The following is a 60,117-nucleotide window of genomic DNA, read 5'->3' on the forward strand; positions in this document are numbered from 1 at the left end:
CAACAGAAATCAACAGATTTCACAACGAAAAAAAGAAAATAGGGACGTTTCTTGACATATAAAATGAATTTGAGAAGGGATTGGTGAGGATTAGCTTAGCAACCACGTGATACTGCATGACAACGTGAACGCGATTGGTCGACAGTCTGCTATGTGGGCCATTATACATATCATTATTCATTGGATTCCTATCTCCTTTTTATAATATCTCTGGCAAAGGCACCATGCAATGCACCCTGGACTATAGAGGCAGACAAATAGGAGAAACGTGCTAGACTCTCCATTAAATTACACATTTCTAAAGGCAGGAATATCTCAAAAATATGATCAATGGCTCGTTCGAGAGAAGACCTCAATAGTTATGACACAATGATTAAAATCTGATGTGTATAATAAACATTTTTGCGATCTAAAAGTTGTATTCCAGTACATTTCCAGTTTAGTGAGAGTGACTTTATCACGGTGCCTCGTCACAATGGAATCAACTCAGATACACTGGAGGGGGGAGACCCAGCACCCATCACCCACCACCCACCACCCAGCACCCACCACCCACCACCCATCACCCACCACCCATCACCCACCACCCACCACCCGTCACCCACCACCCACCACCCATCACCCACCACCCAGCACCCATCACCCAGCACCCACCACCCAGCACCCACCACCCAGCACCCGCCACCCAGCACCCAGCACCCACCACCCAGCACCCACCACCCAGCACCCACCACCCAGCACCCGCCACCCAGCACCCACCACCCACCACACATCACCCACCACCCGTCACCCAGCACCCACCACCCAGCACCCATCACCCAGCACCCACCACCCAGTACCCACCACCCACCACCCAGTACCCACCACCCAGCACCCAGCACCCACCACCCAGCACCCACCACCCACCACCCAGCACCCACCACCCAGCACCCACCACCCAGCACCCATCACCCAGCACCCAGCACCCAGCACCCAACACCCACCACCCAGCACCCAGTACCCACCACCCAGTACCCAGCACCCATCACCCAGTACCCAGCACCCACCACCCAGCACCCAGTACCCAGCACCCACCACCCAGCACCCACCACCCAGTACCCATCACCCACCACCCAGCACCCATCACTCAGCACCCACCACTCTACTACCCCAGCACCCAACACCCACCACCCAGTACCCAGCACCCATCACCCAGTACCCAGCACCCACCACCCAGCACCCACCACCCAGTCCCCAGCACCCACCACCCAGCACCCACCACCCAGTACCCATCACCCACCACCCAGCACCCACCACCCAGCACCCATCACTCAGCACCCACCACTCTACTACCCCAGCACCCACCACCCAGCACCCACCACTCTACTACCCCAGCACCCACCACCCAGCACTTCTGCCCACCACTAAGCACCCACTACCCAGCACCCACCACCCACCACCCAGCACCCACAACCCAGCACCCACTGCCCAGCACCAACCACCCAGCACCCACCACCACGACCCAAGCACCCACCACCCAGCACCCACCACCCAGCACCCACCACCCATTACACCCAGCAATCTCAGCACCCTTAATTACACAGCACCCTCAGCCCCCAAAAAATACCCAGCACCCTCTGCTACATTAAAACCCCTACTTCCCCCGGCAATGCTATGTCTCCTCCTCTCCTCTCTCTCCACTACTCTCTCCTCTGCCATCCCCACCCCCTCTCTCTGCTCATCTTTACTCCTCTCTACTCCCCCCTCTCTCTCTCTCTCTCTCTGACATACAGCATCAGGCTTGTTGATCTTGACTCAGGTCACAGACCTCCAGCTTTTGAACAGACCTGAGTCTGTGACATCATCACTCACAAAGCAGAGGACAAAATAGAAAAAAGGTCCCCAGATGGAGAATTATATTTACAGGTGATCACGTCATTGTCCTGCTTTGAGACAGATTTTTATTTTACTAGCCCTGCAAATTATAATATATTAACAATATTAAAACATATGTCACAAGTGGATATCAGTATAACAGCATCATACCTGTGCCCCAGAACAGGATCATCAATAGCCCAGCAGGTATCATATCAGTCTCTAACTGGGTCTCCACTGAGCTATACAGGTCCACTGTCATGAGTGGACTGAAGAGTGGACCATACTGCTCGGCTATATGACTTCTCTGTCATTAGTTCATTACGTCTTGATGTGAGATAAACTTCTTAGCAACTTATCTTGGATCAGTGGTTGAACACAGTACAGCAAACTGATCTGTTAAAAAAACTCCACAGGAAACTGCTGACAGAGCAGCAACGTTTCACATAGTGTTCTATAATATCACCTCTAACTTTCTACTGCTTGAGTTCACCTCTTATAGAATATTGGCTTAATGTTCCAGCACCTAAATATAAACAGTACCAGCACCCAAAATGAGTACTGATGAGGTCTCATGTTAGAGCAGGAGAAGGGGGGATGTGGTGTAGAAGCTAGAGGTCTGTTACCCAAGTCAACTCAACAGGTCTGATGCTATATGTCAGGGTCAGGCTGGGCTGGGACAAGAGAGGAAAAGGTTACTGGTTATGATGACATCACTGTTGATAAGTCAGTTATAAAAATATATTCTTTCTCTCCCATCTCCCCCCTCCTCCCTCTCTACTCTACTCCCCTTCCCCTCCCCCCTCTCTGTCTCCCTCCCATCCTTTAATTTATATTATATAAAGTCAGGGGAGGTAGAAGAAGGGGAAAGGGGGAGAAGAGGGGAGCCATGGGGGGAGAAGAGGAGAGGGGGGAGAAGAGGAGAGGGGGGAGGAGAGGGGGGAGAAAAGGAGAGGAGAGAAGGGAGAAGAGAGAGGGAGAAGAAGAGAGGGGGAGAATAGGAGAGGAGAGGGGGGAGAAAAGGAGAGGACCGGGGGAGAAATGGAGAGGGGGGAGAGAAAAGGAGAGTGTGGAGAAGAGGAGAGGGGGAGAGAAGAGGAGAGAGTGGAGAAGGGGAGAACAGGAGAGGAGGGTGGGGAGAAGAGGAGAGGGGGAGAAGAGGAGAGGGGAGGGAGAGAAGAGGAGAGGGAAGGGGGAGAAGAGGAGAAGATCGGAGGGGGGAGAAAAGGGAGAGGGGAGAGGAGGAGAGAGAGGAGAGGAGGATGGGAGAATGGGAGAGGAGGTACTGTTTGTTTCCCACGGGACTATTCCTTCTGTTATCAAGTGGGTTTTTCCACCATATTTAGTGTACCAGTCATTTCAGTGAAGGGAAGGGAACAAGTGCACACTTTAGGAGAAAGGAGAGATAATTGGTGCAATGCTTCTTTCTAGTCTACAGTCCTGCGTCTGTGACACCAGATTACCACCTAGTGGTCATAAGAGGAACTGTCCTGTCAGTGTGTTTTTACTGCTGGCTCAAAACAACACATGACCTGCATACATGATCTGATTCATGTGTGAGTACTAAAAGCATATGAATATAGTATATTATAGTATATTTATTATATATGTGGGTCTGACAAGTAAACACTCTTAATGTTTGCTGTTTTATCACTAAGCAGAACATTGGGCACTATGTAACCAAACACATGTGAAACCTCATGATGTGATTGATAAGAAGTGTTTAAAAAGGTGAGTTCTGAACCCTGTAGACTACTGCACTACTTCTGAAGAAGACCAGAGTCATTTCAGAATGAAGACTGCTATAGTTCTGATGGTGTTGCTGTTCTGTCTGGGGCCTGGACTCAGGGAGAGAGTGGAGGGGTGACTAGTAGTTCTGTCTGTCTGTCTGTCTGTCTGTCTGTCTGTCTGTCTGTCTGTCTGTCTGTCTGGGGCCTGGACTCAGGGAGAGAGTGGAGGGGTGAGAAGTAGTTCTGTCTGTCTGCTCGTAATGTGTTGATAGTAATATACTCTGTTGTTAGGTACCGAATAGAGGGAGGTAAGTGGTTATCTATCTATAATAATAATATACTCTGTTGTTAGGTACAGAATAGAGGGAGGTAAGTGGTTATCTATCTATAATAATAATATACTCTGTTGTTAGGTACAGAATAGAGGGAGGTAAGTGGTTAGGCCACCCAAGGGAGTTGGGGGAAGTTGCACCTCGATGCTGATCTTGGGTCAGTTTTGCTTTTTCTCAACAAGTGGTTAAGGATAGGTTTGGGGTTCGGTCATGGCTAAAAGGGATCCATCTTTTGTCAGATAAACGTCATATTTCACTTTTCATAGCAGGTTAGGAGAATTAGGTTAAGGTTAGGAAAAGGGTTAGGATTAGCTAAAATGCTAAAAAGATCACCTTTTGATGTTAATTTGACAATAGCTGGATCCCTTCTTGCCATGACCTTGGGGTTGGGGTAGCTGATCCTGGTCTTTACCGAGGTAAAACCCTGAAGCTTAGGCCACAGTCAGACAGTCCATTTCCAGTACCCACATCCCACCCCTAGGGGGCAGTGCCTGGAGTACCAGCATGGTTAATAGTTGTTAACATAGTGAAGTTTCCCCTATGAACTCTGGTAACCCTAACTCTAACCCTGCTAAATAGTCATAAGATTAATTAATATAACATTAATATAACATTAATTAATGTTTACCTGGACTATCTGCACTGACCCTACATACACTCACAATACTATATATACACACTCACTCATAATACTATATATTCACACTATATACACACTATATATACAATACTATATATTCACACTATATACACACTATATATACAATACTATTTATTCACACTATATACACACTATATATACAATACTATATATTCACACTATATACACACTATATATACAATACTATATATTCACACTACATACACACTATATATACAATACTATATATTTACACTATATACACACTATATATTCACACTATATACACACTATATATACAATACTATTTATTCACACTATATACACACTATATATACAATACTATATATTCACACTATATACACACTATATATACACAATACTATTTATTCACACACTATATATACAATAATATATATTCACACTATATACACACACAATACTATATATTCACACTATATATACAATACTATATATTCACACTATATATACAATACTATACATTCACACTATATACACACTATATATACAATACTATATCCACACTCTATATACAATACTATATATTCACACTCTATATACAATACTATATATTCACACTATATACACACTCAATCACACACTACATTGACACACAAATCCCAAACCAACACAAAGACACACACACACACACACACACTTGACCCTCATCATCTGCTGCAGCTCTGCTCTCATTAAAAAGGCTGTTTTTTCTAAACTTTCAGCACATTTTCAGTTTACTTTCATATGATTCTCTTCTCATTTGTTTAACCTTTCTAGGGTCGGTGGGACGAAATAGTCCCACCTACGTAACAGCCAGTGGAATCCCGTGGCGCGTTATTCAAATACCTTAGAAATGCTATTACTTCAATTTCTCAAACATATGACTATTTTACACCATTTTAAAGACAAGACTCTCGTTAATCTAACCACACTGTCCGATTTCAAAAAGGCTTTACAACGAAAGCAAAACATTAGATTATGTCAGCCAGAAATAATCAGACACCCATTTTTCAAGCTAGCATATAATGTCACATAAACCCAAACCACAGCTAAATGCAGCACTACCCTTTGATGATCTTCATCAGATGACAATCTTAGGACATTATGTTATACAATACATGCATGTTTTGTTCAATCAAGTTCATATTTATATCAAAACCAGCTTTTTACATTAGCATGTGACGTTCAGAACTAGCATACCCCCCGCAAACTTCCGGTGAATTTACTAAATTACTCACGATAAACGTTCACAAAAAACATAACAATTATTTTGAGAATTATAGATACAGAACTCCTCTATGCACTCGCTATGTCCGATTTTAAAATAGCTTTTCGGTGAAAGCACATTTTGCAATATTCTAAGTAGATAGCCTGGCATCACAGGGCTAGCTATTTAGACACCCACCAAGTTTAGCCCTCACCAAAGTCAGATTTACTATAAGAAAAATGTTATTAACTTTGCTGTTCTTTGTCAGAATGCACTCCCAGGACTTCTACTTCAATAACAAATGTTGGTTCGGTCCCAAATAATCCATAGTTATATCCAAATAGCGGCGTTTTGTTCGTGCGTTCAAGACACTATCCGAAGGGTAAATAAGGGTGACGCGCCCGACGCGTTTCGTGACAAAAAAATTCTAAATATTCCATTACCGTACTTCGAAGCATGTCAACCGCTGTTTAAAATCAATTTTTATGCAATTTTTCTCGTAAAAAAGCGATAATATTCCGACCGGGAAACCGTGTTTTAGTTCAAAAAGAGAGAAAATAAAAACATGGGGTCGCCTCGTGCACGCGCCTCAGTCTCATTGTACTCTGATAGACCACTTACCAAAGGCGCTAATGTTTTTCAGCCAGGGGCTGCAAAGACACGATTCAGCTTTTTCCCGCCTTCTGAGAGCCTATGGGAGCCGTAGGAAGTGTCACGTTACAGCAAAGATCCTAAGGTTTCAATAAACAGAGTCAAGAAGCCCAAGGAATGGTCAGAGAGGGCACTTCCTGTACAGAATCTTCTCAGGTTTTTGCCTGCCATATGAGTTCTGTTATACTCACAGACACCATTCAAACAGTTTTAGAAACTTTAGGGTGTTTTCTATCCAAAGCCAATAATTATATGCATATTCTAGTTTCTGGGCAGTAGTAATAACCAGTAGTAATAACCAAATCACACAGTAACTTTTCCACCAAACCTAATCAGTGATTCATTTAGAAATACACTTCATATGAAGTAATTTCCTTTCACAATGCAATGCTCACAATACTTTCATATGATTCTCTTCTCATTTGTTTAAGTACATTTGACCATCACTTAATACAACAACCTTACAGTTTTTCCTAATTGTTTCCACACTAAAACTGGCCCATGAGGACCAATGACCCAAACCTGTAACTAATTTATCAGAACCAGACACCACATCTACAATACTACTGGCCCATGAGGCCCAATGACCCAAACCTGTAACTCATTTATCAGAACCAGACACCACATCTACAATGCTACTGGAACATGAGGACCAATGACCCAAACCTGTAACTAATTTATCAGAACCAGACACCACATCTACAATACTACTGGAACATTAGACTCAATGACCCAAACCTGTAACTCATTTATCAGAACCAGACACCACATCTACAATACTACTGGAACATGAGGACCAATGACCCAAACCTGTAACTCATTTATCAGAACCAGACACCACATCTACAATACTACTGGAACATGAGGACCAATGACCCAAACCTGTAACTCATTTATCAGAACCAGACACCACATCTACAATACTACTGGCCCATGAGGACCAATGACCCAAACCTGTAACTCATTTTTCAGAACCAGACAACACATTTACAATACTACTGGTCCATGTTTAGCTTTACACTCAGATTTCAATTCTACAACAAACATTTGGCAAAACACAACACACAATTCTCTACCTTTGGCACAACCTTCACAACTAAAATCTCTCAAGCTGAGCTCAATTACCAATTGATAACTTTCACTCTGCACAAGTGGTAGCACCAGTTCTGTAAACGTTCACTTCACAATCAGACCTTTGGTATGGATAAAAACACACCAGATGAGTCCTCCTGTGTTTGGAGAACAATGGAAGCAAACTGGCAGAGAGAGATAGAGGAGGAGGAGGAAGACCAAGAACAAGGAGAGTAATCTGTGATGAAATTTGAGCGACTGTGGTGGACCATGTGGTCAACCATGGTTTGACCTTGATAGAGGCTGGGCAGACCATGTGGTCAACCATGGTTTGACCTTGATAGAGGCTGGACAGACCATGTGGTCAACCATGGTTTGACCTTGATAGAGGCTAGACAGACCATGTGGTCAACCATGGTTTGACCTTGATAGAGGCTGGACAGACCATGTGGTCAACCATGGTTTGACCTTGATAGAGGCTGGACAGAGAGTTCACCCCAATCTGAGCCACTTCACCATATCATCCATCATCCAGACGTTCCACAATGAGAAGAGGTTTGTACTGCAGACATTGGACCTCTCTACTACTTTTACTACTTGACAGAAGTACAACATAAAGCACAGTAAAGACTGTAGATTCCAATACATACTGGAAGGGGAAACAAAGTACATGTTTCATGTATTACTGTATGGAGGAAACTGGGAGCTATACTACTCTGTAACATGTTTATCTTGTATACTGTATTACTGTAGTGTTTACTGTACTGGATGGAGGAAACTGGGAGCTATACTACTCTGTAACATGTTTATCTTGTATACTGTATTACTGTAGTATTTACTGTACTGTATGGAGGAAACTGGGAGCTATACTACTCTGTAACATGTTTATCTTGTATACTGTATTACTGTAGTGTTTACTGTACTGTATGGAGGAAACTGGGAGCTATACTACTCTGTAACATGTTTATCTTGTATACTGTATTACTGTAGTGTTTACTGTACTGGATGCTATGTTGTTGTTGTAGAACTGAAAGACAACCACCACGTGGTACAACATGTCTATTTACAGGAGAACAGGATGCTGCCATTGTGTAAATGGTAGTTGAACATAATGCCATAAGACTGCAGGAAAGCCATCAACAGATGATTGAAAACCCTGTCATCTTCCATAACATCAGAGTGAGTTTATCAACCATAACCCACATCCTTAATAAACATCATCTCTGGATGAAGCACATCTACAGTCCCATTTGAAAGGAATTCCCAAAGAGTGAAGGATAAACGCTACAAATATCTGCAGTAAGTAATATACTAGTATTACTCTGTAGAAACATCAGATACTCATTGATGTTACCAGTGAACTTTACTATACAGCAATTATAGTATTTTCTGTCATTTCAGCAAATCATGGAGTTGGATTCAAGTCCCATCCTCCAGGAACTCATATTCATAGATGAGGCTGGATTCAATTTAGCGAAGAAGAGGAGGAGAGGAAGGAACATCCTTGGCCAATGCATCATCATTGAGGTACCTGTCCAGCACGGGGGAAATGTCACCATAACATTATGTGCAGCTATGAGCCACAATAGGGTCCTCCACCAACATGCCACCCTTGGACCAGACCACACTGCCCATCTCCTTCATTTCCTCAACACCTTACATGACAGTCTTTACCAGCCAGAGCAGAGAGGGTCAGGTGATCCTGAGAAGCTAATGTATGTTCTAATTTGGGACAGCGTGAGTTTTCATCGGGCTGCTCAAGTCAACTGGTTACCCCGGTAGAAGATTAGGATGTAGTTAAATCCATTTAACCAGTTTTATTTAGAAATTCTTTAGTAGATGTCATTTCTCAATTATGAGGTTTGCATCTAATACTAGTATAAAATGAATGAGTAAAGATGAAACAATTTGTGAAACATGTAATGTGATGTTAAACCTTTAATGTGAGAGAATTGTATTCCCTTTAAAGTTTAACTAAGTCATTGGCCCGCCTCCGTGAGCGGAGACATGATCTGTCGTCATGGATCCGCCCTTTCCTGTTGTTATGAATAAAAACCCCTCCTGAGGAAATCCTCTTTAGACCATAAAAACCTCAGTGTACTCTAAGGTTGTAATGGTTGTTGAATTCCTAACTGTACCCCGTGGAGCATTGGCTACACGACGGGAAATGGTTCAACTCTGAGACTATCGATCCGACAGAATAAGAGCAAATCTTAGATACTAATTAGTAGTCCGCAGCTAGAAATTATATCAACCTGGGATGAGAAGACCGACAACCGCCGAAACATCTATTCTATGAGAACATTTCTGATTGGTACTCTGAAGTATCCATTGATGCATTTCTGTGATTATTTAGTTAGTTAGTAAATAAATGATTAAGCCAATTGGCGTATGGATGATTCATAGTAAAGGCTGGGTTCGTGCAGATAAACAACTGTTTACAACGTTTGGAATAAGACTAACGTGAGGTAAACAATCCTTAATTAATTAGAATACTAATTGATCAGATTTTAAAATATTTGAAGAGTTATATTAGGAAAATTATAACATTGTAATCTGATGATTTTCCTTGGTGCCCCGACTACCTGGTTAATTACATTTACATGAAAAGTTTAATCACATAATAATAATAACAGAGAATTGATTGGATTAAATAAGTCTTCACTTTTAATGATGGCAAAGACACGACACCTGTCTGGTCCAGCGACGGAAGGTTTGTGCCCATAGGCAACGTTGTTGTCAGTGATGTCTGTTGAGGACCTGTCATACAACAGGCCTACAAGCCCTCAGTCCAGCCTCCCTCAGCCTATTGCGGACAGTCCGAGCACTGATGGAAGGATTGTGCTTTCCTGTTGTAACTCGGACAGTTGTTGTTGCCATCCTGTACCTGTCCCCCAGGTGTGATGTTTGGATGTACCGATCCTGTGTAGGTGTTGTTACACGAGTTCTACCACTGCGAGGACGATCAGCTGTCCGTCCTGTCTCCCTGTAACGCTGTCTTAGGCATCTCACAATACGGACATCGCAATTTATTGCCCCGGGCACATCTGCAGTCCTCATGCCTCCTTGCAGCATGCCTAAGGCACGTTCACGATGATGAGCAGGGACCCTGGGCATCTTTCATTTGGTGTTTTTTAGAGTCGGAAGAATGGCCTCTTTAGTGTCCTAAGTTTTCATAACTGTGACCTTAATTGCCTAACATCTGTAAGCTGTTAGTGTCTTATTAAACAGGTGCATGTTCATTAATTGTTTATGGTTCATTGAACAAGCATGGGAAACAGAGTTTAAACCCTTTACAATTGTCACGTCCTGACCAGTAAAGGGGTTATTTGTTATTATAGTTTGGTCAGGACGTGTTTTATATGGTTCGGGGTGTGTGTGTTTGTAGAGGGGTGTGTGGTTTATGTATTCCAGGGGTTTTGTCATTGTTCTATGTTGTGTATTTCTATGATGTATCTATGTTGTGTATTTCTTTGTTGGCCTGGTATGGCTCTCAATCAGGAACAGCTGTACATCGTTGTTGCTGATTGAGCGTCATACTTAGGTAGCCATGTTTACACCTGTCCCTTTGTGGGAGGTTGTTCTTTGTACTGCTGTGTGAGCCTACAAGACTGTTCGTTCGTTTATTGTTTTGTTTATTAGTCGTGTTCACAATAAAAGTTAACCTGTTAGGGCTAGGGGGCAGTATTGACACAGCCGGATAAAAAACGTACCCGATTTAATCTGGTTACTACTCCTGCCCAGTAACTAGAATATGCATATAATTATTGGCTTTGGATAGAAAACACCCTAAAGTTTCTAAAACTGTTTAAATGGTGTCTGTGAGTATAACAGAACTCAAATGGCAGGCCAAAACCTGAGAAGATTCCATGCAGGAAGTGGCCTGTCTGAGAAGTTGTGTTTCATCTTGGCTCTTTTTATTGAAGACTGAGCATCTTTGCTCTAACGTGACACTTCCTACGGCTCGCATAGGCTCTCAGAGCCCGGGAAAAAGCTGAACGATATCGAGGCAGCCTCTGGCTGAAACACATTATCGCTTTTGGCAAGTGGCCGATCAGAGTACTATGGGCTTAGGCGCGTGCCCGAGTCGACCGAATAATTTATTTTCTTTCGTCTGTTTACCTAAACGCAGATTCCCAGTCGGAATATTATCACTTTTTCATGAGAAAAATGGCATAAAAATGGAATTTAAACAGCGGTTGACATGCTTCGAAGTACGGTAATGGAATATTTAGATTTCTTTTTATTTCTGGAACGCACGAACAAAACGCCGCTATTCGGATATAACGATGGATTATTTTGGACCAAACCAACATTTGTTATTGAAGTAGCAGTCCTGGGAGTGCATTCTGACGAAGACAACAAAAGGTAATCAAACTTTTGTAATAGTAAATCTGATTTTGGTGAAGGCTAAACTTGCCGGGTGTCTAAATAGCTAGCCCGTGATGGCTGGGCTATGTACTTAGAATATTGCAAAATGTGCTTTCACCAAAAAGCTATTTTAAAATCGGACATATCGAGTGCATAGAGGAGTTCTGTATCTATAATTCTTAAAATAATTGTTATGCTTTTTGTGAACGTTTATCGTGAGTAATTTGTTAGTAAATTCCCCGGAAGTTTGCGGGGGGGTATGCTAGTTCTGAACGTCACATGCTAATGTAAAAAGCTGTTTTTTGATATAAATATGAACTTGATTGAACAAAACATGCATGTATTGTATAACATAATGTCCTAGGGTTGTCATCTGATGAAGATCATCAAAGGTTAGTGCTGCATTTAGCTGTCTTCTGGGTTTTGTGACATTATATGCTAGCTTGAAAAATGGGTGTCTGATTATTTCTGGCTTGGTACTCTGCTGACATAATCTCATGTTTTGCTTTCGTTGTAAAGCCTTTTTGAAATCGGACAGTGTGGTTAGATTAACGAGAGTCTTGTCTTTAAATAGCTGTAAAATAGTCATATGTTTGAGATATTGAAGTAATAGGATTTTTAAGGTATTTGAAAATCGCGCCACTGGATTACACTGGCTGTTAAGTAGGTGGGACGATTACGTCCCGCCTAGCCCATAGAGGTTAAAAAAACTCCACAGGAAACTGCTGACAGAGCAGCAACGTTTCACATAGTGTCCTATAATATCACCTCTAACTGTCTACTGCTTGAGTTCACCTCTTATAGAATATTGGCTTAATGTTCCAGCACCTAAATATAAACAGTACCAGCACCCAAAATGAGTACTGATGAGGTCTCATGTTAGAGCAGGAGAAGGGGGGATGTGGTGTAGAAGCTAGAGGTCTGTTACCCAAGTCAACTCAACAGGCCTGATGCTATATGTCAGGGTCAGGCTGGACTGGGACAAGAGAGGAAAAGGTTACTGGTTATGATGACATCACTGGTGAGAAGTCAATGATACAAATATGAAGAGGAGACAAGAGGTGAGGGGGGAGAGGAGAGGAAAGAGGAGAGTAGGGGAGAGGGGGAGAAGAGGAGAGGGGGGAGAGAAGAGGAGGATGGGAGAAGGGGAGAGGAGGTACTGTTTGTCTCCCACCATTCCACTCAGAGGACTCTACCTTCTGTTATCAAGAGGGCGTTTCCACTATATTTAGTATACCAGTCATTTCAGTGAAGGGAACAAGTGCACACTTTAGGAGAAAGGAGAGATAATTGGTGCAATGCTTCTTTCTAGTCTACAGTCCTGCGTCTGTGACACCAGATTACCACCTAGTGGTCATAAGAGGAACTGTCCAGTCAGTGTGTTTTTACTGCTGGCTCAAAACAACACGACCTGCATACACGATATGATTCATGTGTGAGTACTAAAAGCATATGAATATAGTATATTATAGTATATTTGTTATATATGTGGGTCTGATAAGTAAACACTCTTAATGTTTGCTGTTTTATCACTAAGAAGAACATTGGGAACTATGTAACCAAACACATGTGAAACCTCATGATGTGAGTGATAAGAAGTGTTTAAAAAGGTGAGTTCTGAACCCTGTAGACTACTGCACTACTTCTGAAGAAGACCAGAGTCATTTCAGAATGAAGACTGCTATAGTTCTGATGGTGTTGCTGTTCTGTCTGGGGCCTGGACTCAGGGAGAGAGTGGAGGGGTGACTAGTAGGTCTGTCTGTCTGTCTGTCTGTCTGTCTGCAGTATATTCACCGAATCAACAAAAGTATGTGGTCACCTGCTCGTCAAACATCTCATTCCAAAATCATGGGCATTTGCATGGAGTTGGTCCCCCCCTTTTCTGCTATAACAGCCTCCACTCTTCTGGGAAGGCTTTCCACTAGATGTTGGAACATTGCTGAAGGGACTTGCTTCCATTCAGCCACAAGAGCATTAGTGAGGTCGGGCACTGATGTTGGGCGATTAGGCCTGGCTCGCAGTCGGCGTTCCACTTCATCCCTAAGGCGTTCGACGTCGTTGAGGTCAGGGCTTGTGAAGTTCCTCCACACCAATCATGACTAACCATTCATGTATTTAACTCGCTTTGTGTACAGGGGCATTGTCATGCTGAAACAGGAAAGGACCTTCCGCAAACTGTTGCCACAAAGTTGGAAGCACAGAATCCTCTAGAATGTAATTGTATGGTGTAGCGTTAAGATTTCCCTTCACTGGAACTAAGGGGCCCAAACCATGAAAAACAACCCCAGACCATTATTCCACCAAACTTTACAGTTGGCACTATGCTTTTGTATAAATAGTGTATCCCCCAGCTGTCTGGTCCAGGAGAATATCACCTGCGATGCTGTCCAGTCCAGGAGAATATCACCTGTGATGCTGTCTGGTCCAGGAGAATATCACCTGCGATGCTGTCTGGTCCAGGAGAATATCACCTGCGATGCTGTCTGGTCCAGGAGAATATCACCTGCGATGCTGTCTGGTCCAGGAGAATATCACCTGTGATGCTGTCTGGTCCAGGAGAATATCACCTGTGATGCTGTCTGGTCCAGGAGAATATCACCTGTGATGCTGTCTGGTCCAGGAGAATATCACCTGTGATGCTGTCTGGTCCAGGACTACAAGTAATCTAGTAAGAACCATAACAAAATCAAAAACAGCAAATTAAAAACATTGACAGGTCAGGGAATCAGTCTCAAGATCATTAATCAGTGATTTGAAAATACCAATCGGGACAAGTTCTTCCAGTTTAAAAGTATTTTGTAAGGCGTTCCAAGACGATGGAGCAGAGTACATAAAAGCCCTTTTACCAAATTCAGTTCGGACATTTGGAACAGTCAGCAGGATAAAGTCCCGCGAACGAAGAGAGTACCCACCACATTTCTGAACAATAAAAATGCCCAAATAAAAAGGTAGTAAACCCAAAATGGCTTTGTAAATAAAAATATACCAGTGACTCAGCCTACGAGTGACTAGAGAAGGCCAGCCAACCCTGGTATATAAAGTGCAGTGGTGCGTAAGGGTTTTGCAATTTAAAATAAATCTCAAAGTGCCATGGTAAAGGGTGTCAATTGATCTCAAACACTGAGCGGAAGCATTCATATATAAAATAGTCTAGTAAAGGCATAAATGTAGCTGATACTAGCCTCCTTCTGGCTTCAAAAGAAAAACAAGCCTTATTCCTAAAATAAAATCCTAATTTCAGCTTCAATTCTTTTGTAATTTGTTGAATATGCATTTTAAAAGAGAGGCCATCATCAATCAAAATTCCAAGATATTTATATGAGGTTACGACCTCCATCTCCTTGCCCTGACAGGTAGTAATAGGTGAAAAGTTCAGAGGTCTATTTCTTGCTTTAGAAAACACCAGTAGTTTAGTTTTGTCAGTATTGAGGATAAGCTTCAATTGAGACAAGGTATGTTGAACAGTATTAAAAGCAGTTTGCAAGTTCTGGAAAGCTTTTGTAAGAGATGAATCACAACAGTAAATAACAGTATCATCAGCATAAAAATGAAGTTGTGCATTTTGGACATTTTTGTCTAAATTATTTATATAAATAGTGAATAAGAGAGGACCAAGTACAGAGCCTTGGGGCACACCATTTAAGACAGACAATTTAACAGACCTAAGCCCATCAAATTGAGTGCACTGAGTTCTATCAGACAGATAGTTAACAAACCATGCAACTGCATGCTCTGAAAGACCTACACTCGACAATCTCTGCCTTAGTATAGCATGATCAACTGTATCAAAAGCCTTAGAGAGATCAATAGAAAATGAGACACAATGCTGTTTTTTGTCAAGAGCTTCAGTGATATCATTTAAAACCTTCATGGCTGCTGTAATCGTGCTATGCTTCTTCCTGAAACCCGATTGATACATTGATAAAATAGAGTTAGTATATAAAAACTCTTTTAGCTGGTCACTCACAAGGGTTTCAAGTATTTTCACCAGGGGTGACAGCTTTGAGATTGGCCTATAATTATTTAAAAGAGTTGGATCTCCCCCTTTTAAAAGTGGCAGGACAAATGCTGATTTCCAGATCTTTGGAATTTCATTACATTCCAGGGTTAGATTAAACAGATATGCAAGTGGTTCAGCTATGAAATCAGCTGCCAGATTTAAAAAGCAGGGATCCAAAAGATCAGGACCTGCAGGCTTTCTCTGATCTAAGGATTTCAGGGCCTTATGTACCACCTGCACTGAGAATGGCAAAAAGCTAGAAGTTTGACCAGCTCTCACTGGTTCATCAACACAAGGTTGTACAGAGACAGAGGACACTGAATCAAACAGTCTACCAGATGATACAAAGTGCTCATTGAAACAATTCAGCATTTCAGTTTTGTCATATATAGCAACAGAGTCCTTCAATACACATGACGGTAATTCATTAACATTACTGTTACCAGACATACACTAATAGCCTTCCAAAACTTTCTAGGGTCATTCAGGTTATCAGTGGTAACAGACATAAAATATTCAGACTTGGCCTTCCTGAGAAGAGAAGAACACTTGTTTCGTAACTGCCTAAAAACAAGCCAATCAGCATCAGAACACGATTTCCTTGCTTTAGCCCAGGCTAGATTACGGTCGTGAACAATGCAAGAAAGCTCAGACGAAAACCATGGATTATCCCTCCCTTTAACCCTGAACCTGCGGAATGGAGCATGTCTGTTTACTATTTGGAGAAAACCATCCTGAAAGAATTTCCAGGCAGTTTCCACATCAGGGATAAGCTCAATCTTGCTCCAGTCAAAATAAAACAAATCATGAAAGAAAGCCTGCTCAATGAAACACTTCAGATTTCTCTTACGAATAAAACGCGGGTTAGACTTAGAAATCTTAGTATTTCTAATAGCAACAACAGCACAATGGTCACTTAAATCATTACAAAAAACACCAACCGCAGAATATTTATGTGGAACATTTGTCAATATCAAATCAATCAGGGTAGATTTATCTGGGCATTTTAGATTTGGGCGAGTGGGTGAGTTAATCAACTGGGTAAGATTCATAGAATTACAAAACATTTTTAAATCATCAGACACCGGCATTAACCAACACCAGTTGAGATCACCAATCAAAATCATTTCACTGTAAAGAAGTTTAGACATGAGGTGCGTCAAAGAAGAAAATGCATCACCGAGAGCAGAGGGGGGTCTATAACAGCCAATCACAGTTAGAGAGAGCAGAGGGGGGGTCTATAACAGCCAATCACAGTTAGAGAGAGCAGAGGGGGTCTATAACAGCCAATCACAGTTAGAGAGAGCAGAGGGGGGTCTATAACAGCCAATCACAGTTAGAGAGAGCAGAGGGGGGTCTATAACAGCCAATCACAGTTAGAGAAAGACCCTTAGAAACCTCAATATTCAAAGCAAGAAATTCCAACTGTTTACAAATAGTTTCAGACTTTGCCACACTTACAGGGAATTTTGTTTTTACATATATAGCCACACCCCCACCTTTCTTAACCCGATCAGTGCGATAAACATTGTAACCAGTTATACAAATATCCGTATCAAGAACAGACTTGCTGAGCCAGGTTTCAGAAAACACAATTATATCAGCATCAGTTGATTTAGCCCAAATCCTAACCCCATCCATTTTTGACAACAGGCTGTGTACATTTAAATGAAAAATACCAAGACCAGATCTTGATTTCAAATCAGAGGGGGTTTGGAGACATTGCATATCAGGGCCAGGGTTAGGCTGCACGTTACCTGATATCAACAATAGAAGAATAACTAGGCACCTCTGTTTAATAACTTTGCACGGCTTCTCTTTTTTAAGAGACCTACTGCAAGCGAAGTCTACAAGTGAGTTTCCAGACAATACAAAACAGTCATTTAAAACCATTAGACTTTGGTAGTGACACAAATTCGTAATCTTCACATCATGCCACAAATACATCGGCACTTGGACGAGTGGAACGAGTAAAAAGGAGCGAGTTCCTGCAAACAAAATGTCCAATGGACGGGAGAGCACATTGTCAGATGTACTCACCCAGCGACAATGTTCGTTTTCTCCAGATCTCGTTAAAGTCAGTGCATAAAGCAATACCATGAAAACTGTCATTTTCTCTGACAAATGTAAATAATAGAGCCCAATGAAGGTAAGGGGAGAGAGGGACAGCGTATATGTAAATCTGAATGTGAGTATTTGCACGTGTGAGTAGATTGGGTGTTGAGGTCGATTGAGAGAGCGGGTTGGGGATTGATGAGCTGCCACTGACAGCCAGACGAAGAGCAAAAAGGAGCGGCTTGGACGAGACACTCCGTGGATGAAGAAGGAACTCAGGCCAGCCAGAGATAGGGTTACTTTGGTAAACTTCAGTGCCGAGTTGAAGTGCCAAGTTGAGGAAGACCCGTGATCTTTACAGCAGCAAAAATAAAATAGTTTGCACTACACAACAAAGAAGTTACTCAGCCATAAATAAATAGGTTATTAGTAGGTTAAAATGTACTAGACACAGACAAACGACTTGACATGCTACCATCTTGGGAACAGCTTATATACATCTATATACATCTGTAGACATGATCCATCCCACCAGAGGGTGGAGGGGCACCTGTATCAGTGGTTTTGACCAGATAGACACCTGCAGACACACAGTATAGTGCCTCCCATGTACTCTCCTAAGATTGGACTTTTCTATACCACGTATCACGTGACTGTGTACAAAACTGCCAATGGTAGAAAACTTTGCCAGCGGTAGACAACTTTGCCAGCGGTAGACAGTGCATTCGTTAAGTATTCAGACCCATTCACTTTTCCACATTTAGTTACATTTCAGCCTCATTCTAAAATGGAATAATATTTTTTCCCCTCATCAATCAACACACAATACCCCATAATAACAAATCAAAAACAGATTTTTATACACTTTTGCACATGTATTTACTTAAGTATTCAGACTCTTTGCTATGAGACTCGAAATTGAGCTCAGATGCATCCTGATTCCAGTGATCATCCTTGAGATGTTTCTACAACTTCATTGGAGTCCACCTGTGGTAAATTCAATTGATTAGACATGATTTGGAAAGGCACACACCTGTCTATATAAGGCCCCACAGTTTACAGTGCACGTCAGAGCAAAAACCAAGCCACGAGGTCAAAGGAATTGTCCGTAGAGCTCTGAGACAGGATTGTGTCGAGGCACAGATCTGGGGAAAGGTACCAAAAAATGTCTGCAGCATTTACGGTCCCCAAGAACACAATGGCCTCCATCATTGTTAAATGGAAGAAGTTTGTAACCACCAATACTCTTTCTAGAGCAGGGATTTGTAGTCTTGCATGTCGTCTACTTTGATGCTAATTAGCAGTTTCGAATCCGAGAGTAAAGAGAGACAAATATATTGATAAAAGTATTTGTATTTATTATGGATCCCATTAGTTCCTGCCAAGGCAGCAGCTACTCTTCCTGGGGTTTATTATGGATCCCATTAGTTCCTGCCAAGGCAGCAGCTACTCTTCCTGGGGTTTATTATAGATCCCCATTAGTTCCTGCCAAGGCAGCAGCTACTCTTCCTGGGGTTTATTATGGATCACCATTAGTTCCTGCCAAGGCAGCAGCTACTCTTCCTGGGGTTTATTATGGATCCCCATTAGTTCCTGCCAAGGCAGCAGCTACTCTTCCTGGGGTTTATTATGGATCACCATTAGTTCCTGCCAAGGCATCAGCTACTCTTCCTGGGGTTTATTATGGATCCCCTTTAGTTCCTGCCAAGGCATCAGCTACTCTTCCTGGGGTTTATTATAGATCCCCATTAGTTCCTGCCAAGGCAGCAGCTACTCTTCCTGGGGTTTATTATGGATCACCATTAGTTCCTGCCAAGGCAGCAGCTACTCTTCCTGGGGTCCAGCAAAAATAAAGGCAGTTATACCATTTTAAAAACATTACAATAAATTCACAACACACTGTGTCCTCAGTCACCTTGTCCTAGAGATATTTACATGGTTATCAAAACGTCACACCAGGGTAAGCCTAAACAAAACACAGCCCTATGGGAAAAATGAATGGTGGAAAAACGATGTGAACCATCTCCCTGTTTGACCTCTAGTTTTTATGGATATTATGACTCTACAGAGCCCCACAGTGGACATGTCAAAATATGTTCCATTGATAAAGCACACTTTATTTAACCTCAATGTCATCTTGTTTTTACATGGCATTGTAGATGTTAGCGGTATATAGTATGTATTTTGGATGTTTTCAGTGTGTTTTTAACCTTTTCAGACAATGGGTTAATCACAATTAAAAAATAGTGCACTAACATTACACAAAGTGAACTGAAGTCTGACAGCCCAAACAAAAACACAAATTATCAGTCAAAAACACAAGTCAGAAGACAGCCTCTTGATTCTCTCATGTGTTTTCAGGTTCTCTGACTGGGAAAATGTCTTTCCACAATGAGAGCAGTGGTATGTCTCCTCCTGTGTATTGGTATGTATTCGTTCATGCTCTTTCAGGTACCTTAACCGGGTAAATCTCTCTCCACACTGGGAGCAGCGGTACATCTTCTTACCTGTGTGTGTCCTCTCATGCTTGTTCAGGTTTCCTACCTGGCCAAAACTCTTTCCACAATGGGAACATTGGAAAAGCTTTTCCCCTGTGTGTCCCCTCTCATGGTTTTGCAGGCTCCCTAACTGGGTAAACGTCATTCCGCATTGGGAACAGTGGTAAGGCTTCTCTCCAGTGTGTATTCTCTTATGTATTCTCAGGCTCCCTAACTGAGTAAAACTCTTTCCACACTGGGAGCAGTGATGTCGGCCTGCTGGTTTGGACGTCTCGGGATCTGGTTTCCCTGAAGGACTCTTCCTGCTGTCAGAAGGAGAGTCTGGTCTCTCTCCTGTCAAAGACAAACAGATTATTTAATTAAACAGAAACCTGAATGAAACCTCCACATGATAAAACTTCCTATGACGTATTCCTGTAATTTCCGGACTATTAAGCGCACCTGAATATAAGCCTCACCCACTGAATTAAAAAATATATATTATTTTGAACATAAATAAGCCGCACATGTCTATAAGCCGCAGGTGCCTACCGGTACATTGAAACAAATTAACTTTACACAGGCTTTAACGAAACACGGCTTGTAACAAAAAATAAGCAGTAAGCTTTAGTTGTCTTTTTGCACTGAGTGAATTCCTCACGCTGCTGTTTCCAACGTCTTATCATCGACTCATTAAGACCAAGCTCCCGTGCAGCAGCTCTATTTCCTTTTCCAACAGCCAGATCAATCGCCTTCAACTTGAAAGCTGCATCTCCGTGTCTTTGCCATGATGAGGGTGACAAAATGACTACCGTAATCAGAATGATGGGAAGTTTGAGAGCGCTCGATTTAATCTAAACAGTAAACAAAAAAGTTGTTTGACCTTAACCCGTCCGGCAATTTCATTGGTCTAATGAAAGCTTCATACCGCCAAAAAACTGAGCACGTCACAGAATGTGTTTTTTTTTTTAAATAAAAATTGAAAGCGGGAAAAATCCATATATTAGCCGCGTCATTGTTTAAGACGCGAGGTTCACAGCGTGGGAAAAAAGTTGCGGCTTATAGTCCAGAATTTACGGTCATCTAGACTAGATCCCTCAATCACCTAAAGTCAGTTTTCACAAGTATTATTAAGGTGACTAGAAAATGCAGGTCTCTGTGTGGTTCTTAGTCAGAGACTCTGTCAGTCAGTATGGTCAGGAGGAGTTGAGGAGTCTGGTTGCCTTTTACAAGGAGCACTTGACTAAGGCATAATTACACCAGAGGAAGTCATGTCAGAGTACTCCCAGTACAGAGATTTGCCCAGGGCCCATCAGCTGGCCCAATGAGACATTTTCCTCAATGTCCTGCAGTCAGGTGTTTACTAGGATAATGTTACCAATGTCATAAACGTGAGCTGTATATTTTGGTAAAATTACACAACACATAATTGAAAGAAACAAATTTGCTCAAGGCACATTATACATAATTGAATGAACCATGAATAAATAACTTGTTAATGTTATGAAAGAATTAAGCATAAACAAATATATTTTTCTTTAGAGGAGAGCCAGATTCAGGTGACGGAGGTCTCCTTGGTGTTTCCTGTCTCCACTGACTGAGATCTCCTTGGTGCTTCCTGTCTCCACTGACAGAGGTCTCCTTGGTGCTTCCTGTCTCCACTGACTGAGATCTCCTTGGTGCTTCCTGTCTCCACTGACTGAGATCTCCTTGGTGCTTCCTGTCTCCACTGACTGAGATCTCCTTGGTGCTTCCTGTCTCCACTGACTGAGATCTCCTTGGTGCTTCCTGTCTCCACTGACTGAGATCTCCTTGGTGCTTCCTGTCTCCACTGACAGAGGTCTCCTTGGTGCTTCCTGTCTCCACTGACGGAGGTCTCCTTGGTGCTTCCTGTCTCCACTGACAGAGGTCTACTTGATCACACACATCCACAGTTGAAGTCAGAAGTTTACATACACTTAGGTGGGAGTCATTAAAACTTGTTTTTCAACCACTCCACAAATTTCTTGTTAACAATGTATAGTTTTGGCAAGTCAGTTAGTACATCTACTTTGTGCATGATACAAGTAATTTTCCCAACAATTGTTTACAGACATATTATTTCACTTATAATTCACTGTATCACAATTCCAGTGAGTCAGAAGTTTACATACACTAAGTTGACTGTGCCTTTAAACAGCTTGGAAAATTCCAGAAAATGATGTCATGGCTTTAGAAGCTTCTGATAGGTTAATTGACATCATTTGAGTCAATTGGAGGTGTACCTGTGGATGTATTTCAAGGCCTACCTTCAAACTCAGTGCCTCTTTGCTTGACATCACGGGAAAATCAAAAGAAATCAGCCAAAACCTCAGATTTATTTTTTAGACTTCCACAAGTCTGGTTCATCCTTGGGAGGAATTTCCAAATTCCTGAGGGTACCACGTTCATCTGTATAAACAATAGTATGCAAGTATAAACACAGTGGGACCACGCAGCCGTCATACCGCTTTGGAAGGAGACGTACTTTGGTGCGAAACGTGCAAATCAATCCCAGAACAGCAGCAAAGAACCTTGTGAAGTTGCTGGAGGAAATAGGTACAAAAGTATCTATATCCACAGTAAAACGAGTCCTTTATCGACCTAACCTGAAAGGCAGCTCAGCAAGGAGAAGCCACTGCTCCAAAACCGCCATAAAAAAGCCAGACTACGGTTTGCAACTGCACATGGGGACAAATATCATACTTTTTGGAGAAATGTCCTCTAGTCTGATGAAACAAAAATAGAACTGTTTGGCCATAATGACCATCATTATGTTTGGAGGAAAAAGGGGGAGGCTTGCAAGCCGAGGAACACCATCCCAACCTTGAAGTACGGGGGTGGCAGCATGATGTTGTGGGGGTGCTTTGCTGCAGGAGGGACTGGTGCACTTCACAAAATAGATGGCATCATGAGGGTGGAAAAGTATGTGGATATATTGAAGCAACATCAAGACATCAGTCAGGAAGTTAAAGCTTGGTTGCAAATGGGTCTTCCAAATGGACAATGACCCCAAGCAAACTTCCAAAGTTCAGGAAAAATGGCTTAAGGACAACAAAGTCAAGGTGTTGGAGTGGCCATCACAAAGCCCTGACCTCAATCCTATAGAACATTTGTGGGCAGAAATGAAAAAGCGAGTGTGAGCAAGGAGGCCTACAAACCTGATTAAGTTACACCAGCTCTGTCACGAGGAATGGGCCAAAATTCACCCAACTTATTGTGGGAAGCTTGTGGAAGGCTACCCGAAACATTTGACCCAAGTTAAACAATTTAAAGGCAATGCTACCAAATACTAATTGAGTGTATGCAAACGTCTGACCCACTGGGAATGTTTTGAAAGAAATAAAAGCTGAAATAAATAATTCTCTCTACTATTATTTTGACATGACATTCTTAAAATAAAGAGGTGATCCTAACTGACCGAAGACAGTGAATTTTTACTAGGATTAAATGTCAGGAATTGTGAAAAACTGAGTTTAAACGTATTTGGCTAAGGTGTATTTAAACTTCCGACATCAACTGTATCTCTGTCCGCCTACCTGCTAGGATGATATACAGGAAAGTGTCTATGCCTGCCTGCTAGGATGATATACAGTAAATATCATGATCTAGTCATACACCATGTCTGACTTCCTTAATAAGTCCTATAGATACTGTTCATGATCTAGTCATACACCATGTCTGACATCCTTAATAAGTCCTATAGATACTGTTCATGATCTAGTCATACACCATGTCTGACTTCCTTAATAAGTCCTATAGATACTGTCCATAATCTAGTCATACACCATGTCTGACATCCTTAATAAGTCCTATAGATACTGTCCACTGTTTCAGAGTAGGAGTGGCCATGACCCTTCCAAATTGTAAGGATTACGCTAGCTGCTGTAACCACAGCAACATTTATTTCGGTGACAGAATTATAGAGTAACTTTGGAATACGCTAGATACACTACATGACCGAACGTATGTGGACACCTGCTTGTCGAACATCTTATTCCAAGATCATGTTAATTAAAAAGGGGATTGGTCCCCCCTATGCTGCTATAACAGCCTCCACTCTTCTGGGAAGGCTTTCCACTAGATGTCGGAACATTGCTGTGGGGGACTTGCTTCCATTCAGCCACAAGAGCATTAGTGAGGTCGGGAACTGATGTTGGGCGATTAGGCCTGGCTCGCAGTCGGCGTTCCACTTCATCCCAAAGGTGTTTGATGGGGTTGAGGTCAGGGATCTGTGCAGGCCAGTCAAGTTCTTCTACACCGATCTCAACAAACCATTTCTGTATGGACCTAGGTCCAGGGGCATTGTCATGCTGAAACAGCAAAGGGCCTTCCCCAAAATGTTGCCACAAAGTTGGAAGCACAGAATGGTCTAGAATGTCATTGTATGCTGTAGCGTTTACACCACTCCAGCCTACGCTTGGCACTCTAGCAATGATAAAGTACTTTATGATAACGCGAAAATTAAATAAACGATTTGGTATCATTTTTATTATGGAAGATTGAATAAGTTTGCTTCAAACGGTTTGCTTGGAATGATTTGTAGCCATCGTCTCGACTATCTGTGCATGAGAGTCCATTCAACTCAGTTTCCCTACCTGAAAAAACGCCATTCCGTAAAGTGTATTCACGCACGCAAATTCAGGAAGAAACTGAAGAGCAGATGGCCTGACCGCGTTTTGCGACTGTCGGCACACTTGACCGCAGTCAACAGTGGGCTCGGAATCGCCTCCAGTTTAGTACGATGGAATTGCAGTATTGAATGAAGACAAGTCCATTCCGTGAGACATTTAAGTTGTGATTTTGCGTGCAAATCCATTGTTAAAGTTTTGTTGTTGGCCAGCTTGTTGATGGTATTCACATCTTACAGTGTAGCTTTATCAATTCCTACATTAAAACGGCATTTAAGATCAGAACTAGAATAGAATGCCGTTTAAAACCACGCATCAGTAAAACAACTATTTTCAAGACAGGACTTACTGGTGTTACTCAGATCTTCTGTCTCCTCTTCTTCCCTCTCCTCCTCCTTCAAAATGACAGTTATCTCTCCTTCATTCACTCCAAAAAAAGTATAATCGTTTTCTTCCTCTTCTTTCTCTGTAACAGCCTCTCCCTCTACTTCTTCATTTACTGTGACATCCTCCTCTTCATTCTCCTCTTTCACGACAACGTTCAGCCAAATACCTTCTTTCTCCTTCCAGCAGACCTCTTTTTTAGCAGGAGGGCAGTAGCTTGGTGAGCTCATGGTCGGGGATGTTAGCCAGCTAACCTAGCTAGTTAGCGACTAGCCTAGTGACAGGCTCATTTATCAAGCCAGCTACCGTTACCTGACTAAACGGAAATATCACATTAAATGGGGAAACTAGTTAAAAGACAGAATTATGTTCCAAATACAGAGGCAAATATACACCGAAGCAGTCTGAACAGCTTGAATGTTTCGGCTAGGAAGCTACCGAGGTGGCTGACTAGATGTTGTTGAAGAAGCGTCCCGTCCACTACATTATACGTCACGCTGAAAGCATCGCCTGAAAAACACATATCGCCATCTGTTGACTGGAGTGGTTAACGCAGATAAATGTTTCTTTTATTTCCAGACAAAAAGTGCATTTTTACATTTATTTCATTAAATAATAATATAATAGTCAGACAACTGCAGATTTGTAATAAGTATGAATTTAAAACCTACTTCTACATTCTACCAACACAACAGATGTTTCTACTACAGTGAATATTAACCAATGAGGTGGGTCTTTACACATTCTACCAACACAACAGATGTTTCTACTACAGTGAATATTAACCAATGAGGTGGGTCTTTCCACATTCTACCAACACAACAGATGGTAATACTACAGTGAATATTAACCAATGAGGTGGGTCTTTCCACATTCTACCATCACAACAGATGTTTCTACTATGAACACTTTCAGGTTAATTGAAGTTAAATTCCCAAATAGCCTCTACAGGTTTGGTCATTATCAGGTATTGGAGCGTTGAAAGATGATGCACAACAACGGTTTCTTCCACAAAACCACAACTTCAATAACCACCGCGGTCTAAATAACTGTAAAGTAAGTCGCCATCGAAATGACTACCGCTACAATCGACCAATCAACCATGACTTGAGCCTGTCGCCTGCAGTCCGTGGAGAAAAGTAGCTTTTTTTTCTGGTAAAGTTACACTGGGTACATGGGCCACATCAATAATTACCGTCCGGCACATTGTCTAGGAAAGTACTACGTGGCTCTGGTGGAAGATCAGACCTCACCACCATTTGACTGATGTTGGGGGCGTGTCTGAAGACTACCCGTCGGGGTTCTTTAATCGTCTTTTCCAGTTGTGGATCAATGATCAAGACGTGCCAGTGTTTTAATGATGTGGTCCAACTGTTTACCAAGTGGGGAGAACTGAAGGAAGCATTGAACATGTTGGTCTGGAGGGAGGGAGGTTTGGGGAGTACTGAAGGAAGCATTGAACATGTTGGTCTGAAGGGAGGGGAGGTTTGGGGAGAACTGAAGGAAGCATTGAACGTGTTGGTCTGGAGGGAGGGAGGTTTGGGGAGTACTGAAGGAAGCATTGAACACGTTGATCTGGAGGGAGGGAGGTTTGGGGAGTACTGAAGGAAGCATTGAACATGTTGGTCTGGAGGGAGGGAGGTTTGGGGAGTACTGAAGGAAGCATTGAACATGTTGGTCTGGAGGGAGGGGAGGTTTGGGGAGAACTGAAGGAAGCATTGAACATGTTGGTCTGGAGGGAGGGAGGTTTGGGGAGAACTGAAGGAAGCATTGAACGTGTTGCTCTGGAGGGAGGGGAGGTTTGGGGAGTACTGAAGGAAGCATTGAACACGTTGATCTGGAGGGAGGGGAGGTTTGGGGAGAACTGAAGGAAGCATTGAACGTGTTGGTCTGGAGGGAGGGAGGTTTGGGGAGAACTGAAGGAAGCATTGAACGTGTTGCTCTGGAGGGAGGGGAGGTTTGGGGAGTACTGAAGGAAGCATTGAACACGTTGATCTGGAGGGAGGGGAGGTTTGGGGAGAACTGAAGGAAGCATTGAACATGTTGATCTGGAGGGAGGGGAGGTTTGGGGAGTACTGAAGGAAGCATTGAACATGTTGGTCTGAAGGGAGGGAGGTTTGGGGAGTACTGAAGGAAGCATTGAACGTGTTGGTCTGGAGGGAGGGGAGGTTTGGGGAGTACTGAAGGAAGCATTGAACATGTTGGTCTGGAGGGAGGGAGGTTTGGGGAGTACTGAAGGAAGCATTGAACATGTTGGTCTGAAGGGAGGGAGGTTTGGGGAGTACTGAAGGAAGCATTGAACGTGTTGGTCTGGAGGGAGGGAGGTTTGGGGAGTACTGAAGGAAGCATTGAACGTGTTGATCTGGAGGGAGGGAGGTTTGGGGAGTACTGAAGGAAGCATTGAACATGTTGGTCTGGAGGGAGGGAGGTTTGGGGAGAACTGAAGGAAGCATTGAACATGTTGGTCTGGAGGGAGGGGAGGTTTGGGGAGAACTGAAGGAAGCATTGAACATGTTGATCTGGAGGGAGGGGAGGTTTGGGGAGTACTGAAGGAAGCATTGTCGCTGTCTGAAACGTTCATCCAGACAGTCCTCTGGGTAACCCCGCTGTCTGAAACACTCATCCAGACAGTCCTCTGGGTAACCCCGCTGTCTGAAACACTCATCCAGACAGTCGGCTTGTTTGTCATAGTCACTCTGTGTACCACAAAACCTGCTTATGCGACAGTATTGGCTGACGGAGAGACTATTTTCTAGGGGTGTAGGGTGGAAGCTAACAGGGATTTCCTGTCCGTTGGCTTCCTGTATAGGTCTGTGCTAAAGCCACTCCTCTCCCTCTTAATCAAAATGTCCAGATAACTTGTTTCATGCACATCAAAGGTGAGGGTGAATTTTAGATGACAGAAGTCACATTTAGGTGCCAGGTGTAACTGAGGCCATAGATGCTCCATATCCATTACTTTGAGTGTTTTATATAATACAACTAAATGTGTTTCTGTGTTGCAGCGGCTGTCAAGAAATGGAACGGCAAGGCCACAGAACATGATATAAGAGGAGCTGTGGGAGACCACCTCAAGCCCCTGGTAGAGCCAGGGGTGGTGTTTACCACTCCTTCAGCAGGCTGGAAAAGTCCGACTGATACTGTTTTTCATACTAAGTTGGACTAAGATATGTGTTGCTTTGCACATATTTCTTCAATATGTTCAAATCAAGCTTTATTTATACAGCACATTTCAGACATGCATGCAACACAATGGCTTCACAGGAAAATACAAAGTAAATAAACATAAATATTTACCACAACAGGATAAAAAAAATATATAAGAATAACAACTGAAAGATAAATGAGCATTGTAAGGAAATATCATTGATTAAAATATTAAGAATTGGATGCAATATCCAACCCAAAATATAAGCTTGTTTTACTCCATTGTTTGTTGTTACGTTCCCCAGCAAGAAAACCAGAAATGTCCCTTAAATAGAAGAGGAACTAACAAAGAGTCACTGACAACAACCACAACTAAACAGGTGGGGTTTTAGGAGGGGTTCTGAAAGACACTATGGGGGTGTCCACTGAAAGTTGACTAGTAACAACAACTGGGACCTAAAAGACAGCCACTAAATCTGCCCAAGAAGAGGCAAACAAAAGAAAAACCCACACCAAACTTAAAGACAGGACGCAAACCAAAAAGGTAGCGTAACTAAAGTTGTTGACCCTCCACGTCTTTGAAGACAACTGGCATACTGGGCCAGACACTCTTAAATAGCACCTGGACCAGCTCAGGTGAAATACCTTCCCACTAACGAGATGGACAAGCCAGCACAGGTGGAACACAAACTGACTAACGAGGTGACACCAATCAGTGTGTCCTACGTGCTAACGAGCTAGACGTGCTAACGAGCTAGACGTGCTAACGAGCTAGACCTGCTAACGAGCTAGACGTGCTAACGAGCAAGACCTGCTAACGAGCTAGACGTGCTAGACGTGCTAACGACCTAGACGTGCTAACGACCTAGACGTGCTAACGACCTAGACGTGCTAACGAGCTAGACGTGCTAAAGTCCAACCTCAAAACATAAATGGAAAAACCAAAGCCTGTAACACCTTCTCCCTTAAGACAACAAATACGTCCTATATTTTTGTTGGACAAGTTTGCTCACCATCAACAGAAAACAACTTCCATTTCACATTATAATCAACTACAATGCTTCACCTTCACCAATATAAACATGGTGTCTACTGGCTGTCAACAATTAAAAACAAGAAAACACACGTATTTTTAAATATATATATTTTTCTACAATGTAATTTTTTTTTAAACTCACTAGCTTCTAGAACTCTCGTCTTCCTAAAACTCACTAGCTTCTAGAAATCTCGTCTTCCTAAAACTCACTAGCTTCTAGAACTCTCGTCTTCCTAAAACTCACTTGCTTCTAGAACTCTCGTCCCCTTGGAACGAGCCCAAACAAAACTCATCTCCAATACAGAGAAACATGCAGTCAAAATAAATTGGGATCCATGGCAACGCACTGGCGAAACGCAAAACATTTTTGACTGCCCACCATTGAGAATTTCAGCAACCAAGTTGTCCTTACCACGGTCTGATTTCAAGAGGAAACTCCTGCAATATCGGTAGTAGCTTTCCACCTCACTGCGGAGCTTCTCTCTCTTTTCAGGGTTCACTAGATAGGCATGTTGTTGGATCTGGGCCCAGTCCCCAATGTCATGCTCTAGTACATTTGGGTTGGCACCTCCGAGAATGAACCCTGATATTCTAATAGCAGGGCAACAATGTCAATATAATTGTACCCAAAAATGGTAAGCTGGTTGCATAAATAATTATCATTACTAAATGTTACATAATATGAAATATGAAAATCAAATGTACACCCCTTTGTTAATATGTATTGGCAATAATTCACTTAATGGTGAGGCATGGAATAATAAAACATGTATATACACACAAACATCTGCCATAATCATATTACTTGTATGTTTTTAAACACCTTATAAACTGCACCAGCAACAACATCACTGCTGTTTAATAGCAATACATCACTGATATCCATTAAGGGGAAAATCAGGTTGTACGTGCTGTTGAAACTAACACCACTAAAAAACATGGAAATGGGAGATATATTTTACCTCACTGGTTAGAGGACAACCTGCAGAAGACAGTCAGCTACATTTTGGAGTGATACCTTACAATTTAGGGGTCGCTAAACAAAGGAATGAAACACTTATTTGTCATCACTCATCGATATCATGTTGAAATCAATTGCGTGAGAGTGGGGAGATGAGGTTGCATGTCCTGTTAAAACTAACAGCTCAAAAACCACATGGAATCTGGGAATAATGTGTACATCATTGGTTAGAGGACAACTTGTAGAAAACAGCTAGCTACATTTTGATTCAAGTGGGTCACCAATGCTGTAAGTGTAACACAGCTCTTTTTTTGTTAGTCACTTTTTGTTAAATCACATAAATAGTACTCTTTCAATTCAGAGCCTGGATTTTTCCCCTGATGAGGCTAATATCCATATCATGCTGAAATCAATAAAACAGGGGGCAAACGATTAGGGTTCTACATTGTGACATCATTAAAATACTCCTACTACAATGTTAAAACATTCTACATTATGACATAATTTAATTGATATCATGAAACAACTCCTTCATGTATGTATTTTCTGATGTTTGATCAGAGATCTTTTATCAGAGTATCTCTTGTCACATTGATCACAGCTATAAGGTTTCTCTCCAGGGTGTGTTCTCTGGTGTATAGACAGATAGCTAGATGTAGTAAAACTCTTCCCACATTGACCACAGCTATAATATTTCTCTCCTGTGTGTGTTCTCTGGTGGTATATCAGGCTGAATGACTGAGTAAAACTCTTCCCACTTTGATCACAGCTATAAGATTTCTCTCCTGTGTGTGTTCTCTGGTGTGAAGTCAGCTGGCAGGATGTGGTAAAACTCTTCACACATTGATCACAGCCATAAAGTTTCTCTCCTGTGTGTGTATGCTGGTATACTATCAGGTTGTTTAGCTGAGTAAAACTCTTCCCACATTGATCACAGCCATTAGGTTTAACAGGTTTAAGGTTTAACAAATCTTTTGTTTACAAAAGCTTTGTTAAATCAGCACAACAGTTTTCAGCTGGGCTAACATAATTGCAAAAGGGTTTTCTAATGATCAATTAGCCTTTTAAAATGATAAACTTGGATTAGCTAACACAACGTGCCATTGTAACACAGGAGTGATGGTTGCTGATAATGGGCCTCTGTACGTCTATGTAGATATTCCATTAAAAAAATCAGCTGTTTCCAGCTACAATAGTCATTTACAACATTAACAATGTCTAAACTGTACTTCTGATGAATTTGATGTTATTTTAATGGGCAAAAAAATTGATTTTCTTTCAAAAACAAGGACTAAGTGACCCCAAACTTTAGATTGTTAGTGTACATCTACATTATGTATTGTTACACCATGTAGGAGCAGTATAGACCTAATCTGTTCATTATATACATCTACATGATGTATTGTTACACCATGTAGGAGCAGTATAGACCGACAGTAGCTGGCTACTTATTTAAATTTATTTTGACTTAATGAAACTGCCTTAAATGTGCTGTAGTAAACATTTTTTTATTCTCACTAATCAATCAACACATTCCTGTCTTTGTATATCTCAATACAATAGTATTATTTAATGAAATCCATTTAAAATAATATTTTCCCCAACTGCGTTTTCCATCCAGTCAGCAGACGGCGATGTGCGTCTTTCAGGCGATGCTGCAGCGTGACGTATAATCTAGTGGACGGTTCTTCAAAAACAACAAGTTAACCACCTCGGTAGCTTGCTAGCCAACATAGCCGAAAGATTCAAGCTCGTTAGATGCTTTCGGTGTATATTAGCGGCTGTGTTTTAGACACACTTCTATTGTATCAACTTGTTAACCTATTTAATTTAATATTACGTTGTTTTTTGTTAGTCAAATATAGTAGCTGGCTGGTTAAGTTAGCACTAGCTTAGTTGCTAATGATAGCTAGCTAGCTAACATCCACGAAAATGAGGTCACTAAGCTTCTCCCCTCCTGCTAAAGAAGAGGAGGTCTGCTGGACGGAGAAAGAAGCTCTGGGGCTGAACATTGTAGTGAAAGGGGAGAAGGAAGAGGAGGATGTCACAGTAAAAAAAGAAGTTGGGGATGAGGCTGTTCTAGTGAAAGAAGAGGAGGAAGACATGTTCAGAGTGAAAGAGGAGGAAGAGGATGTTACTGTGAAAGAAGAGGAGGAAGAAAAAGAGGATACAGTTTTTGGAGTTCAGAAGGAAGGGGACATTTCTGTCACATTGAAAGATGAAGAGGTGGAGGTAGGAGATCTGATTTACACCAGTAAGTACCGCCTTAAATTGTTTTTTCACTTTGGATATTCGGAGTTGGCTCATCAATACCTCTTCACCGGAGGGCCCTAGGATGATTACTGATATGTCTACAATCAGACGACATAGAGGGCAAGCTACCCCTTGTTTTCTCCGTTCCGTTTCCAAAAAGTGACTTGACATATATATTTGAGAAGGGTCTATCTGCTGACAGCAGACTGGGGGCCACGGCATGTAGTGATTTTAATGTAGTGATGATTTACTACACACCGTTCCCCCCAATAGAGCCATGTGAGAGTTGGGTTGGCTACACCAAAGATGATGGATATGCTGACAAGAAGTCTCTGCCCTAACAAGGGGAGTCGTTGTCCACAAAGCAGCACTGTGGGTTGTCTAGCTCCCGCCTATCCTTTCTTTGGATTGGTGGATACATCTTATTATTGTTATCTATTGTTTATATTCTATGAGGGTTGTTGTCGTCAACTGCCTGTATTCAATGGAGAGAGATGCTAAGCTACTAGCATGAATATGCATAGCGATCTGGAGACAACTCCTATAGTGTTTTTATCAAAGTTGTTGGTATGTCACGTGTCCACATAACAACTTAATCATTATGAAACTTCTGTTAGATCAAGTAAACCTCACGTAGCAAATAAGTCATTCATTTTGTTGTTGACCAAATTTGACACTTTCCACATTGGGTTGATAATTGTTTCCACTTGGATACAACCTACTGTAACCTAACGGCAGGACCTACAGAGATACAACCTACTGTAACCTACTGGCATGACCTGCAGAGATACAACCTACTGTAACCTACTGGCATGACCTACAGAGATACAACCTACTGTAACCTACTGGCATGACCTGCAGAGATACAACCTACTGTAACCTACTGGCATGACCTACAGAGATACAACCTACTGTAACCTAACGGCAGGACCTACAGAGATACAACCTACTGTAACCTACTGGCATGACCTACAGAGATACAACCTACTGTAACCTACTGGCATGACCTGCAGAGATACAACCTACTGTAACCTACTGGCATGACCTACAGAGATACAACCTACTGTAACTTACTGGCATGACCTAGAGAGATACAACCTACTGTAACCTACTGGCATGACCTACAGAGATACAACCACTTGGATACAACCTACTGTAACCTAGTGGCATGACCTACAGAGATACAACCACTTGGATACAACCTACTTGAACCTACTGGCATGACCTACAGCGATACAACCTACTGTAATTGCATGAGAAAATAATGGTACCAGTCAAAAGTTAAGACACATACTCATTCAAGGATTTTTCTTTACTTTTACTATTTTCTACAATGTAGAATAATAGCGAAGACATCAAAACTCTGAAATAACACATATGGAATCATGTAGTAACCAAAAAAGTGTTAAACAAATCAAAATATATTTTATATTTGAGATTCTTCAAAGTAGCCACCCTTTGCCTTGATGACAGCTTTGCACACTCTTTGTATTCTCTCAACCAGCTTCACCTGGAATACTTTTTCAACAGTCTTGAAGGAGTTACCACATATGCTGAGCACTTGTTGGCTGCTTTTCTTTCACTCTGCGGTCCAACTCATCCCACACCATCTCAATTGGGTTGAGGTTAGGTGATTGTGGAGGCCAGGTCATCTGAAAATATAAAATATAAAATTTGATCTCATCAGACCAAAAGACAGATTTCCAATGGTCTAATGTCCATTGCTCGTGTTTCTTGGCCCAAGCAAGTCTCTTCTTCTAATTGGTGTTCTTTAGTAATGGTTTCTTTGCAGCAATATCAACCATGAAGGCCTGATGGTCCTCTGAACTGTTGATGTTGAGATGTGTCTGTTACTTGAACTCTGAAGCAAGCTTAGTGAGCTCATGGTTGGAGATGTTAGCTAGCTAGGCTAGTGCTAACTTAACCAGCCGGCTAGCTGACTAATAACAGAAACACCGTAAATATGAAATTAAATCGGATAACTAACTCGACAACAGAAGTGTTTAAAACACAGTGGCTAATACACATGAAAGCGTCTAAAGAGCTTTATTGGTTCGGCTATTTTGGCTAGCAAGCTACGGAGGTGGCTGACTAACTGTTGCTGCTGTTGAAAAAAGCGTCCCATCCACTAGATTAAACATCACACTAGCAGCATTGCCTTAAAGCCCCACATCGCCATCTGCTGACTGGAGTGGGTAACGCAGTTGAGTAAAATGTATATTATAATTATCAGACAAAAAGTTAAAGGGTGGGAAGCATGAGTTTTTACTCACCAGTGTAACAATACAGTGTGGTTAAAGACTTAGTAACCTAGTTGTATTCACGATCTGGTTACCTATAAGTACAAACAGTTGTTTTTCGTTATTACACATGTTTTCATTTATTTTGGGATATCTTCTAAACTACCCACAATGCAGTATTTCTCAGCGTCATATGGAGGATCTACTCTGTGCTATTGAGTTTCTATGCTAGCTCGGTAGCTAGCTTAAGCTTGCAAACGTTAGCCACACCTCATGCTTTTCATGCACTGTGTGGTTGTGTTATCTAGAGGGAACCCATTAGCACGGTAGGCTCTGGTGCCTTCTTACCGTGGCCTCAAAACAAAAGAGAAAATCACACCTGCTTGCTCCTTTAAAAACAAAACTTTTAGGTAGGTACTTTACATTTGATACCGACAGCTACGAGTCACGCGTTAAAATCGCTAAGCAATATACTTCAAAGCAGTGTGCCGATGCCTGTATCAATTTATCAGCAGCACGTGATCAATGATGTTCGAAGCTTCATTTCATCGAACAACCGCCTGCAGCTCACACTGCAGGCGACTGCAGACTAATTGATCTACAAATCACCTTGCATCATAAATAACTACTCATTGTTATTTATAAATCAGTCAGCCAGTCACCATTTACCCAAAATATAGCATGGACTTGATGCTCACGAATGCTTCAGGGAGATGTTCCCCATCACTACTTTTCAGCATTCTCTGTGAAGTACACTGCAGGAGTTTGGTTCGTTTTTCCACCTTGGCTTACTGCTAGCTGACTGACATCTGGAATCTATCTATTTTGGATGTTGGGGATTTTCCATGACATCATTCTGTGTGTCTCTGCTCTTTTGATCTGCATGTTTTAGTTGGGTTTTGTTAGTTGGGTTCTAACTGGTCTCCAGTAGTTGGGCTCCAGCTCGCTGACCATAGCTAGTTGGCTAAATAGCTAATGTTAGCGGGCTGGCTAAGAGAACTGCATATAGCTAACATTCTTTGATATTTGGTTCGATGGCATTATGTATTTCCAAAACTGTGGTTTACTTTAATCACTCAAGTCATGAGTGGAAACGGTTGGTTTAATTTCAAGTTCTACATTTGAAGTTATTTCTGTTGTAGTTTACATCATAGGGAATAGGCTGGTCCTCCATATTACTTCACACCTGACTTTGGCATTCTTCTGAATTCTGATTGGTTTTATGTAATAACTCCAAAAATAGAACAGTGAGGGGTGACTGCATTGGGACTTAAAAAAATATTTTTCATTTGATAATTTATAAACAATACAAAAAATACAAATGACAGCATCATACAAATATTAACTACATCACACCTGCCCAGACCCACTAGAACACACCTCCATCTCCATTAACTACATCACACCTGTCCAGACCCACTAGAACACACCTCCATCTCCATTAACTACATCACACCTGTCCAGACCCACTAGAACACACCTCCATCTCCATTAACTACATCACACCTGTCCAGACCCACTAGAACACACCTCCATCTCCATTAACTACATCACACCTGTCCAGACCCACTAGAACACACCTCCATCTCCATTAACTACATCACACCTGTCCAGACCCACTAGAACACACCTCCATCAACTACATCACACCTGCCCAGACCCACTAGAACACACCTCCATCTCCATTAACTACATCACACCTGCCCAGACCCACTAGAACACACCCCCATTAACTACATCACACCTGTCCAGACCCACTAGAACACACCCCCATTAACTACATCACACCTGTCCAGACCCACTAGAACACACCTCCATCTCCATTAACTACATCACACCTGCCCAGACCCACTAGAACACACCTCCATCTCCATTAACTACATCACACCTGTCCAGACCCACTAGAACACACCTCCATCTCCATTAACTACATCACACCTGTCCAGACCCACTAGAACACACCTCCATCTCCATTAACTACATCACACCTGTCCAGACCCACTAGAACACACCTCCATCTCCATTAACTCCATCACACCTGTCCAGACCCACTAGAACACACCTCCATCTCCATTAACTACATCACACCTGTCCAGACCCACTAGAACACACCTCCATCTCCATTAACTACATCACACCTGTCCAGACCCACTAGAACACACCTCCATCTCCATTAACTACATCACACCTGTCCAGACCCACTAGAACACACCTCCATCTCCATTAACTACATCACACCTGTCCAGACCCACTAGAACACACCTCCATCTCCATTAACTACATCACACCTGCCCAGACCCACTAGAACACACCTCCATCTCCATTAACTACATCACATTTGAGAGTAGTTACATGTCTCCAGCCCCATCCATCATCTTATTACCAAAACAGTGGTGGAATGACATCTTTGTTATTGTTTCAACTGCAGATTGGTTGTTTGATTGTGTGGTTTTTTAAAGGGGCAACCTAGGATTTAAACAGAAACAAAATGGCAGCCCAGAGACCTGAGCTGTGTTGGAATAATCATACTAACCGTACTATTTGTGAAGTACATTGAGTTTGTAGTATGCTTATTGGTTGTAGTATGATATAGTTGGTTTTGCCAAAGGTTCCCTGGTATGCAAGCATTTCTAAACTTTATTCCCTGTTTGGGGTATTGTGATGTCATTATGGGGTATTGTTATGTCATTATGGGGTATTGTCTGAAGATTGATAATAAATAAAAAGATGTCATCCATTTTGGAATAAGGCTGTAACATAACAAAATGTGGGAAAAGGGAAGGGGTCCAAATGAACTGTATGTTCTAGGGCTGTCCCAGATTAAAAAAAATAGTATTTTCTTTCTACCAATTGATTGGTTGAAATTTTATGACGTGTATTTTTTCATATAGACACACCCCACATGTTTAATAAAATCAACTGTATGTACGGAACTTGAACTGATGCTTCAAGCGTTTGATTAACTAATTAACACACACAAATGACTTGAGGAAGCCAGAGATCAATATAACCAGAAGAAAATAACCAATTACCGACCTGCTGCTGATCTTCGTAAATTTGGACGTTATGCTCCTGAAGTTTCCGGTAAATCCGCAAACTTTTTCCTTTTCCATTTGGAGTGCCAATTTATCTTACCATTTCTACCGATCTGCCAGTTATGAACGAGTTACAACACCTGTTTGGCCCCGCCACTTCCTGGGTCGGTGAAGAGCGGAATTAAATTGAAGGAATAAATCAGAGTCTCACGCTCATAACCTGTGGAAGGCGGGGCTTCCAGCGAGGCGTGGATTTAATAGTATGTTGTACCTAGTTTCCCTCCTTCAGGGAACAGTAGTTATAGTCATAACGTTATGATGAACTTTAACTTAAATACTGGATCTTGCTGTCGGACAGTTGTTTTTGTATTCAGATCTCTGAAATGCTCTCTAACTACGTAACATTTAGTGTCTTCTTATGTTATGCTGGGAAAACAGTTTTCATGGGCACATAAATCCTAAATCATTTCAGAGTTTGCTAAATCCAATGGTTGTAACAGATTCACCTTAAGTTGATTCACAACACCCAAATGGATACTGTCATTAACGCAGTTCTTCAATAATTACACATAATACTTAATACAGTAGCTGTTTACTTAGTCACATGTTCAACTATCATCAGCTGATCCAGGAAATCATTTTCTGAATGCCAGTCAAATGTGCTTCTTCATTCATTACACCGGTAAAGACAGTTATGCCGTGATCCACGTTGGATCCAATATCCCAAACAAATTGATGTTTATAATGTGATATTGTCTGCTTGATTTACAGTAGGGTCTCGTTAGTCTGTTTGCGCACAGAGATACTTAGCTCATAATGTGTAGAGAACTGTTCCTTGATGGATAGGCTATTGCACAACACACAGAGCTATTTTCCTTTATTCAGGACATTTAGCCTACTGGGACTATTCACAACATTATCTGGTGATGAGGTTATGAAATGTCATGACAAATACATTTTAGTTTCCAAGTTTCACCTGAAATATTAAATGATTTATAATCCTAGGTCTATGTTATTGTTAGGTGAAGTTATGGGTCCTACAGTAGGTCTATGTTGTTGTTAGGTGAAGTTATGGGTCCTACAGTAGGTCTATGTTATTGTTAGGTGAAGTTATGGGTCAATTTGTTAAACACTTAGTGGACAAACCCTCATTGTCAGGCTGATGGAAAACGAGCCAAAGAGCATTTTACTGGTTGAAGACGTTTTTAAATATAAAGTAGTAGATTTTCAACAATAACATAAACATTATATAAATCAGGACATTCAAATGAGTCTTACAATTATAATCCAAAGTAGTGTGAAATGCACTCATAATCAACCTGGAAATGGAGGCTATATTTGCTGTCAGCCGATGAGAACTCCCCTGAGTTTTCCCCCACGGTGGTGAATTAGTGAATAGACACAGAGCTTAATGTGAGTTTCCTTGAGCAGCACTCCTGATCTTGCTCTGATAGTGTGTTGTAATATTCAGAATACATTGTGGAAAAACTAAAATCTTTGCTCACCGTTTTTGCTTCAGGCAGATATACAACATCCATAATTAGTGGTTTCTGCATTAGCAGGGAGGTGTTTCTGCAACCAAATTGCGTGTGCATCGCCATTGTCGCAATTTTAGAAAACACAGAAAGGGGCCTATTTTGGAGACCAAAAATTCATCTGGCACACTGCTTAGGATTTCAAAATGTTTTACTTTTTTCTAGCCTAAAATCATTGATGTTACTACTAATGTGAAAACAAGACTAAATATGACTATTGTTGCTCACTTGACTGTCTTAAGACAATTGTGAAGTAATTTTAACATTCATTACAGACGTCAATTGTTGTATAACATTATGGCTACGCTGTTGGCATCACCTTTTACAATAGATTTCTGCTGTTGTGGGCCTTTAACCATCTGTCTGACTTGTTGTTCACACAGGAGAGAGACGTGACTATCTTGGATCCTCTGGGGAGCCTCAACAACATGATGATGCTAACGAGGCAGAGAAGAGTCTCTCCAGATCATATCACCTCAAGAAACCCACAGAGAAGAAATCTCACCTCTGCTCTGACTGTGGGAAACATTGCAAATCTTCATCAGAACTTAAAATACACCAGCGAGTACACACAGGAGAGAAATCTCACCACTGTTTTGAGTGTGGGAAGAGTTACTTAAGATCAGAATCGCTAAAAGTACACATGAGAATTCACACTGGAGAGAAACCTTATAGCTGTGATCAATGTGGGAAGAGTTTTACTCAGTCAAGCTGCCTGAAAACTCACCAGAGAATACACACTGGAGAGAAACCTTATAGCTGTGATCAATGTGGGAAGAGTTTTACTGACTCAAGCTGCCTGATAGTACATCTGAGAACACACACAGGAGAGAAACCGTACCACTGCTCTGGCTGCGGAAAGAGATTTGTTAGTTCAACAGATTTAAAATCACACCAAAAAATACACACAGTTGAGAAATCTTAAAACTGTACTCAATGTGGGAAGAGTTTTAATCACTCAAGCTGGCTGATAGTACATCTGAGAGCACACAGGAGAGAAACCTTATAGCTGTGATCAATGTGGGAAGAGTTTTGTTACATCTAGCCATCTGACTACACCAGAGAACACACACAGGAGAGAAATCTTATAGCTGTAATCAATGTGGGAAGAGTTTTACACAGTCATTCAGCCTGATATACCACCAAAGAACACACACAGGAGAGAAACCTTATAGCTATGATCAATGTTTGAAGAGTTTTACTACATCCAGCCAGCTGACTTCACGCCAGAGAACACACACAGGAGAGAAATCGTGTAGCTGTGATCAATGTGGGAAGAGTTTTAGTCACCCAAGCACCCTAATATCACACCGGAGAACTCACACAGGAGAGAAACCTCATAGCTGTAATCAATATCAAAAAATATACTCTGATAAAAGATCTCTGATCAAACATCAGAAAATACATACATGAAGGAGTTGTTTCATGATATCAATGAAATTATGTCACAGTGTAGAATGTTTTAACATTGTAGTAGGAGTATTTTAATGGTGTCACAATTTAGAAGCCTAATCGTTTTCCCCCTGTTCTATGAGCCTCATCAGTGGAAAAATCTTTGTACTTTGCTCCGTTCATCTTTCCCTCGATCCTGACTAGTCTGCCAGTCCCTGCCACTGAAAAACATCCCCACAGCATGATGCTGCCACCACCATGCTTCACCGTAGGGATGGTGCCTGGTTTCATCCAGGTCTGAGAGTCCTTTAGGTGCTTTTTGGCAACTCCAAGCGTTCTGTCATGAGCCTTTTACTGAGGAGTGGCTTCCGTCTGGCCACTCTACCATAAAGGCCTGATTGTTGGAGTGCTGCAGAGATGGTTGTCCTTCTGGAAGGTTCTCCCATCTACACAGAAGAACTCTGGAGCTTTGTCAGAGTGACCATCAGGTTCTTGGTCACCTCCCTGACCAAGGCCCTTCTCCCAAATGTATGTAGTTCTGTCCTTGAGCTGTTCTTGTCTATTGATCTGTATTATGTCATGTTTTGTGTGGGCCCCAGGAAGAGTAGCTGCTGCTTTTGCAACAGCTAATGGGGATCCTAATAAAATACCAAAATTGCTCAGTTTGGCCGGGTGGCCAGCTCTAGGAAGAGTCTTGGTAGTTCCAAACTTTTTAAATTTTAGAATGATGGAGGCCACTGTGTTCTTGGGGACCTTCAATGCTGCAGACATTTTTTGGTACCTTTCTCCAGATCTGTGCCTCAACACAATCCTGTCTCAGCTCTATGGACAATTCCTTTGACCTCATGGCTTGGTTTTCACTCTGAGAAAGGTGTGTGCCTTTCCAAATCATGTCCAATCAATTGAATTTACCACAGGTGGACTCCAATCAATTTGAAGAAACATCTCAAGGATGATTAATGGAAACAGGATGCACCTGAAAGCAATTTCGAATCTCATAGCAATGGGTCTGAACACTTAAGTAAATACATTTGCAAATGGTTTGTCATTATGGGGTATTGTGTGTAGATTGATGAGGGGAAACAATTCAACATTTTTAGAATAAGGCTGTAATGTAACAAAATGTTGAAAAAGTGAAGGGGTCTGAATACTTTATGAATGCACTGCATTCCGCTGGCAGTTTTCTACCACTGGCAGTTTTGTACACAATCACATGATACGTGGTATAGAAAAGTCCAATCTTAGGAGAGTACATGGGAGGCGCTATACTGTGTCTGCAGGTGTCTATCTGGTCAAAACCACTGATACAGGTGCCCCTCCACCCTCTGGTGGGATGGATCATGTCTACAGAGAAACCTAGATTCAAATACTTAGATTTGTGTGTATTGGGTATATGTTGTGAAATTGTTAGATATTATTTGTTAGATATTACTGCACTGTCGGAGCTAGAAACACAAGCATTTTGCTACACCCGCAATAACATTTGCTAAACACGTGTATGTGACCAATAAAATGTGATTTGATTTTGATTTGAAATAAACGTCCTATTTATCCAAGGTGCTTTTGGCTGGAGTCAAAATTACTCCAAAGGATTTGAATTTGTTAAAAGTCCATATTGATACAGAAACACTAAACCATGATTTAGATGTATTAAGATCAAGTTGATTGACAAAGTCATGAAAAATTTAATAAACCACATTTTGGCTATGATAAAAGATATGCCTCTGGGGTCAAAATGATCCATGTCAGAAGTATGGTTCAATGCAAATATGTAGTGGGTCTAAAGTTTGTTTTAAATTATCACTCATTAAACACGAATCAATCAACACATGCTTCTCTTTGAACGACTTAATATAATAATCAACTTTTATGGAATAAATGAAAAATAAACATTTGGTTCCTCAACTGCGTTACCCACTCCAGTCAGCAGATGGCGATGTCTTTTTATTTTTAATTGATTTTATATATATTTTTTAAATTCAAAATACAGATCAACAATTTACATTGTTACATCATACAAAACAGAATGCAGCTATTAACGAGAAAATACTAAAACATACAAACACAAACAATATCAATGAAGTAATAAAAAAATAAAAAATTCTAGTGCAATTGTAATCACTCTGAAAAAATCTATAATGATTCAGGAAAATGTTATTCTTGTTGTTATTCACTGGGGTTAATGTTTTAATAAAATAGTTAAATTCAATCAGAAAAATGTGTAATTTTGGTATAGAATTTTGGAATTTTTGTCTTTGTATAAAGTATTTGGCAACAAGAATAAAAATATTCACAATCATTTCAATGGTCTTGTTATCATTGCAATAGTAACATATAGTAACATATTATTTCTTTCATGTCAAAAACATAGACAGTGTTCATAATGGTAAAGAAGTATTTTGCAAGGTTTTCCCAAAATTCTGATACAAATGGGACAGATTCTCACCTTTTTCACAGAAAACGCAGATATCCTTTTTACAGATGAAGTCAAGAAAGGTCTTATTGATCTCTTTACAAGTAGAAGGATTTACAAATAAAGATAATGAGGGGTACACAAAATGAGACAGTCCCTCTGCCTTGGACAGAAGTACTCTCCCAAGTATAGAAAGATCTCTTTGTAGACAATCATTAAATATATTTTTGTTTTTCTTAATTGTAGGAGAGAAATTCATATGTTGTCTGACTAAGTGTTTTTTTGACAGATGTATTCCTAGATTTTAAACACAGTACTTTACAGGAATATTTTCTATTTCTTTATCATCAGATTCAAATAAACATACGATTTCACATTTAGAAACATTCCATTTTAATCCTGATGCAATAGAAAATGCAGTTATAGCATTAAGGGCGACCTGGTTTTTGTCTCTTAAAAAAGAGTAGTATCATCAGCCAGTTGGGAAATTTTGATTTCTTTGTTAAAAATGGTTAAGCCATACAAATTTGCATTAGTTCCACAACCAAAATGAATAAAAATGGCAAAATTGGGCATCCCTGTCGTACACTTCTGTTGACACTGAACATTTTGGAAGTATTAAGGTTTAGTAACACAGAACTATTTATATCTTTGTAAAACATGCTTTGATAAAATTTTCACCGAATCCAAAAAGTTTAAGTGACCTAAAGAGAAATGAATGTTCAATTGTGTCAAAGGCTTTACAGAAGTCCAAAAATAAGACAACCGCATCTGAGTCAATTGCATCTGAATAATCTACAAGGTCCAAGACTAAACAAATGTTAGAGCTGATGTGACGGCCCTTCATGAATCCTGTTTGAGTCTCATTTATAATGGTATCTATTCCTTTCTTTAATTTTTGCCATAAACCAGAACAATCAATTTGTAATCAATATTTAATAAAGTAATTGGTCTCCAATTGTCAATGAGAGAAGGGTCTTTATTGGGCTTCGGAATCAGTGAAACAAGGCCCTGTTTCATAGTGGAGACCATTTCACAATTTTTAATGCAATCTGAAACATATTAAAAATCGGGTCTTGTAGTAACTCCCCAAACTGTCTATAGAAGTCAACTGATAGGCCATCAGGGCCAGGAGATTTCCCTTTTTTTCATTGAATTCAGAGCCTCTCTAATTTCTTCAATTGACACAGGTGAATCGCAAACTGAGTGGAAATCATCCTCAATTACAGGGACATAATTCTGAATGTGGCAAATGTAGCTTTCACAACCATCTTCCTGAAATTGAGAGCTGTAAAGGTTTTCTTAAAAGGAATTGACAAATGATAATATTGTAATGGGATCTTTGCATAAAACATTGTTAATTTTGAGTGCAGTTTTCTATATTTTCTTTTGTAGTTTCTCTTTTCAAGTGCAAAAAAGTAACTATTGTTTCTTCCCCCTCTTCAATCCATTTTGCTCTTGACCTTACAAAGGCACCCTTTGACCCGTGTAAAGCTGTTCTAATTCTAGTTGTAAAGACTTAAATAAAGACTCTTCTTCTTTCTAATTCTAGTTGTAAAGACTTAAATACAGACTCTTCTTCTTTCTAATTCTAGTTGTAAAGACTTAAATACAGACTCTTCTTCTTTCTAATTCTAGTTGTAAAGACTTAAATACAGACTCTTCTTCTTTCTAATTCTAGTTGTAAAGACTTAAATACAGACTCTTCTTCTTTCTAATTCTAGTTGTAAAGACTTAAATACAGACTCTTCTTCTTTCTAATTCTAGTTGTAAAGACTTAAATACAGACTCTTCTTCTTTCTAATTCGTAGTTGTAAAGACTTAAATACAGACTCTTCTTCTTTCTAATTCTAGTTGTAAAGACTTAAATACAGACTCTTCTTCTTTCTAATTCTAGTTGTAAAGACTTAAATACAGACTCTTCTTCTTTCTAATTCTAGTTGTAAAGACTTAAATACAGACTCTTCTTCTTTCTAATTCTAGTTGTAAAGACTTAAATACAGACTCTTCTTCTTTCTAATTCTAGTTGTAAAGACTTAAATACAGACTCTTCTTCTTTCTAATTCTAGTTGTAAAGACTTAAATACAGACTCTTCTTCTTTCTAATTCTAGTTGTAAAGACTTAAATACAGACTCTTCTTCTTTCTAATTCTAGTTGTAAAGACTTAAATACAGACTCTTCTTCTTTCTAATTCTAGTTGTAAAGACTTAAATACAGACTCTTCTTCTTCAGATAGATTCTCTTTCTTTAGAAAACTGTCAACCTTGCTCATCAACTCTTTTTCTCTAAGGGTCTTTAAGTGCATCAGCACTTTGGCACATTTAATGGCTACAACTCTGACTTTATATTAGAAAAATTCCCATCTACTTCCATGACCTAAGTCTTTTCTTGCAAAAATAACTTTGGCTAACGATTTGATGTTGTTCTATCCAAATCTACTAATAATAGATTTAATAATTTCATCCGGACGTCAAAATACTGCCCCCTACCCCGATGAAGTTTAACATCCATGGTGGAGACATTAACACTTGGTAGAATATATAACTTAAACATCGATGGTGGTGACATTAACACTTTGTAGACTATATAACTTAAACATTCATGGTGGAGACATTAACTTTTTCATAATGTTTCCAAATTAATGTTTTTTTCTAAAAGCATCTACCAGCTTGTTGTTGTTGTTGTTGTCATGGTTGTTCCTGTTGGGTAGCAACTTCACCAGCTTGTTGTTGTTGTCATGGTTGTTCCTGTTGGGTAGCAACTTCACCAGCTTGTTGTTGTCGTCATGGTTGTTTCTGTTGGGTAGCAACTTCACCAGCTTGTTGTTGTTGTCATGGTTGTTCCTGTTGGGTAGCAACTTCACCAGCTTGTTGTTGTTGTCATGGCTGTTCCTGTTGGGTAGCAACTTCACCAGCTTGTTGTTGTCGTTATTCTGAAGCATCTTGTGTGATGTAGGTCTTGTGGGGAAAGGGTGAGAGAAGATGGATTCTATTCATATGCTGTCCAGCTTCTGAATAACGTATGGTGCTAGAATGGAGAGGAGATCAGTAAACAACAGAACGTATGGTGCTAGAATGGAGAGGAGATCAGTAAACAACAGAACGTATGGTGCTAGAATGGAGAGGAGATCAGTAAACAACAGAACGTATGGTGCTAGAATGGAGAGGAGATCAGTAAACAACAGAACGTATGGTGCTAGAATGGAGAGGAGATCAATAAACAACATATTTAGATTCTCTTCACAACTAGACAGTTACAGTACATTTGACCTTAAATAAAAATATTGAACGGTTCCATATTTCACTGAAAGAATAAACGTTTTGTTTTCTAAATGATAGTTCCGGATTTGACCATATTAACGACCTAAGGCTCGTATTTCTGTGTGTTATTATATTATAATTAACTCTATGATTTGATATTTCATAGAGCAGTCTGACTGAGCAGTGGTAGGCAGCAGCAGGCTCGTGAGCATTCATTCAAACAGCACTTTCCTGCATTTGCCAGCAGCTCTTCGCTGTGCTTGAAGCATTGTGATGTTTATGACTTCAAGCCCATCAACTCCTGAGATTAGGCTGGCACATATTGCACTTTTACTTTCTTCTCCAACACTTTGTTTTTGCATTATTTAAACCAAATTGAACATGTTTCATTATTTATTCGAGACTAAATTGATTTGATTGATGTATTATATTAAAAGTTAAAATAAAATTGTTCATTCAGTATTGTTGTAATTGTCATTTTTACATATATATATATATATATATATATACACTGCTCAAAAAAATAAAGGGAACACTTAAACAACACAATGTAACTCCAAGTCAATCACACTTCTGTGAAATCAAACTGTCCACTTAGGAAGCAACACTGATTGACAATAAATGTCACATGCTGTTGTGCAAATGGAATAGACAACAGGTGGAAATTATAGGCAATTAGCAAGACACCCCCAATAAAGGAGTGGTTCGGCAGGTGGTGACCACAGACCACTTCTCAGTTCTTATGCTTCCTGGCTGATGTTTTGGTCACTTTTAAATGCTGGCGGTGCTTTCACTCTAGTGGTAGCATGAGACGGAGTCTACAACCCACACAAGTGGCGCAGGTAGTGCAGCTCATCCAGGATGGCACATCAATGCGAGCTGTGGCAAGAAGGTTTGCTGTGTCTGTCAGCGTAGTGTCCAGAGCATGGAGGCGCTACCAGGAGACAGGCCAGTACATCAGGAGACGTGGAGGAGGCCGTAGGAGGGCAACAACCCAGCAGCAGGACCGCTACCTCCGCCTTTGTGCAAGGAGGAGCACTGCCGGAGCACTGCCAGAGCCCTGCAAAATGACCTCCAGCAGGCCACAAATGTGCATATGTCTGCTCAAACGGTCAGAAACAGACTCCATGAGGGTGGTATGAGGGCCCGACGTCCACAGGTAGGGGTTGTGCTTACAGCCCAACACCGTGCAGGACGTTTGGCATTTGCCAGAGAACACCAAGATTGGCAAATTCGCCACTGGCGCCCTGTGCTCTTCACAGATGAAGCCGGTTCACACTGAGAACATGTGACAGACGTGACAGAGTCTGGAGACGCCGTGGAGAACGTTCTGCTGCCTGCAACATCCTCCAGCATGACCGGTTTGGCGGTGGGTCAGTCATGGTGTGGGGTGGCATTTCTTTGGGGGGCCGCACACCCCTCCATGTGCTCGCCAGAGGTAGCCTGACTGCCATTAGGTACCGAGATGAGATCCTCAGACCCCTTGTGAGACCATATGCTGGTGGAGTTGGCCCTGGGTTCCTCCTAATGCAAACAATGCTAGACCTCATGTGGCTGGAGTGTGTCAGCAGTTCCTGCAAGAGGAAGGCATTGATGCTATGGACTGGCCCGCCCGTTCCCCAGACCTGAATCCAATTGAGCACATCTGGGACATCATGTCTCGCTCCATCCACCAACGCCACGTTGCACCACAAACTGTCCAGGAGTTGGCAGATGCTTTAGTCCAGGTCTGGGAGGAGATCCCTCAGGAGACCATCCGCCACCTCATCAGGAGCATGCCCAGGCGTTGTAGGGAGGTCATACAGGCACGTGGAGGCCACACACACTACTGAGCCTCATTTTGACTTGTTTTAAGGACATTACATCAAAGTTGGATCAGCCTGTAGTGTGGTTTTCCACTTTAATTTTGAGTGTGACTCCAAATCCAGACCTCCATGGGTTGATAAATTGGATTTCCATTGATTATTTTTGTGTGATTTTGTTGTCAGCACATTCAACTATGTAAAGAAAAAAGTATTTAATAAGATTCTTTCATTCATTCAGATCTAGGATGTGTTATTTTAGTGTTCCCTTTATTTTTTTGAGCAGTATATATATATATATACACACATATATATATATATACACATATACACAAAAAAATCGGCTGATTAATCGGTATCGGCGTTGAAAACGCATAAATCGGTCGACCTCTAGTCATTATGGCCAAACAGTTGTATTTTTGATTCATCAGACCAGAGGACATTTCTCCAAAAAGTACGATCTTTGTCCCCATGTGCAGTTGCAAACCGTAGTTACTTTTTTATGGCGGTTTTGGAGCAGTGGCTTCTTCCTTGCTGAGCGACCTTTCAGGTTATGTCGATGTAGGACTCGTTTTACTGTGAATATAGATCATGTTGTACCTGTTTCCTCCAGCATCTTCACAAGGTCCTTTGCTGTTCTGGGATTGATTTGCACTTTTCACACCAAAGTTAATCTCTAGGAGACAGAACGTGTTTCCTTCCTGAACGGTATGATGGCTGCGTGGTCCCATGTTGTTTATACTTGCATACTATTGCTTGTTCAGATGAACGTGACACCTTCAGGAGTTTGGAAATTGCTCCCAAGGATAAAGCAGACTTGTGGAGGTCTACAAATTTATTTCTGAGGTCTTGGCTGATTTCTATTGATTTTCCTATGATGTCAAGCACAGAGGTACTGAGTTTGAAGGTAGGCCTTGAAATACATCCACAGGTACATCTCCAATTGACTCAAATGATGTCAATTAGCATATCATAAGCTTATAAAGCCATGACATAATTTTCTGTAATTTTCCAAGCTGTTTAAAGGCACAGTCAACTTAGTGTATGTAAACTTGACCCACTGGAATTGTGATACAGTGAATTATAAGTGAAATAATCTGTCTGTAAACAATTGTTGGAAAAATGACATGTAATGCACAAAGTAGATGTCCTAAACGACTTGCCAAAACTATAGTTTGTTAACAAGAAATTTGTGGAGTGGTTGAAAAACGAGTTTTAATGACTCCAAGCTAAGTGTATGTAAACTTACAACTTCAACTGTATGTATTACAATTATACATTTCAACATTGTTTACCAATCTTGGTCCTGGGACATCAATGGTTACACATTGTAACTAACAGACTAGAAACATGGTTGAAATAGTTAAAGGCTGATTTGTAATTCATATATACAGAAAAACAGTACACTACACTTCCTATGCATCATGTAAATAGTCTCAAACCGGTTCATCTCAATATCTAATGCCCTTCATCTGCATTGATCTGATGAACACAGGATAGGTAGAGTATTTCATCAAATGAGACTTCATTTCAACCAGTAGAGAATGTGAAATGCTTTATTGAAAAGCTCATTTATCCAAGTGTTATAAATACAAGTTCAATCTGTACTTCAATGCACATGTGTTGTGCATTATAAAAACAGAGGAAGAAAGAGGTGTAAAAGACAGAAAGGGAAAGAGGTAAGCACATAGGAGCAGGGAAGGCAGCACATGATTAATGAATCACAGTGCTACCTAAATATTCTCTCAGTTCATCACAATTAAACAATAGTGTCTCTCGTCGGCCCAAAGGTTCTTAAAAGCAGGTGAGGTGGCGATGATGGGACTGGGGGTTGGCATCCTCTCACATCAAAACATATCTGCAGACGAGAGACTGATGAGAGAGAGAGCATATCTAAGCCTTGTTTTTATTTTTTAATCTAACATCAATCAGGAGGTGAAATGCAAAACTGACCTATCTGTATTTCAATGTAAAGCATCTCTTTAATAATACTTCCTGTTGGCCTGACCAAGTGACCTCTCAAATCTGATCATGCTGTGCCCTCTATGTAGCCAGTTCAGATGCAGGAGGGGTTCACCGACACAGCTGATATAACCTAGAGGATTTAGGGAGAAGGGGAGAGAGGGATGAAGTGAAGGAGAGAGACTGTTATTGAGAAAATAAGGTAGTTAAAGCGAGAACCACTGCTCTTCATTGGGACCTCTTCATATGTAGACTGGCTTTCACAGCTCTCTGTATCTGAGGACCGAAAACCTCACAAGAAACAGACTTCATTATAGTCAAATTATACCGTACTGAATATAATGTTACTATTATCTCCATCCTCACTTCTAGGGACAGGAACTACATAAAAGTACCTTCCCTATCCAGAATAGTCTTCTCTCTCACTTTGACAGTTGGGGCTGCTATCATTTCACCCTCCAAGGCTGTTAGCTAGCTACCTACAAATGCATTTGGAGTTTGTTTTTTACAGTGATAAATACATCAAGATACCGAGCTAATATGTTAGGAAGCTGGTGATATTTAATTCACTTGGCTAGCTATCTATACACTATATAACGTTGGCAAGATAGCTAACTAGCTAGTTAATTTAGCAGCTCATTTGTGTTAGCCTGCACTGTAGCTAGTTAGCTAATAATACATCGTTTTATTAAAACATTTTTGTAATGTATTTACTTAGTTGAATAGGTTCTGCCAGCCATGTGGATAATTGGAAACAGGGCAGCAGTTTGTTAGTCACCAGAGCGTTTTAGAGGATATTACTATTGAACTATGTACCCCTTTAATAACCAGATCTTCATACAAACTTGCTGTGCTGAATTCTTGACGCACAATCAAACATGCTGCCATTTGCTGCCAGCACGTCCACAAGCGAGTCACAATGGGCGGCCTCAGCAGTTTACCACTATCTAGTGTACATGCAACGTTTAAGTTCACGTTAGCTACTTCTGTGGCTTGAGACTGCTAGCTAACAATAAACGGACCGGAGGGAGTATGCCAGACCCCCCTAAAAGAGGCTTAGCCCCCCCATCCATTAATGTCTAGTGATGTCCCTGCCTGGTGGTGATGTGATCAGCGGCTGTCTGTCAACCAATAGCCTACTATGCTGTATTATTAGCTAGAGCTAGACAGTCTGAGTACACTACATCCTGAATAGACACGAACATGTGTGTCTGAAATGCACCTTTAACTTCAGTTGGAGCTGAAACGACGGACAGATATCTCGATTGAGGATAATGTCAGTATTTAGCTAAGTTATTAGCTGTTTTGCTCACCAAAGGTGTAACAAAGTGAAAATGTAGAGTTTCCATCAACCTCGCGCGCAACGTCGATCTCAACGCCTCAGTTCCGGGAGAGTAGTGGGTGAAACCATTCACTTCAGGAAAAGGGGTGATATAATTAACGTTTCCTTTCATTATGTGTTACTGAATTGATAAAAATATTTGCTGCCATTGTAGTAAGGTTGGTAATACGAGAGTTCTTCGGACTTACCATTTTTGTATTATTTTCTTTGAAAGAACAACTAGTGGGGTTTGAGTGGTTCTCCCCTATTTGGGAAGTTGGTCTGCCTGCTCCTCAGGCTGAGAGAGATATTCTGACAGCAGGTTCCAGTCCTCTTCCTCTGTATATAAAAACTGTTTAAAACTCTATAACACAATAGTGGTTTTGGAAAACTGGTTCATATATCCTAAAGTCAATGGCGAATGTGGCTATGTATATATTTATTTTGCCGTTCATAAATTGAAGACCTATTTCAGCAAGTTAACCAGGTTTCTGCTTGTTTAGCTAGCCGTGTTAATGACGAGCTAACTAGCACCGTTGGTCACTGCACTACAATGTGTCACGCAGCTATTACCAGCAGGTGATTTACTAGCAGGTGACTTATTGAAATATTAACTTCATGTTTATTTTCTTACTACCTTCAAATATTTATATAAAAAGGGTTGCACTTGTGCTCTGTATTGATGGATTAATATCACTTCACGTTGAGGGCATGTATCACTACTGTTGTTCCTATCTAAATGATATCTTGTTTCCTACCTAACCATGTATCACTACTGTTGTTCCTATCTAAATGATATATTGTGTCCTACCTAACCATGTATCACTACTGTTGTTCCTATCTAAATGATATCTTGTGTCCTACCTAACCATGTATCACTACTGTTGTTCCTATCTAAATTATATCTTGTGTCCTACCTAACCAGTGAACGTGTGGCTGTGACCGTCCTGTCAGTGCCTGTCATCACTGTTTTATTTTACTGCTTTTCTGTATTTTTTGGTTATTTTCTAAACTCAACGCATGTCTATTATACAATCACTTTGTCGATTCAGTCTGAGAGCAGTGAACATATGACTGTCCTGTCAATGCCTGTCATCACTGTTTGATATCTTTTACTGCAGATAAAAACTGAGTCAACCTGAAGTGTGGGTGTCCGTGTGCCTTTCTTCTGGGGGGCTGTGTGAAGTTGGTTACACCAGGTGCCTGTACTATATAAACACTGCTAATCCAACAATAGTGCTGGTGCCTGTACTATATAAACACTGCTAATCCAACAATAGTGCTAGGAGCCTGTACTACAGAAACACTGCTAATCCAACAATAGTGCTAGGTGCCTGTACTACAGAAACACTGTTAATCCAACAATAGTGCTAGGTGCCTGTACTACAGAAACACTGCTAATCCAACAATAGTGCTAGGTGCCTGTACTATATAAACACTGCTAATCCAACAATAGTGCTAGGTGCCTGTACTACAGAAACACTGCTAATCCAACAATAGTGCTAGGTGCCTGTACTACAGAAACACTGCTAATCCAACAATAGTGCTAGGTGCCTGTACTATATAAACACTGCTAATCCAACAATAGTGCTAGGTGCCTGTACTATATAAACACTGCTAATCCAACAATAGTGCTAGGTGCCTGTACTAACCTTTAATTCAAGGGGAACTACTCGCAAAAATCAACATTTAGCATTTTTCCCAAACCTCAAACGTGGTCTCCTGATGTGGTTTAAGCATTGTTATGTACTTAGAACATACAATTGTATTGTTTTTCTGTTTAAAAAAAGTCAGACTTTGAGAACAAAAACCAGAAAAAAAATGAAAGAAATTTTGAAACCTGTGAATTTCTGACTCAGTTTCTCTGTTTCAATAATAGTTATTCTATTATCCTACTGAACAGTACAGCTTGGGTTGGTCTACTATTATCCTACTGAATAGTACAGCTTGGGTTGGTCTACTATTATCCTACTGACCAGTACAGCTTGGGTTGGTCTACTATTATCCTACTGAACAGTACAGCTTGGGTTGGTCTACTATTATCCTACTGAACAGTACAGCTTGGGTTGGTCTACTATTATCCTACTAAACAGTACAGCTTGGGTTGGCCTACTATTATCCTACTGAACAGTACAGCTTGGGTTGGTCTACTATTATCCTATTGAACAGTACAGCTTGGGTTGGTCTACTATTATCCTACTGAATAGTACAGCTTGGGTTGGTCTACTATTATCCTACTGAACAGTACAGCTTGGGTTGGTCTACTATTATCCTACTGAACAGTACAGCTTGGGTTGGTCTACTATTATCCTACTAAACAGTACAGCTTGGGTTGGCCTACTATTATCTTACTGAACAGTACAGCTTGGGTTGGTCTACTATTATCCTACTGAACAGTACAGCTTGGGTTGGTCTACTATTATCCTACTGAACAGTACAGCTTGGGTTGGTCTACTATTATCCTACTGAACAGTACAGCTTGGGTTGGTCTACTATTATCCTACTGACCAGTACAGCTTGGGTTGGTCTACTATTATCCTACTGAACAGTACAGCTTGGGTTGGTCTACTATTATCCTACTGAACAGTACAGCTTGGGTTGGTCTACTATTATCCTACTGAACAGTACAGCTTGGGTTGGTCTACTATTATCCTACTGAACAGTACAGCTTGGGTTGGTCTACTATTATCCTACTGAACAGTACAGCTTGGGTTGGTCTACTATTATCCTACTGAACAGTACAGCTTAGGTTGGTCTACTATTATCCTACTGAACAGTACAGCTTGGGTTGGTCTACTATTATCCTACTGAACAGTACAGCTTGGGTTGGTCTACTATTATCCTACTGAACAGTACAGCTTGGGTTGGTCTACTATTATCCTACTGAACAGTACAGCTTGGGTTGGTCTGACTGTGAAAGACCAATATGGGATTCATCATTTTAGGTCATTCAGAGTGTATATCACTGTTTCTCATATAATTTTTCACACTGGGGGCCTTTCCTTCACTGGGCCGTTTGGAAAATGTTTTGCTAAATTAGAGTACTGTATACCCACTTCTCCAGGCACCACTACACCACTGGCCTACACAACAGCTTTCAACATACCAGTATTTAGTTTGGAAACTTTCTAAAGAAATGCTGGTATAAATAATACAATATTAAAATACATCAAATTATCAATTTATTTGTTTCTAAAGTGGTTGCACTTCTGTGAAAAACAGTTGTACTGCACTACAGTGTTAAAATAATCGATATTCTCCAAATTGAGCTCGTCTTTACAGGGGGACTCTTATTTAGAAGTAAATAATCTGATGTTGTATTGACAGCATATTATCCTGCTGCTAGCAGAATGGTAATATAGGCTTTTAACCTCGAATATTTGTACTGTGTGCTGCGATGTACAAACTGCAGAGATCTCTATATTAAGCCAGATCAATAAGAGGTTATTTCCACAAGGGGGCGACAAACGCCAGGTAATATTCCAGAATAGAGCACCACAGAATTTATAGGCACCCTTTGCCAAGTGGTCAATGTGGAGATCCTCCAGCCTGGGCCAGGCCTGCATCCCAAAAGTATTTACTGCTTCCTGAAGTGTACACTCCTTCACTACTCCCCATAAAGTGTAAAAGCATTGGATTGGTGAAGGCATAGGTTATAGCATGAGTTTCCATTCTAATCAATTCCTGTCAAATCCTGTCCTTGAAGGGAAGAGAACAAGTGCACACTTTGGGAGGAAGGAGAGATTATTGGGGAACAGCCCAGGTATGCAGACGTTTCCCCAGCCCAGTACCACTTCAACACATACCAATCAATCAATATATCATCAAATCCTTTATGATTAGCCAATTTAACTTCAGGCGTTTCAGTGGTGGTCTGGAACAAAATCCTGCAAAGCCTGTATCTCTCCAGGGTTGGTGGGTGACTGTATCTCTCCAGGGTTGGTGGGTGACTGTATCTCTCCAGGGTTGGTGGGTGACTGTATCTCTCCAGGGTTGGTGGGTGACTGTATCTCTCCAGGGTTGGTGGGTGACTGTATCTCTCCAGGGTTGGTGGGTGACTGAATCTCTCCAGGGTTGGTGGGTGACTGTATCTCTCCAGGGTTGGTGGGTGACTGTATCTCTCCAGGGTTGGTGGGTGACTGTATCTCTCCAGGGTTGGTGGGTGACTGTATCTCTCCAGGGTTGGTGGGTGACTGTATCTCTCCAGGGTTGGTGGGTGACTGCTGGACCCTGACCAGACATGGAGTAGTTGATCCACAAATATTTTGTATTTATTGATTTATTTGATTAACTCCCATTTATACTGGGTGAAATACCACAGTGTACCATCACAGCAGCAAGATGTGTGACCTGTTGCCACAAGAAAAGGGCAACCTGTCACACCGTGATCTATTTCACCTGTCCTTGTGCTCTTCTCCACCCCCCTCCAGGTGTCGCCCATCTTCCCCATTATCCCCTGTGTATTTATACCTGTGTTCTCTGTTTGTTTGTTGCCAGTTCGTTTTGTTTCATCAAACCTACCAGCGGTTTTCCCTCGGCTCCTGTCTTTCTATTGTTCCTGTTTTCTAGTTTTCCTGGTTTTGACCTCTCTGCCTGCCTTGACCCTGAGCCTGCCTGCCGTCCTGTACCTTTGCCCATCTATCTAGATTACTGACCTCTGCCTGCCCTGAGCCTGCCTGCCGTCCTGTACCTTTGCCCATCTATCTAGATTACTGACCTCTGTCTGCCCTGAGCCTGCCTGCCGTCCTGTACCTTTGCCCATCTATCTAGATTACTGACCTCTGTCTGCCCTGAGCCTGCCTGCCATCCTGTACCTTTGCCCATCTATCTAGATTACTGACCTCTGTCTGCCCTGAGCCTGCCTGCCGTCCTGTACCTTTGCCCATCTATCTAGATTACTGACCTCTGTCTGCCCTGAGCCTGCCTGCCGTCCTGTACCTTTGCCCATCTATCTAGATTACTGACCTCTGTCTGCCCTGAGCCTGCCTGCCGTCCTGTACCTTTGCCCATCTATCTAGATTACTGACCTCTGTCTGCCCTGAGCCTGCCTGCCGTCCTGTACCTTTGCCCATCTATCTAGATTACTGACCTCTGTCTGCCCTGAGCCTGCCTGCCGTCCTGTACCTTTGCCCCATCTATCTAGATTACTGACCTCTGCCTGACCTTGACCTGTCTCTTGCCTGCCCCTGTTGGATTAATAAACTGTTGTTACTTTGACGTTGTCTGCATCTGGGTCTTAGCTGAAACGTGTTACAACCAGTCAAGAACAAACACCATTGTAAATACAACCCATATTTATGTTGATTTATTTTCCCTTTTGTTCTTTAACTATTTGCACATAATATGACATTTTAAAGCGGGAGAGAGAGAGAGATGAGAGAAGGATATAATATACATGTGTTTTAATGTGGATATCCAGGCCTAATTAAATTCAGAGTCATTGTGTACTCCCCATAGGGTTCTGGCACACACACACACACACACACACACACACACACACACACACACACACACACACACACACACACACACACACACACACACACACACACACACACACACACACACACACACACACACACACACACACACAGAGAGAGAGAACCATGTGTTCAAGCTATGAATGAACAGGCAAGAATCAACACATTTCAGTCCCTCTCCCTCAGCTTCCCCACACAGTTTCCTCAACACATTTCAGTCCCTCTCCCTCTGCTTCCCCACACAGTTTCCTCAACACATTTCAGTCCCTCTCCCTCTGCTTCCCCACACTGTTTCCTCAACACATTTCAGTCCCTCTCCCTCTGCTTCCTCACACTGTTTCCTCAACACATTTCAGCCCCTCTCCCTCTGCTTCCCTACACTGTTTCCTCAACACATTTCAGCCCCTCTCCCTCTGCTTCCCTACACTGTTTCCTCAACACATTTCAGCCCCTCTCCCTCTGCTTCCCTACACTGTTCCCTCAACACATTTCAGTCCCTCTCCCTCTGCTTCCCCACACTGTTTCCTCAACACATTTCAGTCCCTCTCCCTTTGCTTCCCTACACTGTTCCCTCAACACATTTCAGCCTCTCTCCCTCTGCTTCCCCACACTGTTTCCTCAACACATTTCAGCCCCTCTCCCTCTGCTTCCCCACACTGTTTCCTCAACACATTTCAGTCCCTCTCCCTCTGCTTCCTCACACTGTTTCCTCAACACATTTCAGTCCCTCTCCCTCTGCTTCCCCACACTGTTTCCTCAACACATTTCAGTCCCTCTCCCTCTGCTTCCCCACACAGTTTCCTCAACACATTTCAGCCCCTCTCCCTCTGCTTCCCTACACTGTTTCCTCAACACATTTCAGTCCCTCTCCCTCTGCTTCCTTATACTGTTTCCTCAACACATTTCAGTCCCTCTCCCTCTGCTTCCCTACACTGTTTCCTCAACACATTTCAGTCCCTCTCCCTCTGCTTCCCTACACTGTTTCCTCAACACATTTCAGCCCCTCTCCCTCTGCTTCCCTACACTGTTTCCTCAATGACATCACAACAATAACAAAGCAACAGTAAATATGTCGTCCCCCATGAATGATGCAGCGCCCCCTTTAGGCCAATCAGTGAAATTTAGTGAATTCTGGATCTCTATGGCAAGACTCATCATTCACCCACGTTTCATCAAAATGGAACCAGAGGTGTCTGAGATATCACCTGGGTTAGGTAGACTCATATCCCTGAGGCTGTGTCCCAAATGTCATCCCTCTGAGTCAAACAGATCAACAGAAAAAATGTTTGGCTGTTAACCTGTTATGGCTAGGGGGCAGTATTTTCACGATTTAATCTGGTTTCTAATCCTACCCAGTAACTAGAATATGCATATACTTATTATATATGGATAGAAAACACCCTAAAGTTTCTAAAACTGTTTGAATGGTGTCTGTGAGTATAACAGAACTCAAATGGCAGGTCAAAACCTGAGAGATTCCTTTACAGGAAGTGGCTTGTCTGACCATTTATTGAACTTCTTTGCCATCTCTATCTTTTACAAAGGATCTCTGCTCTAACGTGACACTTCCTACGTCTTCCATGGGCGCTCAGAGCCCGGGAAAAAACAGAATGTCGTCATCCCAGCCCCAGGCTGAAACACATTATCGCCTTTCTCAAGTGGCCGATCAAGGGACTGTGGGCTTAGGCGCGTGACCTGGCCGCACCCGTCTTTGTGATTTTTCCTCTGTTTGCCGAAAAGGAGATTCCCGGTCGGAATATTATCGCTTTTCTACGAGATAAATTGCATAAAAATTTATTTTAAACAGCGGTTGACATGCTTCGAAGTACGGTAATGGAATATTTAGAATTTTTTTGTCACGAATTGCGCCATGCGCGCGACCCTGATTTACCATTTCGGATAGTGTCTAGAACGCACGAACAAAACGACGCTATTCGGATATAACGATGGATTATTTTGGACGAAACCAACATTTGTTATTGAAGTAGAAGTCCTGGGAGTGCATTCTGACGAAGAACAGGAAAGGTAAGACCATTTTTCTTATAGTAAATGTGATTATGGTGAAGGCTAAACTTGCTGGGTGTCTAAATAGCTAGCCCTGTGATGGCCGGGCTATGTACTTAGAATATTGCAAAATGTGCTTCATCCGAAAAGCTATTTTAAAATCGGACATATCGAGTGCATAGAGGGGTTCTGTATCTATAATTCTTAAAATAATTGTAATGCTTTTTGTGAACGTTTATCGTGAGTAATTTAGTAAATTGTTAGTAAATTCCCCGGAAGTTTGCGGGGGGTATGCTAGTTCTGAACGTCACATGCTAATGTAAAAAGCTGTTTTTTGATATAAATATGAACTTGATTGAACAAAACATGCATGCATTGTATAACATAATGTCCTAGGGTTGTCATCTGATGAAGATCATCAAAGGTTAGTGCTGCATTTAGCTGTCTTCTGGGTTTTTGTGACATTATATGCTAGCTTGAAAAATGGGTAGTCTGATTATTTCTGGCTGGGTAGTCTGCTGACATAATCTAATGTTTTGCTTTCGCTGTAAAGCCTTTTTGAAATCGGACAGTGTGGTTAGATTAATGAGAGTCTTGTCTTTAAAATGCTGTAAAATAGTCATATGTTTGAAAAAAGGAAGTTTTCGGATTTTATAGGAGTTTGAATTTGGCGCCACGCCCATCATTGGATATTGGAGCAGGTGTTCCGCTAGCGGAACGTCTAGATGTAAGAGGTTAAGGAGCCACACTGTGGTCATTATGAATGTTATAGAGCCACCATGTGGTCATTATGAATGTTATAGAGCCACCATGTGGTCATTATGAATGTTATA

General features: G+C 41.4%; 3 long non-coding RNA genes across 3 annotated transcripts; 1 reads left to right on the forward strand and 2 right to left on the reverse strand.

The window, feature by feature from the left end:
• Nucleotides 1–20,028: 20,028 nt before the first annotated feature.
• LOC123735089 (uncharacterized) lies at nucleotides 20,029–25,979 on the reverse strand. Its single transcript, XR_006765240.2, has 2 exons — nucleotides 25,408–25,979; nucleotides 20,029–20,763 (listed from the first exon to the last, which is right to left on the reverse strand). It is a non-coding gene; the product is annotated as an uncharacterized LOC123735089 (long non-coding RNA).
• A 6,272-nt stretch (nucleotides 25,980–32,251) lies between these two features.
• LOC145878589 (uncharacterized) lies at nucleotides 32,252–43,340 on the forward strand. Its single transcript, XR_014392051.1, has 2 exons — nucleotides 32,252–32,840; nucleotides 40,033–43,340. It is a non-coding gene; the product is annotated as an uncharacterized LOC145878589 (long non-coding RNA).
• Nucleotides 43,341–50,055: 6,715 nt separating this feature from the next.
• On the reverse strand, nucleotides 50,056–51,878 carry LOC145878588 (uncharacterized). The gene is made up of 3 exons (XR_014392046.1): nucleotides 51,793–51,878; nucleotides 50,471–50,612; nucleotides 50,056–50,375 (listed from the first exon to the last, which is right to left on the reverse strand). It is a non-coding gene; the product is annotated as an uncharacterized LOC145878588 (long non-coding RNA).
• Between the last annotated feature and the right edge of the window lie 8,239 nt (nucleotides 51,879–60,117).

Source organism: Salmo salar, chromosome 04, assembly GCF_965601325.2.
Source record: "Salmo salar chromosome 04, fSalSal1, whole genome shotgun sequence".
NCBI lineage: Eukaryota > Metazoa > Chordata > Actinopteri > Salmoniformes > Salmonidae > Salmo > Salmo salar.